This window comes from Magnolia sinica, chromosome 14, assembly GCF_029962835.1.
Source record: "Magnolia sinica isolate HGM2019 chromosome 14, MsV1, whole genome shotgun sequence".
Taxonomy (NCBI): Eukaryota; Viridiplantae; Streptophyta; class Magnoliopsida; order Magnoliales; family Magnoliaceae; genus Magnolia; species Magnolia sinica.
Window position 1 is genome coordinate 9312246 of NC_080586.1, and position 72089 is coordinate 9384334.

The window sequence follows — 72089 nt, forward strand, 5'->3', positions numbered from 1 at the left end:
CGTCTTGGGTGAGGCGGGGGTCTCACTTAATCTGCTTTAGGTCAGGTTAGGCTAGGCACAACATTATAAGGAAAATAGCAGTAAGAGCAAAGATTTAAAATTACTTGAAATTAAAAAATTCTTTTGTGGTATTCTCTCCATCCACTTGAGTCGCATTATATAAATAGTTTTAATAATAAAACATAATTCCAAATTCAAAAAAATGCCTTTGAACATAAATAAGATCTACCCAAAATCTTTAAATCATTCACCCTTTTATATAATAATGACCCACTTGATTATTGGACCTGACCATTCATCATTTACCGTTGCCCCTCCCAGCCCAGGCACCATGCCTAGATTTCAAGTCCAATCCCAGCCGTCAGGCCAAGTTTAGGGTCCCAAGCCTTGGATCTACAAGGGTGGGCCACTAGGGCCAGGTTGGGCAGCTTGGGCTATTGCCACCCCTACTTCAAACGGTGGGATGAGTCCACCCTTTGTGATGTTGATGAGGTGTCCATCTGATTTTGTAGGGGTCGTTGTTCATGGCAATTTGTTAGGCTTACACACGTGTGGAGATTCAACAGTAGTTCAAGTTATGGTCCCCATGGCAGTTTGTTAGGCCCACGCACGTGTGTACACTGGTAGAGTCTACTCTCACACGCTTGATTGTTTTGTTGACTTTTGACCTCTCTCCCTCTATCTATCAGTTTCTTAAGCTCATGATAAGACATTGGTGGAGCCCACTGTTATGTTTATATGATATTTGAACCGTTCATAAGGTTATCACCACAGGGATAAACTGTAGGCCCAAATATCATCATGATCCAAAACATCTATGGGCCCCACAAAGTCTCCAATGGTAGTTGTTGAATCCCAACTGTTTTTAGCTGTGTGGCCCACCTGAGTTTGGGTTCTGCCTATTTTTAAATTGCTATCTGATAGTGAGTTTGAGAAATTGATGGACGGAGTGGATTTCTCACAGGAATTTTTATTAGGCCCGCATAGCTTCCCACCACAAGAGCTTCATATGGGCTGGGGCAGAGGCAACTTGCATCCGCTCATGAAACCAGTCAGCCGACGATCACAGGTTGTGCATTGAATCCGTAATGGAAAGAGACTTTTATGAAAAGTCATCCACATTTTGGCCTATATGACTAAAACTTTAGAAGTAAGCTCACATGGCATCTGTAGAAAAATTGATGGAAGACTCATCCTCTGCATGGTGGAGATGAATAGCTATCCAAGCCATTGATATTTGCGGGTGCAGTGTTAATCAAGCATATATCTAAAATCATGCAGATCAAGAAATGCTAACCGTTCAAGTTATGGTAATCAAATGAATGTTTAAAATTAGAATAATAAGTGGTTGAAATTTGAAGGGTAAAATTAGATGGTTGATATATGCGGATTCAATTTGGCCAGAAATTCACATGATTGAGAAGCTACCACCATTTTTTAAAATTGAGAAATGAACGATACAATGTACATCATATCTCATGATAAAGCCATATATTTTCTTCCAAGGTGTTACATGTGTAGAAGGCTGTATTGGGAGAAGATCCCTTCTCAACCACAAGAAAATGAAAAAATAAGGGACCAATCATAATATAGATTTTTTATTTTTTTTTCATTTTAGGCTCACTTTCGATACGTTTATATATTCACACTAATCTACTATGCTCAAAGGAAAAAATAATAAAAAAGCAACTTTCAATACAATGACATCTTTTATCTCATGACAAAATATATATTACTCTAACAAGGTAGGATTTATATATATCCTTGCGAAATTATAAAATTGCCCTCTGTACTGGGGGGGCATGCCGTAAACCCCAAGTAAAGAGGCACTACCACCCTACGATCTTAAATGAGTTCAGCGTGGAGCTTAACTCGAGGAAATGCTGGCTGGATGAACAGTACACCTTTGATAATCAGGCTCCATATATAGATCTTAACAAGCTAACCAGGCAATGAAAACTCTTGCGGGTTAAAACATTAAGCTTGTAACTAATCCACCAATTAGTTGGTATGGAAGGATTGGAAACCAAATCATGTAGCCTATAAAAGGCCACCCATTTAGGGGCAACCTTTTTCAGAAAAGTAAAGCTAGAAGGAAAAAAAAAGGAAAAGGCGCCCTCTGTGGTGCCGCACGAGGTTGAGTCGACTCGGTTCGAGTCATCACAAGTCGAGCCAAACCGTGCTCAGTCGAGTTGCTGGAAATGAATTGCAAGCCTATGCACACAAGACAACACCAATATCAGTGGACAACTGAAAGTATAGATTAATGTTTCGGTGTGGTCCACCCAATGAGTGAATCTGCCAGATTTTTACATAAGGTGATCATCATGGAATGGCCCATTTCTTTTGTACGGATATTGTAATCTGCATATGTGACATGCCAGCAGACAACGGAACCAGTCCCTAAAGAAAAACCCCATCCAATTAACAATTTTCTGCTATAAAGCAAGAACGGGCAGCAATCTGAATCAACAACAGACTACGACAATGCATGAGACCCAGCTAGACTAATTATTTGAATTGCAATTACAAAAAATAAACAGCTCTAAGCTGCAATTACATTACTTCAAATCCGGACAGTAGGACCCTTTAGAAGATGTAACGCAACCACAATGTCCTCCATTATCAGGAAAGGAGGACATAACTATATATCTAATAACCCATGTGGCCAAATGTAAAAGATCTCCTTCTGGGCCTGATTTGGGATTAAGGAAATGAGAATGTGAATTTGGTAATCCTATAAACCTGTCAAATTTTACGAATTTGCATTGGAATTGTATTTGACAAATTCCAAAGTTTGATTGTTTGGGAATTGGACAACAAACGAATGGATTTGAGCATTTATCGTAGTGGTAGAACTTAATATTCCCCGATCAACTACAGTTCTTTTGATTTATTTATTTTTAATCACCAACGATAATCATCAAAAGCTTCATCATCTAAAATAAAGATTTATCGTAGCAGCAAAAGTCACAAAAATCCCCAACACTTGGAGCACCAACACTTGCAACTCCCAAGAGAGATTAGGTGTGAGGGAAACAAAAGGGCAAAACATACAAGTTTATTGTTCTTGTTTTGCCATAAAAATTAAGCAAGTTTGGCCCTACCACCTTATGCACCCTACTAAAATAAGAGACCCTACATCTCAGCTGAAACTAGAGTTGTACACGAGTCGAGCTGAGTCGAGCTTGGCCTAGCTCGGTTTGGCTCAGCCAGAAGCTAACCCCAGCTTGAACTTGGCTCGGCTCGGTCCTTGAGCCTAATTGGTCAGCTCGGCTCAGTTTGGTTAGCAGCTCGGGCCAATTCGAGCTGAGTTCGAGCATGTGCGACATTTTCTCAAACACATTCAATGCATCTTCAATTTCTCACAGAATGCATATTAGTAACAATACGTTACATATATTTCATCAAACACTTAGCAAGCATCATAAAAAAACAAGATATGAGGGCGGTCATATAGTGTAAAGTATTTTTATTTTTTTTTGTGATTTGTTTCGTATCCATTCCTTCTACGCCACTAGTCGACTCTGTGGAGAATGTACATACTTGAAACAACACTCCGTTGAGTCGTTTCATCAAATAGTTGGCGAGCAGCATTACAACACTCCATTGAGTCATTTCATCAGACACTTGGTGAGCAGTATTACAACACTTCATTGAGTCATTTGATCAAACAGTTGGCGAGCAGCATTACAACACTCCGTTGAATCATTTCATCAAACAGTTGGCGAACAACATTAAGATAAAAATAACCAAGTCACCGATCTGATTCAAACCGAGTCGATTCGAGATGAGGATCGAGTTGAGCTCGGCTCAAAAAATTTTCGAGCTCCAAAAATTAACTCAACTCGGTCCGAATCCAATTTCGAGTCGAGTGAGCTGATCGAGCTAACTCGACTTGTGTACGGCTCTAGCTGAAACTGTGAAATAATCACTTTCTCTAAAAGCTGGAGCCTTCAAAGGATGGCGTATCAATATATATCAAAGGACCTTAACACTCTAACACTTCCCCGCACATGCGGGGCAAAACTCCGCACGGGAACACACTGGACAAGGGTGGACAAACACTCAACTCACGCCAAGTGAAGGAACACTTTAACTCGCACCATAAATGACCCTTGTGGGAGAATATACTAATGGAGGCATATTTGATACTCTCAGGATTTGAATACTTGATCATCCATTCATCATAACTCTTTTTTTTTTTTTTGTTTGGTTGTTTGAATCTTGGTTGAAAATGGATCTAATCCAATCTTGACCTCCAATATGTATTGTGCGAAACAAAGAATTGATAATTAAAAAAAGAATCGATCATTTGGGTGATCAACTTGTAAGAGTCGGAGCCAATTGTCAGCAACTTAGGGTAGTGAAGTTGCTTGTTGGCATTCCAAAACATTGTTGGTAGTCTAGATCGCAACTTCCAAACTTGGATTTGGAATCCTTATATATTTTATCTGCGAATTGATAACTTTTTGCTGGTTAATCTCAACCATCCGACTTGTGGCTTAGGAACAATATGTATAAAACAAATAAAGTCATATTATGAATGGATGGGATTATTAATCAATGTGATTTTCACATGGTATCTCATGAAACGTGTTATGGACATAAGCGGTTACTTACATTGATTATATATCTTAACCAAATTAAAGAAATGCATAAAATATTTTTTTTAGCCACCTATTACTTTTGTACATTGTGGGCCACGATGAGTGAAGCAGCAATATTATGATGGCAAAACATAAAAAAAAATTGTGGCCCATTGGATAGAAAGTTCAGATCATGCATAACCTCATATACTTTAAAATGCTCATTGCTCTGATCGAATCACAACTCCTTGGTATTTATTTTCCTCTCTCTCATGTACAGTAATTTTTCTTATTTTGTGTATTTTACAAGGAAGTCTTAGATTTGTGATCCAAGTTGGGTCCCACTTTGCATGGACATGTCTCTTACGTGACCTACTCTATTACACATGGGCTTGGATTCGATCTGGGAATAAACATCCTGGGCAGGCCTAGGCTTATTGGTTTTAGTTTTTCAATGTCTAGACTGAGCTTGGGAATATGTTCTACTTTGCAGGTTGGGCTTGGAGAAACCTCGGCCTAGTCCTACCCTGATTCATTCACGACCCCACTTATAAGTGTTTATCATGCAAATAACATTGATTTAAGAGAACTTAAAAAGTATGACTCATTTTTATCATGTAAATAACATTGATTTAAAAGAACTTAAAAAGCATGACTCACTTTTTGGTGACTTCTGAATTGCATAATTGTAACAAACTTTTAAAATTTTATGAATTATCAAAGCTTAAAAAATACCTACAAAATCTATAACCTTGAAATGGTGATTGCAAATTAGAAATTGAATAGGGTATCATGAATTGGTAATGATTATTTTTAATATTTTTATTTAGCTTAAATATATGCATATGCATTTGCTTTAAAATAAATTATTAAATTTTTAGCAAAAATAAAATTTGTTTAATTATTATTTTGTTCATTTTTTCTTTGTTATTTTTGGTAAAATTTAATTATTTACCTAACTTCTAACTTCTAGTATTCACTTGCCTATCAAGATTCAAAACAACTAAGACATTGGAAGAAAACAAATAATCATAGGTACAGTATGCCAAAATCGTCATTTAGGAACGGTTTTAAACCGTTCCTAAATGATTCAGGAACGGTTTAACACCGTTCCTAAACGAGGCATCGCAGAAAATCAGGAACGGTTTAGAACCGTTTTGGGTACCGTTTCAATTTTTAGAAATGAAATTTTAGGAACGGTTTTAAACCGTTCTGGTGCCAACGGTCATATTTGAGAACGGTATTTTTTCTTATTGCGGAACGATTTTACCTACTGCATAAAATAAAATAAAATATATTTAAGCCATATTCATTTAAGAATCAAAAGATAGTAAAAACAACCATGATGTAATTTGAAACATTATTTATCTGACTTGCAAACCTAGAGTAAAAACTAAAATCTACAATGGAAGACTTCAAAATAAAAGGACAATTCAATGAAAGTCCGCCAAGCAGGTGAAGAGCTCCACAATGTGATGGCCTCTTATGTACCTAACTAACAAGCAACAAGTAAAAAATAACAAAAACATGTGAATAGATTGAAAGAAAAATCAACTACCAAAACAGTGTGAAAAAAATTGTGACAATTGAACATACATATGGGGGGGACTTGTTAGTTGACTCACCTAGTTTTTGGATATGCTCGATGCACTCTTGACCCGAGGGGAGCTCGTTTTAGACCAAGCGAGGCAAACTTGTTCACTTTCTAGGTGCGAAAATGCATCTCCCTTGAAATTTATAACAACATAAGAACACCTATGGTAGTTCAACAAGGAAAAACTCCGGCAATCATCTTAACTGAAACTTGTAATGCATATAGAACTAGCAAAAGGTAGAGATGCTGAAAATTTTTGCTGAGGAATGTTCAAAATCCAGAATGCAATACTCTAGATTCTTATGAGAGATGCATCATGTACACTGTAAAAAGATATTTGGAATGGCATTGCACGTATAATTGGACTTTTCAGGCTGATTTGGAATGGCATTGCAGGTATAATCAATAATAGAAATCAGACCAAAGTTCTGAAGTTTTCTAGAATGTATTTCTGAAGAGGAATGGGTTAGAAGCATTGCCTTCAGCTTCATCTTCCCATCATTAGCCATAAACCTGTAGATTACATTAAAATATTAGTTGTCAATGCACACATCTCCCATAATCCAAAAAGAACCAGGCTAACAAACTGAGAGCCCCTTGGGTGGAACTTTCATAAGATCCACCCCATTAAAATATTAGTTGTCAATGCACACATATCTCCCACAAACCTGCAGATTACATTAAAACCATTCTTCTAATGTTCCTTGTCAAGATGAAAGAACTACCTAAAAAGTGCAATATTCCAAAAACTAGGTAGGCCACACCATTGGAAACAAAAGAATATTGATGACTTGGAAAGAAAAGAAACACTGTGGGGCTCCTCAATGAGTTCCCCAGTTATTAAACTTTCAAATCCCAAAAGCGGCATATGCATGAAGTTGGAAATCATCATTAGTATGGTTTCTATAATTTAAAGGACAAAAAAAGAAACAAAAATGATCATTAGTATGGTTTCTATAATTTGAGCAAAAGTTATGTTGATGAACCTGCAAAGAAGTGTCACGAGAAAACAAAATTTGAACATAAGGAGCAATAATAGTTCTTAAAGAAAAATAAATTTGATTTAAATAGCCATTCATTTCTTCAACAAGCTGGCTGGTGGATGTAAAGGAACTAGCTTCAACAAGCTGGCTGGTGGATGTAATGGAACTACCCTTCACCATTTCCTAAAAATAGGAGTAAAGCAAGCAAAGAATTCTAGTTAATATAATGGAACTAGCTTCACAACTATTGATTGCTCCAACCATTAACAAAAGGCATATACTGCACCTATGCATCATGTTTATCAAAATATCCCAAATATCACAAATCATATAAGATTCCAAACAATTTAGAATTGATCAATCACTGTGAATTGCCAAGTTATTTACCCAAGGCATGTTTTGTTCCACAACACTATAATGCAGATGCATAAGAGATTAGGTTATCTGGCAAGTAATGCAAATGCATAAGAGATTAGGTTATCTAACAAGGCATGTTTTGTTCCACAACACTCTAATGCAAATGCTACCTTGATGCCTGGTGGAGATGCTGAAAGTAATGAAAACTAATAGAAAAAGGTTAGCATTTTCAAGAAATGAGCTTTTCTTGAGATATAACCATGAGAACATTGTATTAAGTTGCTATTGTAAAACACAGTTTGTGAAGCAGAGCCAACTTATACGAATCAGTTGGATCATGCCACAGTCAGAAGAAAACAGATTTGATAAACACGTGACTCTTAATGAAGGGAAAGTACCATAACTCAAGTCAACAAGTCCTACTAGTTATATAATTGGATCAGAGAAGGCCAATGCATCTCCCATGAATTGAGATGCCATACAATAATAAAGGCTTGGACATGACAATATGCAGTTCTAAGACATAGGAAGAATATTCCTGCAAATAAAAAGGGTCTAAGTTTGATTGACTTGTAATGAACAAATTCACTTGATCAAGTCAATTCAAATTGAGTCAGTCAATACTTACAGCAAGCTAGCTTGGGTTTCTCTAAACCTAAAGAACCTAGTCAAAAGTACTTTGACATTTTGATCAATAGCTCAAAAATTCAAAAGAGTACTCAAAGACTAGATTAGATAGCAGGGTAAAACAACAATCTATAGCCATTTGAAAACCAGCCAATCTTAAAAGTAAAAAGGGAATAGTACAAACATTATTTAAAAAAGAAAAAGAAAAAAGAAAGGGAACTTGTTCGCCTGCACCATGGGTTGTTGGTCCAATTCTATTGACCATTCATTTGTTTTACATACACACAGTCCACCTATTATAAAATTAAAATAGGAGAGATTTTGCAAAAAAAACAAAAAAAAAAAAAAAAACAAAATTCAAATTCCAGCCTCCATGTTGTATTGGATGTATTTGACTGATACCGGCGATGTACCCAATGCATGCCCCTGTTTTTTTTTTTTTTTTTGGATGGATTCATATGGACCTGACTGAAAGGGCACTCCTCCAAATGCCTCGAACAATGGGGCAGTTGTACAGTTTGTCCTGCAACCATTGATACCACCATATGCCAACTACAAATAGCAGAGTTTGTATGAGAGATGAGTGCGAAGGGATTAGCCCCCATATATATGTCAGCCAAAAAAAAAAAAAAACAAGAATGTGACCAAGATGGAAAGGGGTCAAAGTAGCCCGGAGACTTCAAAATAGATGCTAATGCTAACACAAACTCAATGCGAATGGGGATCCAAGATATAGAGAATTCATTACAACCATCCAACAACTCTGAGTTTGAACATTCAGTTGCAGAGTGTTTAAGCTTTGGTTTGCATAATGAATTTGGTAAACTTATCTTAATATGCAAGGAACTTGGCAGCATCAATACCCGTCTTCAGAACATTTGTAATCCCAAAAGTCCACTTGGCAGCTACGATGCACTGACTAGCATATTTGGGCCATGTGCCATCCGTGACAATGCCTAGCAGATGAACAATATATGCATGCCAAGTGTATGGAAATGCAATGCACGATAACTTAGATAAACAGGTCCAAAATTGGATCATTTTCCATGCAAAGTAGCTAATTGGTCCAGTACCTTATCACGTCATCTTCCACTAATTATTGCCGTTGGGAAATAGTTTGCAACATCTCGCACGACTTCACACATCTGTCAACAAGTTGCAACAAATTATGATGTGAAGAAAGCCTTTTAGCCCAACTTCAGCATAGAAAACTACCAAATGCAGGCTTTCTGAAAATGGCAGTCACAAATGTGTTAAAAGAAGAACAATAGAAAATTGTAGTTTGAGCATCCAACTGTGGAATTCTCTACACAAAAAGGTGGAAATGGTCTAAAAACTCATATGAATGGAATACCTTCTCATTTCTAGAACTACAGTGCATTTATGTTAGGTGACTGAACATTTGTAGAAGGAAGCCTTCTGCATGACACAAATAAAATAAACACAATTAAATCCTTGTAGCATGTTTGTATACATATAACATAAACAAATCATTAAAAAAACAAAACAAAACAAAACAAAACAAAAAAAATAAAAATAAAATGAGATGATGATGCATGTCAGAGGAGACATATTTCAACAAAAAAAAAAATGGAAAACAAATTTACTAGGTTGAAACTTCAATAAAAATCTCATATGAAATTGTAAACCTAAATATGCATGTTTTAAGTAGACCTTAGAATCAGGCACCTTCACATATTCTACAGAAACAAGAAAAATATTTTCTGGCTTCAGATCTGTGTGAATAAGTCGCAAGTCATGCATAACTATGAGAAGTAAAGAATACAAATAACATAAGAAATTATCTGACCATGGCCTGGAGCATTTTAACATAGTACTCCCTACTGCTATGCTTGTCCACAAAAAGTAAATTGTTGCGAAACTCCAAGTAACTAACTACTAAGAGAGAAGCATGTGGAAACAATAGAATACGGAAAGCAATGAACCATTCATAGAGTCGACAAAGTAATCATAGAAGACTGAAACTAACCCAAAAAAGAAGAAGAAGAAGAAGAGGATAGAATGATTCCTCTACAATTGACACTAGATAAACCCGTTTCACATTCCAATGATGACTGCCAATTTCTCAAAAAAAAAAAAAAAAAAAAAAAAAAAACCCACAACTCGATGCAACTCATATCAAGCAAAACATCAAATCCCAAAAACATAATCAAATAGAGGAGGAAAAAATACCACAACACATACTAGAAACTCATTAAAGAAAAACAAAAAAAAAAAAAAGAAAAAAAAAAGAAAAAGAAAAAGAAAAAAGCCATCACCATCATAGGCTAGGCCAATTGAACCAAACAACTCTTTTGCTACATTCTATTTCTTTACAGGCATTGACTCTATATTAAGCACATCCATCTGTTTTAAGAGGTAATTAGAGAGTTGCTCAGCCCGTGCTAATTGTGAATTCATTGTGTTATATAGATTATGCAAGGACTGAATTTGTCAATATATAAAGTTTGAAAATGTCAATATCATAGCCCCTTGTCCAACAATGCAACCTGCAGCATACAAAAGAAAAAGGAAAAAAGAAAAAGAAAAGAAAAAAAAAAAGACCACCTGATTGCTTAAAAATATGAAAATTGCAGGCAATGCTGACAGATGGTGATTGAGAAGCTTTTGACCAATCAGGTATTTGATTACTTTAAACATGAGGAATTTGTATTCACAAAAATATTGTTGCTTTGAGATTTTCTAAGTTGTAAATCAAATCTTTCTTAGTACAAGACTTCTTTAATACAATGGAATATCAGAGAAGTGAAAAGAAGAATGAAGAAAATGTAAACTTCTCTGTCCTTCTGCATATGCCACTTCAGTGTCCTTCCTGCTTCTGTTTTTCCTTCTCGAATAACACAAAACAGATAGAAACATAGAGCATAAATCAGAGAAATGAAGGGAAGAAAATATAAGGAAAAAAAAAACTTTCAGAATGAATTTTAAGTTTTACTTGTACTCAAATGCCCTGTCATCTAATTAGTAGCACACATGAATCTATTAGTGATGGAGAGTAATGTCTAGTAGGCAGAGCCGTTTGTAGAACTCTTGCCAATCTAATTAGTGGCACACACGAAATTGCAGCTTTACATTTATTTTGACTGCACACAATGGGAGAGCTAATCACTCAAAGTAGATCCATGTGGTAGTAGGAATCTGCTTGTCATGGATAAAACACATACATCATGATGGGCCCCACAGCTTTTCCAATAGTGCACAGTACTGACATTGGTGCTGTGTGCCACACTACGCAATTTGAGTCCAAGGAGCACATGCAAAAGAAACATTCAATTCATACGCAGAACAAGTCCACAATTAAATCATATATCATGAGCTTACATTTATTTTGACCACGTAAAATGGGGGAGCTGATAGCTCAAAGTAGATCCATGTAGTATTAGGAATCTACTTGTCATGGTAAGCTGATTAATGAGAGAAATAGATGGCGGAAAACAGACCTTTTTTCGAATGGAAAAACTCTTTGTTTTTAACTCCCTTTTGTAAATAATGATGAATTCTGTGCATAGAATCAATCAGATCCTCTAGAAAAACCCAAAAGACCGCCTAACATACTCAATAGATGGCATACAGATAATGACAGATGGTCTGATTTTTGCAACATATCACAGGATTCCTTCACAACACATCACAATCTACTTCAAACAGATGGTGTCCAGCTGATTCTTTAAACACAAGATAAAACTAGTTTCTATAAATCAAAAGCTGATTTTCCAAACCAAATATCGCAAGATGACAGCAGATGGTGTACATAGAAACACAGAGTAATTAAAAAAAATAAAAACAATGACTAACAGCAATGCTCAACATGAGAGGGACCTAATTTCAGAAAATATCACTTACTAATTTTCCGTAACTTTCAAAAAAATTTGCAGTCATCCAACCATACAACCATATGGGCCGACTCATGGGTAGAGAAAAAAAAAATGGAACTCAAATGCGATCCGCACAAAACATTCCTTGTTGAGACATTTCATCAAACAGTTAGCATACATGACATACAGGAGATTATATACAACGGATTTTTCAGTTTTTACAAGTGAGGACATTGTTCAGTGACCTAAATTCTGATATTATATATGATCCATACACCAAAAATTTGAAAAAAGGGGCCCAACTTGTATAAAATGAAAAGAAAATAATAATAATAATAATTGGTAATTTACTAACAAATTGGAAATTGGTAAGGAACATAATCATTTATGTTTTTCATGTGAAAGTATACTCAGATGACTGAATGACTGAATATCTCACTTTGTTGGAGTGCGACACAAAGCACCCTATAGACGAGTGAGACAGAACCTTCAACTGAGAACACCACAACACCACCATAGCTTCTTTCCTCTCCTCCGCCACACTCACTTTCTCCCAGAACTCATTCTCGTCATCTGTTCTGGACCCGTTTTCGGTGGGCCTATTACACAGAGAGAGGGAGGGAGATCAAGAAAGAGGGTTGAGATCGGGAGAGGGAGATCGAGAGAAAGGGTTGAGATTGGGAGAGGGAGATCGAACGAGAAGGAGGGAGAGTGAGAGGGAGATTGAGAGAGGGAGAGGGAGAGAGGGAGATGGAGACGGAGACGGCGATGGAGATGCGAAACGAGGAAAAGGGTTAAAACTCATTGGTAGTCTGCGGCAGATATAGAGCAACGTGCCTCTTGGGCCTTGTGGGGTCCACTCAGAGGTTTTTAATCGAATCCGTTCCGTCCATTTGTTTCAAAATAAAACAATAAAACAAAATAACAAGAAATAATAAGATCCAACACTCAATTGGGACACACCAACAAAATAGTGGAAAGAACCATGTATAACATAATGAATCCAATACGGTTTGGTACCGTTTCAAATCAGAAACGGCTTTCTCAACCAAAATCTGAACCGTACTAGTTCAACAATTTTGGTGTAGTGGTAATTTTAATTTGTATTTATTTATTTGTTGTTTAAGATTGCACACACATCTTCCTAGTTGTATTCAATAGTTTTCATATGTAAACACACCTCCCCTCCTTATCTAATGTGTTACTTTGTCCAATGATGAAACGATCTATACATGACACTCATTCAACAAAATTAGCCCGTAATACCATATGTCAACTTAGTATACTTTTGTTTTATCTGCGGCTAAATTCATAAGTTTGACACTATTCATGATTCTACAATTGTAGACAGGACATATTTGTTTGGTAATCCACACTTTTCAAATTACTGATGGAGCATAAATAATAATAATAATAATAATATGAAAAAGTAATATAACTCATCAAAATTTTCATTTCAATTCTGACCAGTCAATATTTTACTTTTTAAATATATATTTGATAACCATTAATTTAATTATTATGATTTTTCAGTTAATGATCCATTAACAAAGGGATCGACAATTTGGATGATCAAGATAGTTGTACGTCACTGGCATTTTATAAGTAGTATAACATAATTCATGAGTTTATACCTTATTTTTTATTGTGAGCTTTCATGTGTCCACGTGCATTCTTATAACCCTGACCTTCACAAGCAACACTTCATGATAATAAAGAGAACATTAAACTTCACCAGCAATACCTCCACCGGAATAAAGAAATTATTGTAACAAATCTATTCAAATCATGTGGGGACAGAGACTAAAAATCAACTATTTAGGTTGTATGCTGCAAAACTCGGTAAATGTTAAATAATAATCACCGTTTTATAAGCAGTGTTGAATTACCATAGAGTTGGACAATAAAAGAGGAACTCTAAAGTCCAAGCAGAGTTATTTTACATCAATTTTGAGAGAGGGTCCTGGCTCGAGTAGGCACACGGTGGTTTTAATGTAACCATGTTAGGTTAAGAGCCTAAAAAAAGCCCCATTTATGTTTCTGTGGATCACACAATTAAAAATATGGTACAATATAAAACTCACCAGCCAATTTATTTTCCTTGGTGTGGCCCAACTGAAGCACGAATGAGCTTAAATGTTGGGACCTGAATCTAATTTTTTTGTTTAGAATGCAATGGTTGGAGTGGATTTTATATAAGCATTATGGATCCTTTACAAATCAAGGGTGGATGTCTCTCCTAACTCTCTTCATACGGACTATATGAATTATAACTTTACCTATATATATATATATATATATATATATATATATATATATATATATATATATATGCCTAACATGGAATTACACATCTAATGTTCTGAGCGAATATCATGTAAACATCACGATTGGCCCCATAATAAAACAATGGTAGGTGTCTGTCTCCCACCTGTCCTATAAAACAGTGATATATTCTTTTAAGTTCAACTTGTTGGAATATAAACTATAGTACACCTATCTAGTGACTTTCAAATTATTAAGTTAGACTATAAACTATAATACACCTATATAATGACTTTCAAAGTAGAGTGCATGTGACATCCAGCCCTTCCAACAGGTTGTCTCACTATGAAGATCATAATGCAATGGTCAGTCCTATCTACCCATCAAGTATGCCACACCATATAAAATACCTTCCAGACATTGGGGTATATCTACTCAATGAGTGTCTGTTGCAGAATTTTCCAAAAGTGATGCTTATGATGGGTGAAACTACTATACGGGTGGGATTTTATATACACATAAAAGGTTGAAAGTTATATTATTGTCGGCTATTATAGGTTGAACTTGAGACCTAAAAAATAAATAATTTTAACTGCACCCACCTTTTTTTTTTATAGGGCCTACCATGATGTGTATGCGAGATCCAATCTAACCATTAGATGTGTAATCCCATATGTTAGATCCCAAGTCAAAAGAAAAAAAAAAAATCATGTTGACCCGACTCATATGGGTTAAAACGAGGGTCCACTTTTGATTTTTTGCAAGTCCCACCATGATGATTATATGAAATTCATTCCAACCATTACATGGCATTCTAAAACTTAGACTTGGGGTAAAAATGCATATTCGTGATTTAGGTGAGTCACACTAAGTGAAAAAGTTTGAAGGGTGAGTTTTGCCTTGTACATTGTTTCCAACCATGTAGTCCACCTCGATCATCGATATAAATAATTGTAAGGCCCTCAGTGGTGAAGCAGTTGAGTGGACTACACAGAAACACCATGATGGGCCCACCTGAGCCATCCCTTTTCCAAAGTGAGGTGAAATAACTTGTTTCATATATATTTTGTTGTCGTAATTAATCCATAATTTATAAGCTGCTTGGAGAGTTTGCTTTATTGTCTTATTCCCCACGTCTTATCCAGCCAAAGGGCAACGATTACGTTTGCTTCCTCTTTCCACTGCTCACTCTATATCTCTATCTAACCGCATAAGTATGTCATTCTTATAAAAGAGAGGCAACGTTCGAAAAGTAGGGTCAAATCCATCTATAGCCTAAATATTTTGAAAATGTTGGACTCAAATCAATCATGCTATCATTTTGTACAAGCGGATCTATGTTATGTGATTCAGAACATTGAAACAATTGGCCTACAATGGATGAATTAGCTGCAAAGATTTTTGTATTGAATGAAAACCCAAGCACACCACACATCATCAGGACAAGAATTAGAATGCCGATGATAGGATTTGCTAAATCATCCTGTTCGGGAAAAATAGAAAAGAAAAGAGAGAGAACCACAAATCCTGCAAAATGCCGATGGCAAGATTTATTGGCGGTTATAATGAATTGTATCTAATAGTCCAATTTTAACAAATAAGTGTCCAATTATCAAAGATTATGATTTCTCAGAAAATTTGATTAGGGTACTGAGACTAATCAAAAGTGGCTTCAAGAGTGGCTTCAAGGGTCATTTCTATCTAATTTGAGTTGCCATATGCTTAGTGTATAGTTTTTACCACAATTGCCTGCACTTATTTTAGGCCAGTGCATAAAACACCCAACCTCTGTGGGTCCACCATGTTTTATATCTAAAATTTACTTCATTCATCAGACTTGCAAAAGAAAAGTACAATTGAAAAACTCAAGGGAAAAATATCAAATTGCTACTAGAATGGCTAAGTTCACATGGTGTGGCCCACCTGAGCTTTGTTTCTGGCTGATTTTTATATCTTTTCTTCATCCTATTGAGTTACTTTTGATTAATGGGTTTGATGAAAGATAAACACCATGGTGTCCCCACATACAAACCTATGATTGGCATGTCATCCCCATTGTTCCATCCGGTGTAGGCCATTTGGGTTTTAGGCCAAATTGACTCTTGGTTTTAAAGCCTAATATCAAGGATAGAACCTGATAGGTGGAGTGGATTTTACAAAATACACTAGACCCCTCAGACCTGAATGTTTTAGGTATGGCAGAGGATTCCAGTCTGGGTTGTTTCAAAGTGTTTTCATGTGTTAAGCGTGATTCTATGTTACTTTGGGTGTTTTACTGGGCAAGAAACTAAAATTTTTCAGTTTCTTTAGTTATACTAAATCTCTCCTTGCAAAATACAATATCATGTAGGCCGAACTCAAAATTTTCAGTTTAGTTAGTTCTTCTAAATTTCTCTCTATAAATACAATATCCTGTTAGTCCAACCCACACAAAATTCATCACTTGCAACTCTTGTATCATGTAAGCCCAACCCACACAAATTTCATCACTTGCCACTCTTGTATTCTTTGAACAGGACACATGCAACTCTTATATTCTTTAAACAAGATGGTCTTATTGGACCAACTAATCACTTTTTTATTGTTATTTTCAATAACTTTAATCTAATGATGTAGATACATGGAAAATGACCTTATTTTCCCATTCAAGGTGTCCATAAAACCCGCTATTCAACTTTAGACCACTTTGGAATGTAGCTTTATGATTGCCCTTGTTATATTTGTGATGGTAAGTAGTCTGCTCATAATCAAGAAACTTACATAACTTCAACAAATATGAGTTTCAGCTATGAGAATAATTGTTTAGATCGATATCAAGAAGACTTAAGTGCATCTAATCATCAAGACATTACATGATGTATGTGATGAAAGTTTCATTATCTTAATGAGATGAGTTTCGCTTAGATTCAAGATCATAACACTAGTTTTAACCAAATCCATTGGATCGTACCCTAGTGAGAGTCCTTAATTTATTTGTGAAGGTAAACATTTAGTGTCTATTTTTTTTTCCTCTGACATAGTATTTCAATGAATTGTAATTGACACAATGGATGATGGTTTTGATGGTAGTGGTTGAGAAGATACGGTATGATCTAGCATTTGTGAGGCAAAGTTAAGCATGAGAGGTGTTCCGCTTGGACGAATGATCATAATCCTAGTTTGATTACTTACTTGATAATTTAGATCAAGTATCTCGTATCTAGTTGAAGGAGGGCGTGGCCAAGAAGCAGCCAGCTGACTGCCCCCTTCAACCCGGCCTTAATTACAAATTTTTTCCTCGCCATGAAATTTCAATATATTGTAATGAAGACCATTGATAATGATCGGATAGACATGATATGATATATACTTAAAAAAAAAAAAAAAAAAAAAATCAAAGCTACCAACTTTCAAACTCCTAAAAGAAATAGCTACAAAACATTGATTGTTTGGGAACTGGACAACAAACTAATGGATTTGAGCATTTATCGTAGTGGTAGAACTTAATATTCCCCAATCAACTATAGTTCTTTTGATTTTTTTAAATCACTAACCATAATCATCAAAAGCTTCATAGTCTAAAAATAAAGATTTATCGTAGCAGCAATGTCACAAAAATCCCCAATTCTCGAAGCACCAACACTTGCAACTCCCAATAGAGTTCAGGTGTGAGGGAAACAAGAAGGCAAAACATACAAGTTAAATGTTCTTGCATTGCCATAAAAATTAATTAAGCGTGGCCCTACCACCTTATGCACCCCACTAAAATAAGAGACCCTGCATTGCATCATCTTTTGCCTTGGCTGAAACTATTAAACAACTACTTTCTCTAAAAGCTCGAGCCTTTAAAGGATGGAGTATCAATGTATATCAAGGGACCTTAACACTCTAACTCTCTCCCGTGCAGTATGGAACTCCACACGGAAATATACTAGACAAGTGTGGAGGAACACTTTAGCTTACACCATAAATGGCCCACTGTGATCAAATAAATAACAAAGGCATATTTGCTACTCTCGAGATTCAAACTCCACGCATCAGAGCTCTTTTTTTTTTTAATTGGTTGGTTGAATCTTGGCTGAAAACAAAACTAATCCACTCTTCTTTTACGCAATTTATCTCATGGACAACTTCCTTCCCTTACCTCCAATATGTATTGTGTGGAACAAAGAACTGAAAATTTGGGTGATCAACTTGTAAGAGCTAGAGTATTGAAGTTGCTTGTTGGCATTCCAAGACATCGTTGGTAGTCTAGATCAAACTTCTAAACTTGGATTTGGAATCCTTATATATTTTATTTGTGAATGATTACTTTTGTTGGTTAATCTCAACCATCCTAATTGTGCCTTGGGAAAAATATGTATAAAACAAAGAAGGTGATATTTTGAATGGATGGGATTATTAATCAATATGATTTTCACATGGTATCTCATGAAATGTGTTATGGACATAAGCAGCAATTTACATCAATTATATATCTTAACCAAATTAAAGAAATGCATAAAATATTTTGTTTTTAGCCATCTATTAGTTTTGTATATCGTGGGCCACATGAGAAGTAAAGCAACATTATTATGATGCCAAAACATCAAAAAAGTGTCCCATTGGCTAGAAAGTTAACTACCAGAAAACTGGAAAAATACTATGGATAAAAGCCGTAGCTAAATACTAATGGCTACGGTTTTCAACCGTAGCGTGACTGCATCTAGATCTGGACGTAGGTCTAAAACATATAGCTACGGATTAAATCCGCAGCTATAATTAATATGGCTACAGATACAATCCGTAGCAATTATTCTGTATTTCAAATACAGACAGCTACAGATATTATTTGTAGCTAGAAGTAGTGCTGGATCCATGCAATAATGGCTACGGTTGTCAGATTACTAGCTACGGTCAATATCCGTAGCTATTTCCTACATTTAAAAAAATTACCTTTTGTTCATTCAATTACCACCTGCATAATCATTCATTCATTCAATTACAATTACAATTACAATAACGCTGAAAATACAAATCTTAATAAAGTCTATGTGCACTCGCATATGGTCAGGTGCATACTTCATCCTGGCCTTTGGCTTCATTAGAAGAATTTGCTTGACTTCACCTTGAAATTTCAATGATAAAGAATTAAAAGAGAAGATAAATTTTGACGGTATAATATTTTTTTCACTAGTAAATAAGCCTTTTTCAGCCATCAACCCATCACCTACCTGAAGAATAAAAAACCGATTGCTGTCCAAGTCCACTCCTTTTCCTTTCAATTTCTTAGTGACCTCTATAAAATTACTTCGACGGTCATTTATGTAGTACTTTGAAGAGTTGTCTCGAAATGCAGTTCTAATAATGACAAAGTCACTTCCTGCAACAGCTACATATGTTCCATCATCCTACAAATAGTCATGGCATTCATAAATCGAAATGACCACTGGGGAAAGAAAAAAACGGTGAAAGAAGTGCATCATGTATGACCATTTTCTTTTCTTTTTTTTTCTTAATGAATTAATAAAAACTCAAAGAGGAATGAAATTTGACACAAAAGGAATAGTCTTACCATATCAATTATCTCCTAAAAGGGAACAGAAACGCCTGCACTGTCCAAGTTTTGGTGATTGGTGATTGGTAGAACACAAAAGTTGTGACCAGAAGGAAAAAATAAAAAAGAAATACACATTTCAGCTTGAACCCTATAAGGAAACAAATGTTACTATTTTCATTCATGATTTTCATACCTCGCTCTACTGAAAAACTTCACCATCATCAAACTCAAGAGTTAGAAGACCAACAAGATCAAGCTGGATTGAACGACCCCAAAATTTCCATCCTCTACCTTTATAGTGGCATGCAACAATCATTAGATAATGACTGACCTATCTCAAAGTAAAATATCAAGTTACCTCCTTGACTCAAACCAAGTCAACAATGTGAAGTCTTATCAGATTCTAAAACTTGTCAAACCAGTCCATTCGACAGTTTTTTGAGCACTAGATAAACCAACAATGTCAACCCTGATACAAAGAGCATTGCATCTATGATGTTGCTTTTACCACTTCCATTCGGACCCACTACTGCTGAAAAACTCGGTAGATAACAGAAAATTAAAATGAGACAATAAACACATGAGTCAAGATGTAGTGCACAAAGCAAAATTGTGTGAAATTCACACTCAAGTAACCAGAAAGGGACCAGATCCAGTTACAAATTAGAATTTTCATTTTAGAATTGAAGAGAATTGACCTATGTAGAAGAGAGAAGCTTAGAAAGTTTTGGTGGAGACCTGATTTTTGGAAAGAAATAATACAATCAATAATTCATAAAAATAGATAACTGGACTAACTGGTTATTTTTTTTCATGTCTTTCTCCATTAATATCAGATCTCTCATTCTCCAAAAGCACATCTTCAGATTTCAACAATACAATGTACGGATCTATGGCATGCATACAAGTGGCAATAGAATCAAGCTAGGAAAACTAAATGTACAAATAGATGAACGGTTCCAGAAACATACATGCTTCAACAACAAAATAAACCACATCATCTTCTGAGTATTAAAATTAACCACAATCCCATAATCATGCTGCCAGGATGAGCTCAACTGCTGGTTTATGAAGCTGAATGTGAGCCATTGAAGTTCTTCATTAGGCTCTGTTTGGTTGCCACTTCAAAGTGATTTCATCTCATTTAGTTAACCGTATTATGTATTAGAGATCATAGTTTAGTTTATGTAAATTATGGGTTATCAAGAGTTTTTTATCCTTATGGAAATTTCCAATACACAATTAACGTTAGGATGCCTTTGGTTGCACCAATTGAAATTTCATGATATTTCACCATGAATCAGACCAGTTTGGTGAAATTTTTCATGAAATTTGGTGCAACCAAATACACCCTTATATAAAATGAGATGGACTCATTTTCAAGTAGCAGCCAAACAGGGCCTTAGTGTCTGAATTCATCTACAGAGTTATGGTAAGTTACTTACCATGACCCTAATAGAATAGAATCCACTTTTGCTGTTGAAAATATGGTATATTTTCTTCCATATCAATGTATCTATTTTTAAATTAATCTATGCTTCTCATCGGATTTACTTTACATTATTCCAATTATGTTAAACAATAGAGACACTTCTGGTTTTTCATTGATAACAAGGAGATTTGTTAAAAGTGCCCACCGCACAAAAAGCTACAAAGATCCATTAAGGCAATGGATGAGAATTCCCAATGAAAAAGAAGAACAAAAGACCCCTTCCTCAGCCAGGGAGTCTTCTACTGCGGGTTCTATAAAACTGAAACTGTTCAGTAAAATCCCTCAAACAACATTTCACAGCTGTTTGATAAAATCCCACAAAGAGAATTCCATGGCACTGCTTTCAGTTCTCTAAAACTGCTAACTGTTCGATAAAATCCCTCAAACAACATTTCACAGCTATTCAATAAAATTCCACAGACAGAATTCACTGGCACTGTTTTCACTCAGTCGTCAAAGAGAAAAATAAGAAAATAGGGAGAGCTGTCATTACCCGGCTTGAAGAAAACCGACAGCCTGAAATCCATTGCCTTGAGTGGTGAATCCTCATCCGTGCTCAAGAACAGGAAATTTTCCAGCTTCAGGTCACGGTGCATCACCCCCAAGGAGTGGCAGTAGTGGACGACAGTGACGATCTCCCTGCAAAGCGTGGCCATAGCCCGCTCCAAGTAATGCCCCTTGGCAATGATCCGATCGAAGAGCTCCCCGCCGGCACAAAGCTCCATCACGAGGTTAACTGATTGGCGGTCCTCGTAGGCCCCCTTCAGCTCGATGATGTTGCGTTGGCCCTGAAAATTTTAGTGATAAGTGCTGAAAATGAGTTTTATCAAACAGCCCCTAAATCTAGAGAAAGCATGTGAAGGAGGCCAACGGCCCCTTCAAGTTACAAACTTCGACAAGTGTTGGAATGATAAAACAGGAGCAAAACTGCTTAAAATCTCCAATACGCGCTACCTTCAATGCAGCATCCAATGGAGCAAGTATTTAATTCTATCTTCTATGACTAGGAGGTTGCAACCAACATACTAATCATAAGAAGAGGCTTGTCTACAACATAAGCAGTAAGAGCTAGTATATTGCTTCTTTGACTGGATTAGGATTTTGTGACCCTCAAACACCTTACTCCCTCTAATGAGAAGTTCCATCCACAAATATGATTAGAACTGTAAGATTGATAGGTCCAAGCACACATTGAGAAGTGTAAAGGACAGCATTAATAATAAAAGTAAAATTATGGTGTTAAAGGACCATCAACCTACTAATTTATTTTGCATCCATTTATAGGATTCTAGACTTTGTTGCTAAGAAGATATCATGCAGTTTTCTCTGAAGCTAATTAGAAAGAACCTTCTGCCGGAGGCACGACTAATGCAATGGCTTGAAAATCCCACTTCCTAGGCATTTTAGACTTACCAGAAATTTTGAGAACCTCTTCTTCCCCACCCCCTGCTCACTACATGCTTTGCAACTAGCATAGTGTAGGAAATCTCAAAAAGGTTCTTAATGTGGAAAACAAATAAGATGCAGGACCCATAGAACTGAATAGCACGAACATATTGTTGCAACAAATAAATGTAATTATAATCACATAATGTATTGTTTGATGAACTACACATGTGCGTTATTGACAAGAGACGTACCAGATGCTTGAATCTGAAATATGCACCTCCAATCCTCCCACATGCAACATCCACCTAAAAGAATGCGTATAACTGTCATGCTTGAGCAATTAATACAGGAATGTACAAGTAAAACCATAAAACCAGAGATACTGCACTTTCAGGATCTCCTCCATAGTTAACAATTTCATTCTAAAGCCCTTCTCCCTCCTCCTTTACCTGGGCTTGGGACCGGCAATGCAAGGAGTTGCATTGGTGGAGTTAAAAAGGGCTTAGGCTCCATTTGGTTTGAAAAAGAAATGTTTTTATAAATACTAATGTGATGACCAAATGAAGCCTAAGATTATAAATAAGTTCAAATATAAAGTACAAAATTCATTCGATATATATAAAAATTTTTTTAAAAAAAAAAAACAAATCAATTAACATCTAGTGTAACTAAAAAGAACATGCAAACTATAACTATGTTGAATTATAGAGTGCCAAATTAGTTCAAAATTAAGAAACAAATAAGCCAAACATCATATAACGTAACTAAAAAAAACATGCACACTACACATGTTCAAATTATTGAATTCTCAAAGACTCATTCCCCCATTGCACAAATGATCCCAGACCGGCCTCTCCAAGTGTAGATGTGAGCCCATCTTCTTTCCACAAAGGAGCGCCGGGTTGTATAACCTCAGTCAGGACAACAACAAAAGCTCTATCCTCCAACGGTTCGCAATGGACAATTGCATTTGGATTAACTTCGTGTACTTGACCATGAGCAACTACACCACGTTTTTCAAAACCAAGCAAGTCGCATCTCTTACCGATATATATAATATCCGGCTACATTTACACATAAAATGACATTGGTATTGTTAGCGTTTATAATATAATTGTAAGCTCAATATAGTAAAAAATTTATACTTGCATACCGACGATGCCTGAGTAGATTTAGTAGCTGGTGGTGATGGGAGATTTTGATTATACAGTCCCTCTTTTTGCATATCCACCCAGGCCTTTATATCAACCAATGTTTTCTTCACCTTAAATAACTCTTGAGTTACGCTCTCTTTTTCTTTTATCACATTCTCTACCTTTGAACGAGCAGGGGCTGACTTCTTCAGTCCTATCTTGCTTATCGAGCAACCTAGACCCCGCATTCGCCCTCTATTGTCAGAACCAATCAACTGTAAAACATTGTAAATCAAGTTATTAGGATATTCATAATTACCATAAAACTGAAGTAATTTTTAAATTTTATTAGTACCTCTGTCAGGGCATCATCCACGCCGGTCATCGCGTTGTGAACCTCATTTAAGTTCGGGACACTATGGTATTGTTGGGAACTTGATTCACGTACAGGACACTTAGGTGATACATGCTCCCCATGCATGTTCCAAACCCTATAGCTTGGGTCGAATCCATTTTTCATTAGATGTATTTCCATATCATCATAAGAAACCGGAAAACGTGCACATCTGCAAGTGGTGCATGGACAAGGAACGGATTCTCTACCAGGAAGGTTTTCTTGTGCAAACTTTGAAAAACTTCTTATTCCAGAAATAAAACGTGGGTCTGGGAAACTTAGTGTCATCCACTCCCTATTCATTACAGCCGGATCTCGATTAACCAAGGGGTCCATTTTCAACCTGCACCTTACCAAAAATTAAAGTTGGAAATTAGCCTCATGCATCATCCTCCTCAAAGTTGGAAATGAAGGAAGTGCTATCAGATGATTGAACCCCAGACATATATTATCTACCAAATACAATGCATTAAGGAGTTTGCAATCATTGTATTTTTACAACAAATTAATAATGTTGCTAACATTTTGCTCTACCCAATGTGGTTTCTGTGAAACCACTACAATGAGATATTTCATAAAAATTCTCAGAAGAAACATACTTTCACTTTTAACATGTTTTTGCAAACATGGTATAAATGGCTCTTAACAGAGAAAATATATATTGCAAGACGGGTCAATGTACTAACTTTATTATCATTTTTCATTTTGATATTGCAAAGGTAGTTATATACATGGGCACAACTAGATGCACTCAACACTAAGAAAGTTGCGCTTTCACGTCCTCACCATTAAAAGACAGAGGAGGGAATCCAGTGAGCATTTAAAATTTCAAGCTTGCAAAAGCCTTTAAAAAATCTGCAAGGTGTACATGCATGCACAAAGAGTCCCCCTTGTATGTTACATACTTCATGATTAGTCAAGAAGAAATAACGGTTGGCTCACTGAGTAACTCAGTACACAATCTGCATCCCTGTTGATAGCCTAGCTGCAAGTCTATATACCTGAACTAGTCATCATCGAAAACATCTGCTGCTAAGAAGCCTACACTGTGCAGGATCTGCTTTGGACCACATAAAAATCATGCCACCTTTTGGAAAGAGATTCGTTTATAAGAAGGATTTCATGTCAAATTCAAGCAAATCAAATCTCATATGAATCACAGCACAAGAAACAATCGCCCACCATTAAAAACTTCCCAGCTCCACCTTAATATTTATTTGCCTCTTGTTAGTAAGGTCAAACACAAATATCAGCCCGATTTAAATCTTTTGTGGCATGCAAGAAAGTTTTTAATGATTAATCACAATATTCTCTATGAGGTTGTCCACCTGAAATTTGGATATATTTCATTTTTGGGAACATCCCATACAATGATCTGGAAAAACCGATGAACTGGTTGGATATAAAACACACATCAAGGTGGGCCCACGGTCATGAAAAACACATGCTGCGGTGTTACCCGGGCAATCCCTAATCCGCCCACAGGAATTTCTTGTAGTCGGAAGCTATGTGTGCCTACAGAGATGGCCAAGATAAATCCACTCTGTCCATCAGTTTTTCAAAAATACAAGTGGACGGGATTCTAAAATAAGGCAGATCCAAGACTCATGTGGGCCCATCAAATCGTGCCACCTTTTGGAGACCATCTTTGGTAGAAAGGGGCTTCTATGCCATATATCTACAACCCAATCCAAGGTCCTCAATACTCAACCCAAATGCATGAATTTGCTCAACGAAAACCCAACACCATTTTAAATAAGGTTGGTGTTTTTCAACAACCTGACCCAACACAACCAGAACTTGGATTTAAGTTGCAGCCCTATTATCTACGCTTGAGTCATTAGATAAAGAAACAGAGATTTCAATGGCGCATCCAAATGCAACTGATTTCAGAAACACACACACACACACACACACACACACACACACAGAAACTAACCGTTCTTCTCCTTCTCCTTCTCCTTCTCCTTCTTGCCGCAAAAGGGTTTTTGAAAACGCTAGCGAGAGAGAGAGAGAGAGCCGGGGGGGGCGGGGGGGGGGGGGGGGTGAGGGTGACCGGGAGATCGAGAGAGGGCGAGGGTGAGGCTGAGTGCGAGAGAGGGAGGGTGAGGGAGCCTGGGAGATGGAGAGAGGGAGAAAAGGGCGGACGCAATAGGTGCGGGCGGGAGAAAAAAGGCGGACTGGATTTTCATTTTGGGGAGGGGCGCGTGACGCGTGACGGACGGCCCGTTAGGACCATGAGGCCCACCATAATGTATGTTAGTTATCCACTCCGTCCATTAATTTTAAAATATTATTTTAAATGTTTTAAAAATAATTGAGTCAGATCGAAGCTATAAGAAGACCGTACAATATATCAACAATAAAAATTTAATTTTCATTATTTCTTATGGTGTGGTCCACTTATAAATTTAATCTACATAATATTTGGACTTATCCACTGAAATTATATATCAGAATTGATGGACGGCTTAGATCAAACACATATATTCCAAGGGGCTCCATAGAACCCCTTAAGCACCATCAATATCTAATAAGGTTCTGGTGAAGACGATGGCTTAAGCTACAGATACATTAGGTTTTAGCTACGGATTAAGTCTGTAGTTTATACTACAGATTTAATCTCTAACAAAAACTTTAAAAGTCCATAGTGTTTGATCCTATTTTGGTAGTGGTTTGGATCATACATAACCTCATATGCTTTGTAATGCTCGTTGCTCTGATCCAATCATACCCCTCATTGGTATTCGTTTTCCTCTTTCTCTCTGCAACAATAATTTTGTTTTTAAAAAAATAAAATAAAATCTTGCAAGCAGGTCCTAGATTTGTGATCCAAGTTGTTATTCTAATGGGTCCCACTTCGCATGGACATGTCTCTTACGTGACCTAATCTATTACACATGGGGTGGGCTTGGATTCAATCTTGGAATGAACATCTTGGGCTGGGCTTGGACTTACTGGTTTTAGTTTGTCAGTGTCTATATCAAGCTTGGGCCTAGGTTCTACATTGTAGGTCGAGCTTGAAGAAACCTCAATCTAATCCTACCTTGACTTATTTACAACCTTATTTACAAGTGTTCATCATGCAATAACATTGATTTAAGAGAACTTAAAAAGCACGACTCACTTTCATTGTGTGAATATCATTGATTTAAAAGAACTTTAAAAACATGACTCACTTTTCATGACTTTTGAATTACATAATTGTAACAAATTAATTTAACTAAAATTCTATGAATTATCAAAGCTTAAGAAGTACCTATAAAATCTCTAAACTTGCTATGGTGATTGCAAATTAGAAATTGAATAGGTTATCATGAAATTGGTAATGATTATTTTTAATATTTTTATTTAGCTTAAATATATGCATATGCATTTGTTTTAAAATATGTTATTTAATTTTTAGCAAAAATAAATTTTGTTTAATTATTATTTTGTTCATTGTTTCTTTTTTTCTTTTTTTATAAGTTTTAATTATCTATCTTTTAACTTCTAGTCTTCACTTGGCTATCAAGATTCAAAGCAAATAAGACATTGGAAGAAACAAAAGAAATAATCATAGGTAATTTTAATTTGTATTTCTTTTTTTTATCTGTTGCTTAAAATTGCACACGTGTCTTCCCAGTGATAATCAATAGTTTTCAAATGCGGCCGCACATCGCCTCCTTATATAATGCGTTACTTTGTTTCATGACCAAACGACCTAAACATGACACTCGTTCAACAAAATTAGCTAGTAATACTGCAAGTCACCTTAGTATGCTTCTGTTTTATCCGGGCTAAATTCATAAGTTAATTTGTCACTATTCACGATTCTACAATTGTAGACATGGCATACTTGTTTGGTAATCCATGCTGTTCAAATTGCTGATGGAACATAAATAAAAATAATAATATGAAAAAGTAATATAACTCATCTTATTTTTCATTTCAATTCCGAACACTCAATATTTTATTTTTCAAACATATAATTGATTTCCATTAATTTAATTGTTACGATTTTTCAGTTAATGATCCATAAACAATGGAATCGACAATTTCGATGATCAAGATGGTTGTACATCAATGCCATGGCGATAAGTCACCAATATTTTAAAAGTGGTAAAACCTAATACAAGATTTTATACCTTAATTTTTATTGCTAGCTTTCCTATACCTACACGCATCCGTTTAACCCTGATCTTCGCAAGCGACACCTCATAAGAATAAAGAGAATATTGAACTCCACAACCAACACCTCGTGAGAATAAAGAGAATATTGTAATAAGTCGTTCTATTCAAATCATGTCGGCCACCAATTAAAAATCAACTATTTAGGTTGTATGCTGCAAAACTCAGTAAATGTCGAAGAGTAATCCCTATTTTATAAACAGTGTTCAATTACCATGGAGTTGAAAAGAAAAGAGGAAACTTTGAGTTATTTTACATCACTTTTGAGAAGTGGTCGGGCAGGCCCCATGGTGGTTTTAACCTAACAATGTTAGTTACAGGGCCTTAAAAAAAAGTCTCATCTACGTTTCATATGGATCACACAATTGAAAACAATGTATAGGACAAAGCTCACCCTACAATTTGTTTTCCTTGGTATGGCCCACCTGAATCACAAATGGGCTTGAATATTGGGACCCGGATCTAATTTTTGGTTTAGAATGCAATGATTGGAGTGGATTTTATATAAGCATTATGGTGGACCCTTTAGAAATTAAGGGTGGATGTATCTCTTAAATCTCTCTTCACCTTGCCTATATGAATTATTAATTAACCTGATTTTTTTACCTGGGCCTAACATGGAATTACACATCTAATGGTCATAGTTAATCTCACATAAATATCAAGTTGGGCCCTATGATAAAACAAGGGTGGGTGTCCGTCTCCCACCTGTACCGTAAAATAGTGATATATTTTTAAGTTCAACTTGTTGGACTATAAACTATAATATACCTATATAATGACTTCCAAAGTATTAAGTTGGAATATAAGCTATAGTACACCTATATAATGACTTTCAAAGTATTAAGTGCATGTGACATCCAGCCCTTCCAATAGGTTGGACTCACAGTGAGAATCACCTGACGCAACAGTCAGTCCTACCTAACGCAGCGGACAGTCCTATCTACCCATCAAGTATGACACACCATATAAAATAACTTCAAGATATTGGTGTATATCTACTCAGGTGAGTGTCTGTTACAGAATTTTCCAAAAGTGATGCTTATGATGGGTGGTAGATGGGTTGGAATTGGTATACACATAAAAGGTTGAAAGTTATATTCTTGTCCAAAAATAAAGAATTTTAACTACACCCACCCTTATTTTTTACAAGGCCTACCATGATGTGTATGTGAGATTCAATCCAATCATTAGACATGTAATCCCATGTTAAGCCCTAAGTTATTAAAAAAATCATGTTGACCCAACTCATATGTGTAAAAACCAAGGGTGCACCTTTGATTTTTTTTACAAGTCGCACCATGATAATTATATGAAATTCATTCCAACCATAGGGTGCACCTTTGATTTATTTTTATTTTATTATTATTTATTATTATTTATTTATTTATTTTTTTTTTATAGCTCCCACCATGATGATTAAATGAAATTCATTCCAACCATTACATGGCATACTAAAACTTAGGCTTGGGGTAAAAAAATGCACATTCGTGATTTAGTTCAATCACACCAAGGGAAAAAAGTTTGGAGGGTGAGCTTTGCCTTATACACTGTTTCCAATAACGTGATCCACCTTAATCAAGGATATAAATAATTGTAGGGCCCTCAGTGGTGAAGCACTAAGGTCGACTACACAAACACCACGGTGGGTCCACCTGAGCCCTTGCCCCTTTCTCCAAAATGGGGTGAAATAACTTGTTTCCTATATATTTATTTACCTTAATTAATCCATAATTTATAAGCTGCTAGGAGAGTTTGCTTTATTGTCTTATTCCCCACATCCTATCTAGCAAAGGACCCAGATTACATTTGATTCCTCTATCCATTGGTCGTTCTATATCTCTATCCAACCACATTAATAAATCCTTCTTATAAAAGAGAGTCAAAGTTAGAAGAGGAGGGTCAAATACAAATATAGCCTAAATGTTTTGGAAATGTTGGATTCAAATCAACCATGCTGTCATTTTGTACAAGCAGGTCCATGCTATGTGATCCAGACCATTGAAACAATTGGCCTGCAATGGATGAACTAGCTGCAAATATTTTTGTATTATGAAAACTCAAGCACACCACGCATCATCATGACAAGACTCAGAATGCCATGGCAGGATTTGCTAAATCATCTTACTGGGGAAAAGAAAAGAGAGAGACACAAATCTTGCATAATGAAAATGGTAAGATTTATTGGCAATTATAATTAATTGTATCTAATGGTCCTATTCTAACAAATAAGTGTCCACAAATCAGAGATTATGATTTCTCAGAAAATCTGATTTGGGGACTGAGACTTATCAAAAGTAGCTTCAACGGTCATTTATATCTAATCTGAGTTGCCATGTGCTTAGTGTACAGTTTTTACCAGGATTGCTTACACAACACCCAACCTCTATGGGTCCACCATGTTTTATATCTAAAATTCACTCAATTCATCGTACTTACAAAAGATAAGTCCAATTGAAAACTCATATGTGAAGAACTGAGGGGAAAAATGTCAAATTGCTACTTAGAATGGCTACGTTCACATGGTGTGGCCCACCCGAGCTTTGTTTCAAGCTGATTTTTGTATCTTCTCTTCATCCTATTAAGTTACATTTGATTAATGGGTTTGATGAAAGATAAACACTATGATGTCCCCAGATACAAACCTGTGATTGACATGTCATCCCCATTGTTTCATCCGGTGTGGGCCATTTGGGTTTTAGGCCAAACTGAATCTTGATTTCAGAGGCTAATATCAAGTATAGAACCTGATAGATGGAGTGGATTTTACAAATACACCATGGTGGACCCCTCAGACCTGAGTGTTTTAGGTATGGCAGAGGATTCCAGTCCGTGATGTTTCAAGTGTTTTCACGTGTTAAGCGTGATTCTCTGTTACTTTCGATGTTTTACTTGAAGAAGAAATTAAAAAAATTCAGTTTATTTAGTTATACGAAATCTCTCTTTACAAAATGCAATATCATGTAAGCCGAATCCAAAATTTTCAGTTTAGATAGTTATACTAAATATCTCTCTATAAGTAAAATATCATGTAAGCACAACCCATACAAATTTCATCACTTTTCTTCTTTTTTTTGTTAGTTTGTTCGTACACACTGCACTGTTAGCCACCCCCACTAGGGATCGATACCAAGACCTCAAGTGTTGAAATGAGGTATCTCCACTCAGTCTACCAGTTGAGCTATGGATAAGGGTGTCGGCAGAAAATATTACCCATACAAATTTCATCACTTGCCACTCGTCTTCTTTCAACAAGACACATGCAACTCTTATATTCTTTTAAGAAGATGGTATTATTGGACCAACTAATCACCTTTTTACTGTTATTTTCAATAACTTTAATCTAATGATGTAGATATATGGAAGATGGACTTATTTTCCCATTCAAGGTGTTCATACAAACCGCTATTCGATTTTAAACCACTTTGGAATGTAGCTTTGTGATTGCCCTTATTATATTTTTGATGGTAATTACTCTACTCATAATCATGAAACTTACATAAATTTAACAAATAAGAGTTTCAGCTATGAGAATAATTGTTTAAATCGATATCAATAAGACCCATGTGTGTCCCCCACGTTCAGTCATCAAGACATAACATGATGGATGTGATGAAATTTGCATTATCTTGATTATAGGAGTTTCGCTTAGATCCATGATCATTACACTAGTTTTAGCAAGATCAATTAGATCGTACCCTTGTGAGAGAATTTTTAATTTATTTGTGAAGTTAAACATTCAATGTCTTCTTCTTCTTTTTTTCTTCTAACATGGTATTTCAATGGATTGTAGTGAACACAATGGATGATGGCTTTGATGTGGTGGTTTAAAAGACGGCTGATGGTTTTGATGGTGGTGGTTGAAAAGATACCTAATGATCTAGCATGTGTGAGGCAAAGTTAAGCATGAGAGACAGCAAGAGGTTTTCTTGAATGAATGATCATAATACTAATTTTATTATTTCTTAATGTCAATTTTTTTTTCTTCATGAAATTTCAATAGATTGTAATGAACACCATTGATAATGAACGAATAGACACAGTATGATATAGTTTTTTTTTTATTAGAGCTACCGCCTTCAATTTGTCGAAAGAAATATCTACATATATCCTCTCATTAAAATCAAAACTTGCATGCTTGAATTATTTCCAAAACTTTTCAGTGTTACAATTTCCACCACCCAAATAAATTCAAGAAACCGCCTCCAGCAATCTTCTCCACAGTGAGTACCATCGATATCATTATAGTAATACAACATCCTGAGAATATCTTTCTCCACTTTCATATCCTGAAATTTCAGTTTTCAGCATTGGTATGATCAATCATCTTTATCTTTTTTTTTTTCTGTCATGACATAGCATACTCAGGAGTTCAACACAAGTTATCTACATGCTTTCATATGTAAAGTAGAAAAAGTCTTTTTTTCTCTCCAATGTATTACTATTACTGCAAGCAAAAAATAAAAAAGAAGTTCAAACCACTTTATATATATATTTATATATATATAGATCCCACCGTGGTGTCCTTGCAAAATCCACTCCATCCATCAGTTCTGTGATATAATCTTAGCTCGTGAATTTTATTTTTTTTTAAAATGACATAGATCCAAAAGTCGAATGGGCCACACCATAGGAAACAGTGGAGATCCCACTATTAGAACCTTCCTATGGTCTACCATTACATTTATATGCCATCCAACCTGTTCACAAAGTGAGTCCCGTCGGGATGCAAAGGAAACAACAACATCTACCAGATCCAAAACCCGGTTGGCCCAAGAAGGTTTCAATGGTGGGCCTTCTATTCACATGAAATATATCCCAATTGAGCTTTTATATGGCATTGAATATGTTTGAATTTTGGTATGGCATGAGTTAACATCAGTTCAGATTCTTTGGGAAGAGGTGTAATTTTAATGGATTGCAAGGCAGGACAGGCAGGACAAGCATGATTGTTTTCACGGTGGTGATTGAAAAGATACTGTATGATTGAGCTCATTTTCACAGTGGTGATTGAAAAGACACTGTATGATTTAGCTCATTTTCACCGCGCTGGTTGAAAAGACGCTTAAATGAAACAAGTTAGGCTAGAATTTTCTTAATTAGTTGTGATTGTAATTGTTATGTTTTCGTTCTTTTTATTTTTCCTTTATGGGTTTTTTATTAGAAGAGTGTAATAACGAAATACTAGTGTCATGGTTTGGGTTTACTTGACTTGCAAAAAAATTTTAATTATAATTTTATTTAATAAAAATAATAACTCCTCAATTTTAAATAGCTGGTTTTTGCCCAATGCCCCAAGTAAGGATTCAGATATCATGATCATTTATCAGATGGACCTATTGTTGATCGGGATGACCTAAAAATGTCAAAGACTAGAAGATAGTATGCCTTCAAGCAGCTACTTATAAATGTACCGTTTGCAATAGTTTAGAGAAAGGTCAGATTTTATGATTAGGATATCTTCCAATCTGAATAATTTTTGGGAAATTACCCATCCATCATGCAGCCCTCTGATGCTTGGACCATCATGATTTTCAATATAGGTCAGGCTCCCAGTGGATGACACCTGATAAGTGGTCCAGATCACACACAGATTTCTTATTAGCACGTGTGCTGATCCAATGAAAAGAGGGATTGCAAGGCCTAGGGAGGATAAAAGTATCAAGCATCAATAATGCCAACATCACTTGTGAAGCCGATGGGCCATCCAAACTATGCATTCCAGGAGTGACCGTTAAAACCATGAAGTGTTGCCAGTTAAACAAAACCCAGAGTAACTATGATAACTAGACCCTTTTTTTCGGGTGGGCCTTATCATGGATTGGCCACAACTGCAATAAAGCGAATCCCAACCATTCTACGACTAGCTTGAAAATGGACAGTCAGATGATAAACACAGAGCAACAGTCCACATCCAACGCTCAGCAGTAATCTGAGTGGACGGTTGGGATTAGAGTTGTACACGAACCTAGTTAGCTCGGTTAACTCGCTCGACATGACTAGGAGAAGCTCAACTCGACTCGGCTGAAAATGAGCTTGAGCTTATTTTTTAAGCTTGAAAAAATTTCAAGACGCGTCCGTGCTAGACCGAGCTTGACTCGACTTGGCTCGGAACTTGACTCGAACTAGACTCAGTTCAAAACGATTTCATTCGGATCACGTTCACTTGATATAAACAATTTATAAATATTTATATATTTAAATCAATTATATCTTATATATTATATATATTAAAAACCCTAAAACTTAAAATCAAACTCAACTCGTAAGCTCAAACTCGAACTCGCTGGAAAGATCAAATTCAACCTCGATTCGAGCTGGCCCGAGCTGCTAACCAAACCGAGCCAAACTAGCCAGTCAGGATTGAGGATTGAGTTGAGCCGAGTTCGAGCTGGGGTAGCCTGCCAACTGAGCTGAGGTGAGTTGGGCCAAGCCCAACTCGGTTTAGCCCGTGTACACATGTGGTTGGGATAGTCTGATCGAAACGACTCTTGAGCTACAGTTAATTACACCAAAAATGGATGGTGGTTCAATAGATTCAATTGTTAGGATGGCCCATGGACCATGGCCCACTCATCGGTGTGTTATGGCCCTACCATGGGCATAGATGATGCTACTGACTCCTTCCCTCATCAGTGCATCACTCTTAAAATTTTATAACAACCTTGATTTCCATATTTTAGTGGATGTGTTTGGATGCACTAACGATTTCAATTGCAATTACCATAAATAAACAGCTCCAAGCTGCAATTCAATTGCATCCAAGCTGGATTGTAGGACCCTTAAAAAAATGTACTTCCTTATTAATCATTATGATTTCATCGCATCCAAACACAACCTCAGTATTCTAATAACCCATTTGGCCAAATGTAAAAGATTTCCTTCTAGAGGCTTGTTTGGGATTAAGGAAATAAGAATGTGAATTTGCTAACATCATTAACTTGTCAAATTTATGCATTTGCATTGGATTTGTATTTGACAAATTAATTTTAAATTCGATTGCCTCGGTTGAACAATAAATGAATCGATTTGAGCATTTATCATAGTGGTAGAAGATTTTATTTCTAATGAATTACCTGTTTTTTTCTTTTATTACAATATCGTGTTTTGAGGATATGTAAGTGTTTGGGTCCTACTGAGCATTGAAATGTCCGGGCCTAAGTTCTACCTAGCCTAGTGCACATTGTGACATAGGTCCCCCTAGCCCGGGCGTAAGTTCTACTTTGCAAGTAGGGCTTGGATTGACCTCAGCATAATCATACCCCAAGGCATTAACAACATGCAAATGTTCATCATGCAAGTAACATTGATTCAAGGGAATTGAAAAAAGCATGACTCACTTTTCATGACTTTTGAATTGTATGATTGTAATAAATATAACTAAAACTTTATTAGTTATTAAAACTTAAAAGTTGACTATAAAATCTCTAAACTTGCAATGGTGATCATAAATTAGAAATTGAACAAATTGACATGAAATATATGCATTTGATAATAATCATTTTTCAATATTTTTATTTAGTTTAAATTTATGCATATGGATTTGTTTTAAAATATGTCATTAAATTTTATCCAAATAAAATTTGTTTAATTATTGTTTTATTCATTCTTCTTTAAAAAAATAAAAAATAATAAATAAAATTTAATTGTCCTTCTATAATTTTCACGTCTATTCTTTTCGTCCATAAAGAGTTGAAATAATTAAGATATTGGAAGAAACAAAAGAAATTATCAAAGGTAATTTTAATTATATATTATTCTTTCATTGTTTAAGATAGCATATATATTATTCTTTCATTGTTTAAGATAGCATACAAGTGTTATCATAGTCAACAATTTTCTTATTAAAATGCTCTTTTACCTATCCTTGGTATCTAATATGTTACTTTCTCTAACATGACTTAATGAAATCCTAACCATTCATCGGGTAGGTTATACATTGTTTGACCATGATACCAAAAATTAGAATGTTTCAACACTTAGATATATCACACCATAAAATTGTAATTAAAGCCTAATATTATAATGCACTTGAGTTTTGTAATACCGTGATTTTTAGGTTTTTCGTTCTTCATGATAACTTGAATGAGATGAATGAATTAGACGAACGGGCACTTGCTTAATGAAATTAACCCAATTGCAAGTCACCTTATTATTGACAATTAATGGGTCACAAATTATGTGTGATGTATCTTGGCATTTGTTGAAAATCTTAGTTTTATGTTTACTGTAGTTATAAAAAGGATATATGATGGGATATATTTCAAGTTCCCTACGAGTAACGATTTCTTTAACTTAGAAGCTCTGCTCCATAGCACAAGTAATTATATGATAGTATACTTTATTTTTCAGCTTATATTAGCGGGACCCACAGTTAGCGATCAAAAGTCTTTATCATCCAATGGTCCAACTGTGGATGGGATAGACAGCGCCCCCAAGAGTCTGACAATCCAAATTCTAAACTTTTATGGTATAATGTGGACACCATTACTATAATTGTTTAAACATCCAATTGTGTGTTGCATCAGCAACAGAGTCCATTAAACGAATGATCTGTGTCGCAAAACAATGGGTCACACTATTAGAAGTTGAAAATCTTAGGAAACTATACTTATTTTGATCCCACCAAATTGCATGAATTGCTCCAACATAATAAACTACTAATGATATCACAAATCTAGTTCAAAAAATTACATGAACTGCTCCAATATAATAAAATAATAATGTCACCCCAAATCCGTCATTTAGGTTGTTAAAATTCTCTTTTTGCTTGCTTATTTATGCAGGAATTATATTATCAATGACATTTTTAGTTTTCAAAGCTCAACAATTACCAACGATGTATGCCGCAATGGTCCGCTATCGATATAGAAATTGAACAAAAATGTTGTCAAAATATGAATCATGTCATGTGGGATTAATAATGTTATACATGAATTCCTGACCTGTGACAGACCGAAACAGCTTGCTCATGATCAATACTGTAAATTTGTAATCAAAGCATTATTTTGTAATGCGAAAATAATTCTTTCTTATAAAAATGCTAAGGAAATCATTCGTGTGTTTAGATTTAGGTGAGACCTGTGCATGAATTAGTGTGTTTAGAAAAATATAATATAACTCGTATGAGATTAGATGTCCAATGGTGCATAATCAACTCAATCTTGTGATCCACTTGATAAGTGGACTGGCCCAATTTTCAGGCCAAAGTGTGTTAACTATAGGCTCAATTGATGGATTGTACATATCTAGCACATGTATGCCACTCTTGCATTTCAACCACAAAGATAACTATCAATCAATTTTTGCAGCCACCTCATTTGCATATAACAAATAATGTAATATCGTGAATTGGATTTTACTTTAAACTAGTAAAACTAATTTTGTGTTTATCTTAATATCCACTGTTGTTTGGTAAACGTATTCCGAATGTATTTCAAAAGCCTCCAATTTCATCCATTTGAAAGGAATGTCTTATCACTCATCTATACTTGAGTTCATCATATCATTTTTAATTTGATTATATGAAACTAATTCAATTTGATTAGCAGTAATTGTCATTTGTTATGTTGATGTAGCCCTCTCATAGGGAGTGTTTACTGCATTGCTATTATTCAGTATATAGCTCATATGAAGCACAAAGTTCTATATCAGTGGCTGCCATTGAATCTTTGCATGTCAAAACCATCAAAAATTTGCAACTATTGTGAAAGAATTTGATTTACCTTTATAGGGTATTAATGCATCAGGAACAATGGTTCATAGGTTTACAAGCTGCACCCTTAGTTTAAAAACTCGGTAAACTCAACCAAATCAAGTCAATTCAACTTAACTAAATTTCACCATGAATCCAAATGTTGAGAAAATTTAGTCTCGACTTGAAAAATAAATGGACAAAAAAAATAAATAAATGAAAAATAAATGGACAAAAAAATAAATAAATAAATAAAAATCAATAAGCTTAACTTGACTCGGCATAGCTTGACACTATTTGTATATTATTTATATTTTTAAATGTTATATCTTACTAAAAACTCCAAAACTCATCTCTCCCGACCGAGTTTTCAAGCCTGGTGTGGCATTGTTGGAATATCCACCGAAATCCATTGAAATTCCATGCCTTCTTTCAACGATACTTCCCAAGATTTCACCATTCAATCTAAGCCTAAACTCCTTAATAGTATTTTCAATTCCTATGCTCCTTTTAACGTGAAAGAGGTAGGGCCCACTTCTATTCAACTTTAGTGGGCCACCTTGGAATGTATCTTTACAATCACCCTTGTTATATTTGTGATGGTAAGTACTCCGTTTATATCTTACAAATGAATTTTGTGTGTTATTTTCTTTTGAGTGAAGCAAAAAGATTCGTGTTATTTTCTCATTATTGAATCACGTAAATCCTCTATGCATCCCGTCTTTTGTTTCTCTTTGCTTGATAGTGGCCACATTCATCTAGTTTGGAACTTTTCCGAGAATTTTGGATTGTTATTTTTATTTGTAGAAATCTTCTGTTGCACCAAAACCATGTATGGTGACTTTTCCCAACAACTATGTGGCCATCCTACTCTAAATTATAATTTTATAGATTTTAAATATTTTATTTAATGCTTGAAATACTTAATAAAAAAATTAAAATTTGACAATAGTTTAAATTAAAAGGTCCATGTGGGACAAAGTTGATGTGAAAATGCCCCTGTATTAATTACCCATGGTGAAGAGTCTTCAACACGAGACCTCCCACTCTGATACCACTTTGATGCAGGACAATTAACCACTTGCTCTAAAAGCTTGAACTGTTAGATCATGGTGAGTCAATCCCTTTGTCTCATAGCCTAGGCCCCACTTCACATGGGTTAGGACCTCGGCTGAACCCCCCTCATGGGCCCCACAGTACACGAGTCACCCGCCTCGAGTGTGTTCCCGCATCCCACAGGCTACCCCACTCGAGCCCGATGTGAAAATGCCCCTGCATTACCATGTCCGCTACTACATATGATACGTATAGAGAACGGAGAATGTCTTTTCAAAGATCAAACAATTCCATTAAACAAGCATGATTATATCTGTCATAGCATATACCGTACCAAGAACAATAGAATTGCAATTGCTCAATTCCGGGCCTCTAAGTCATTCTAAACACGTCACAAACATGGATGGGATCAAAACTGTCCATTTAGTATTTCCAACAGTGAGTGGGCCATGGTCCAACAATCACCTTGTTTGGACAATCTGCTAATAAATTGGCAGCATACAAATCAGCAGTAAGACGAATCAGTAACCAGTAACAGCTCCTATTAAGGAAAGTCCCATTTATTAGATGGTTAAGATCATCTAATCACAGAAAATCTTGGTTACATGCCATCAGCAACTGAGCCCACGGTATGCTTGGTCCGGATCATCAAACACATGTTCCACGAACACAATGCCATTCCTCCAGTGGCAGGTAATCTGCACCGTTGTTCAAGATACCATATTTTGTCATCTAGGGTCTACTTCCCATCAAAATTGCTTTGTGACTGGGGTAAAAGTAGCTGTAGATCTGCTCCACCCAAAATGGGAATAGGATGGGAGTATGAACTTGTAACCATGAAACAAGTAAATACGAAGGAACATGAGATTGGTTTCGCAAGGACTCAAGTGGGGCTCTCTTGCAATGCACATGTTGCCTCAAATACAGTGGCCCATCCATCTGAATAGCGTAGGCAATTCCCTCCAAAATCAGTAAGTTCGCCGGCTTTTGAATTTTCTTATCTTTCTATTACAAGAAATGTGAGTTGAAGAGAGGAGGATTTGCTCCGAACCTGTTGCATCTCATGATGCACCTACTCCTGAGTTCTGCATTCTATACTCATCTGGACGTCTTCAGGCAGTTATCACAGGGACTGGGGCCATTTTTACAACGCTGCCTGTCAAAGTTCTCTCCAAAATGCTCGAGAAGTGTTTGCCTCCTGCATTCATCCTGGGGGAAAAAAGAACAGAGAGTTAAGAGGCAACAAGCTTTTACGATGGATCCGCAAAGGCAGTCGCACTAGCCATCCCGTCACCTGTATTGGTCACCCAAGCCAACCCAATGTATATATGATTTGACCAGAAGTCAACAATTAGTCATGCCAGACATTTATGAATAATGATGGACGGACGGTTTTAAAAATAAAAATAAATTTTTTTTAAAGTAGTGACTCAACTCGTTGCTTTCCTACATGTGGCCTGCCTAACAGTTTAGAGCCTGATATTTTGGCCAGATCATCCACTTGGTGGATCCCACTTGATACACAGATTGGATGTCTTACCTGTGCTAGGTTGGAATGTATGGCTGCATGTAGTCATGCATGTGGGGCTAGGAAGCCTCAGCTTTTACTAGAAAATAGTTGAATTTCCGTGACGTGATGGGGATTTGAGTTTCATCACCGTTAAAAGTTCTTAAACTTTAGTATTGAGGTAGAAATGGACAGTTAAAGGAGGGGGAGGCGGAGGGAGCCCACATTCGATGTACCCATGTTGCCTACATTTCTTTTCTTTTTTTCCATAGGGCCAATTCAGTGCCATCTGACCAGAACACTGAATTTGAAACATAGTCAAGTCCCTGAATTAGGTGCCAGGATGTATGCACTGGGAAATGGCACGGATCTGTCTAGATATAGATCGCAGTGCAAAATTTGGAAATATCTGAAAGACTAGTTCGCATGAAAATAAAAGCTTCTTTAGAAAAATAAACCAAAAAAGAATCAGCATGACATCAGATTCTAATTGAAGTGAATGACTTCATAAAAATTGCCAATCCAATCAGATAATACCTTTAGTTCACAATACTGTTGCATTTTCCTTGCTTGAACCATGGCCATCTTAAAGCTCTCGGTGTTACATCCTTGTCCATTTCGCAGCATGCATACAACCCGACTGAAATCTTTCTTCTGGTACAAAGCAATGCATACTGCAGGAAGATTGTCTCTTCCAGCCCTCCCTGATTCTTGGTAGTAACTTTCAATCGATTTAGACAATGTATTGTGGACTACAAAACGCTGAAAAGAAGACATCGAAATATCCACAACATCAACTTGAATGACCACCATAAGAACTCCCATCGAATGGAAGAGTTTTACCAAGCCCTCATGTGCCTTACGGCTCTGCACATAACTCAACACGTGGTCACACATGCCAACTCAGCATGTGGTGGGCATCCAAACTCCAAACTGTGCAAGATGGGACCTACCATGTAAATGACTGAACCCAGAAACAGGCTGATCTACTCATCAGATGGGCCACACGAGTATGATGAATGGGGACAGTTGGGACCTATTTGACCATCCACTGTTTTCATACATGAGTGGCTCATCCAATGACTTCGCCAAACAGAGTTTTGGCCCACCTCATGTATAGCTCAGATGTCCCACCCATGAGGTCCCGCGTAGAAGATGTGCATGGGCTTGAGCAAAGCTCCTGAATGGAAACATTGAACCAGAAATTGCATGATGATTTGAACTCACAACATCAGGCTTGTCTATGCCCATTCCGAAAGCAATGGTAGCACATACAACATGCACCTCTCCCGTATGCCATTTCTTTTGAACGGCAACCCTCTGTCGAGCCGCTAAACCAGCATGGTAATAGACTGTTTTTACCTTACACTTATTATTCAAATACGCAGAGACCTCCACACACTCACTTTTTGAAAGACAGTAAACGATTCCGCACATGTTATGAAATCGATCTTTCAGCAGTTGCCCGAGCTGCTTTAATGAGTCCTTGATTTTACCAACTACTTCGTACTTGAGGTTTGGTCTATCAAAGCTGGTTTCAAGAACTAGAGCATGGGGAATCCTCAAGGCATTTAGAATGTCCTGTATAAAATTCACTTGATTTAGGAATGCCAGCTTGCCACAGAAATCCATAGAGAATAAAACATCATCATGGAATACCTACCTTCCGAACGGGCTGAGTTGCAGTGGCGGTTAATGCCATCACAGGGACTTCTGCAAAGCTCTGCTTAAGGCATCCTAGTCCTCTATAGTCCGGACGAAAATCGTGGCCCCATTGGCTGGGAACAGTGAGAAGATCAAGCAAAAATAAATAAAAAGAAAATACTCTGATAGACAATAAGTTACATGTGTGTGGGCCGTGCGTGTGCTAGCATTACAGTCACAAAATTTTCAGTCACGCGTGAAACGTGGCACATTTATAGAAAGTCTGGACCACTCATCACTTAGGGACCCATCATGGGTGAACCATAGCCAAAATTTTACATGGTTTGACAATCCTAACAGCTGGAATGGATGACTTTTGTCCATCAAATGTGAACCTTCAGTTGGCCTTTTCATTTTAAAAAAGAAGAAGAAAAAGAAATTATCTCTTGTTCCTTTCAAGCCCTCTACTCCAATGTCAAGATCAAATCAAGCAACCACAGCAAATTCTGGTATATGGACAAGTCATGAAGAGCTCACCTGATTATAGGTGTGGATTTTGGGGGGGGGGGGGAGTTGGTTGACATCAGTATTGCTTATTATCCAGATCCTAGATATGAAAACTGCCAATAACAGTGCCTACAATGAACACCAATGGAAAGCATACCTTACACAATGTGCTTCATCAATGACAAATCCTGCTAGTTGTCCCTGTACGCAATGATGATTAGCTTAGTCCACTGGAAATTGCCAGGTCCAACAGCTTGAAACAGTATACAAGGGTCTACCGCATTCTCAAGTACAAACTTCGACGACTTGCCTTTTGGTGCAGGCATCTTAATATCTCCATGAATGATTGATTTCCAGCAACCCTTTCTGGGGTGACATACAGGAGCTTGCACGAGGGTTTATTTTTCCTAGAATCAGAAACAAGAGGAAAACAATAAGTAAAAATCGTAAGGATCATATCAATGATTCAATATGACCCAAGATGAGGAAATATACAATTTTGATTGAGCATTTGCTCAACCCAATAAACTGTAGATGTTGGTCCCATCTTTTGATGATCCAATTCATTTGTATGGTAGGCATCATGGTCAATGGGAGATACCTCAAAATCTGCCCATTGGGTGATCCTAACCTTCCAATTGGCTCCTTTTAGATGTGAACCAGAGGTCGTATTTAGCTATTTCCACCAGATGGTCAGGAGCGTCTGATGGGGGAGATACAAAAGCATGGCCCATCCCATCACAAGGCCCACTGGATCAATGGCATAGGTTACCAAAAGGTGGGCTGCACCTATAAGAATGCTCGGCTGAACCTAAGAACAATGTTTCTTTTGGTTGAGCATTCATTTCATAAATAACTCAAACTAAAACAACTCATCTTGATCGCAGCTGACATTCTAAAAATTATTCATGGCATGCTGCTGTAAACTAAATCTTCAGTTGCTTCTAGAGACAAGGTCCAAAAGCTGATGCCTAGAAACAGTCAATATGTACTAGCAACATGCCGTATCCATCTATTACATACTAACACAACACATTGAAACTCGCACTCCCAGAACAATATATACAAGGGTTCCTATAATTACTTCAGGTAAAAGAAAATTTTTCATAAATGGTTAACAGTGGAAACATGAACATCCAAAAGAGTGACTCATATAGATAGGTGTTCTTTCTGGTTATGATACATTCACAGAGAACAGAAAATATTTATCCATTTTCAAAAAGTGGCTCCCCCATTTGAGATTGTTGTAAAAAAAATAAAAATAAAAATAAAATAATAATAATAATAATAATAATAACAGTTACGAGTATTAGGAAAAGAAATTCCACTTGATAAATGGAACGCCTCTTCCAACTTCCACAATTTGGAGAAATCAAGTCATGCAAGAATTTTTTTTGTCGAATTGAATGGTAACAATCATGCTATTAAACTGAAAGGAAAACACTTCAATCAAGAGGCAATGACGAGCCGATTTTGAGTAAGCCTCTCATCACTCCCTTTTTTTTTAGCTTGGCTAGTTTAACCTCTCTTTTTTCCCCCACTCCCTGCACTTCATGCTACATTTTCCACCATTACATGACAACCATAGAACACTTTCTATCTATTGAGCAGAATGAAACCCACAATTTCTTCTGGTTACAAGACAAAACCCACAAATTCTTCTGGCTACATAAAAATAAAAATAAAAATAAATAAATAATAATAATAATAAATAAAACCCAGAAATTATTCTGGTTCATAAGTAACAAGATTACTGCTCATGTGGTGCTTGCTGGATTTCCTTCAGAGAAATTCAGCCCCACAAATAATCCAGATACAGAAAATGGATCCTTGCCTCAGCTCTCGGATGACTGCTGATGCTTGGGAGGGAGTTTGTTGAGAATTCAAAAACGTTGCTGGTATTCCAAACTTGAGGTTCAATGTGACAATCTGATCTTGAATGAGTGACAGCAGAGGGGACACAACAACAGTCACGCCTGGATGGAGAGTTGCAGGGAGCTGTAGATGATAGAAAGAAATAAGAGAAGGTCATAAGCTAAAATGGAAAATGTCAGAATCAATTATTAATTACAGATAACTGTGTAAACTTATATTTACTTCAAGCTACCAGGAACAATTTGTTCAAGCCAAAATGTTATTAGAGCTGGCTGAGAAGGAACAATGAACAGCTTCTCATTGCTCATTGTTCAAAATCCAATTGGTGGTTTGCCTCTGATTTTTATTTTTTTTATTTTTTTATTTTTTTTAAAAAGGGTTTTGCATCATGTGTTGTTGGATTTTGAACAATGAACAATGAGAAGTTGTTCATTGTTCATTATTTTTTTGTTCCTAACCTTCCATTTGGCTCTTCATTGTTCATTGTTCAAAATCCAACAACACATGATGCAAAACCCTATTAAAAAAATAAATATAAATATAAAAAAAATTCAGCTGCAAACCACCACCTTCTCACGAATCACAATGAACAATGAGGAGAAAGCCTCATGACTCTCAAAACAAGAAAGAAACAGATGGTGAAGGGAAAAGGGGTTAATAAGAAGTTGCTGTTGTGTATGGAAGGAAGAGAACCAACACTTGTTAAAGAATGAAGGGTGAAGGGAAAATGGTCAATAAGAAGTTGTTGCTTAAGAAAGGAAAGCGCAAGGTATTCAAAATCGGTTACGTAACAGTAACAGTCATAACCGTTACGCGTTACGGGGTCGAAACGGCCGTTACAGAAAAAACAGGCCATAACGGCCCTATATCGGCCCCATAATGATCCTATATAGTTTTTTCAAAAAATAAAAAAAGGGTCGTAATGGCCGATATGGGGGCCCATATCATAATGGTAACGGTAGTGGCCGTTATAACCACCGTTACCATTTTGAAACACCTTGGGAATGAGGGAAAGAATATTGGGAATGGAAAGAAGGGAAACATCACTTGTTGAGAAAGATTAGAAGAATAAAGCTAATTGAGTTATGAGGAAGAACAAGAAAAGAAAGAAGCAAAAGCAAAAAAGAAAAATGAAGGAAAATAAGGGAGCCACTGAAGATTAGGAGCAAAAATAAGAAAAAACCTAAAAATCTCTCCTAATAGAAGAAAAAAAAAATCAGCAAACCCTATCTAAGGCAACATAAAAATCTGCTTCAACAAAAAAAATAATCCAGCAAACCCTAGCCAAGGCAACATAAAAATATGCTTCAATGGGAAAAATGTAGCAAACCTTAGCTAAGGCAACACAAAAATCAGCAAGTCCTTCAGAAAAAATCTTTAAGAAAAGAATTGAAAAGGAATAAGGGAAAAGAAGAAACCCTACAAAAAGAAGAAAAAGAATATGAAACCCTAGGAGCACTTAGGCTCTAATACCATGTTAAATGACTACATGGTGTTAATCTTGAGGGCCCTATGAGAAGCCACAATGAGAAGAAGGAGAAGAAAGATGGAAGAGAGAAACAATGTGAGAGAGAGGGAGAGAGCAAAAACATGAGATACTTGGGTGTATTGAAACCCTAGCCCTATACTCTTATTTATAATGGTAAAAACATGAATGGGCCCAATTGGCCTTATTCAACTATCAACCTTTCAACACTCCCCCTCAAGCTGGAGCATCCTAATAGAGCCCAACTTGGAACAAGGGCTAACATAGTCAAACCTAAGAAAGAAAGAAAAAAAAAAAATCTTCTCTAACAGGTTGCACCAAAATTCATGAAATTTATGTTAGATTTCATTATTAATCAGTTTTATTTTGCATAGAATATAATTAAATTGGTGCAACCAAGCGCAACCTTGATTGAAAAACTATTAGTGTGTAGCTTATGCCTCACACTTCAAAGTGGTGAACGCTACACTATACGCTATTCGCTATTTAAAACACAGATCTCAACGTCCTCATTTCAACTACACATCCTATGAACACTACAAAAAATTATTTATTTATTTATTTTCATAACAATAGTTCTGAAAAATTATTTGAATGTACATGTAGAGAACACGCACGGGTTAAGTTTCATCTTACGACGAAGGTGCTGCATTTAGTATGATAAATTGACGAGTTTTTGAGTCAATGGTCGAAGCATCAAGCAGTTAGGCCCAAATTATCTACTTCCCACTTATTTTTGAAAACCTACCAAACATGAAAGATGCATGGATGTTTGGGTGATTCAAAAAATTCCGATAATTCTTTCAGTGAATTGTCCATGGTGAACCATACTTTCAGATGTATTTCTGATGTTATCTACTGATGATTACCAAAAGGTCCACAATGCACAAATGCCTTTCGATTTGCATGATGAGGTGATAAAGAGGTTATGGAGGAGAAAATGGTGTATTGTAGAAGAGCATTCTTGCTCGCATGGATATAATGCACAAAAGTGATGGATGGAAATTGCATGATGCATATACATGGAGACTCCGGGACTCAAGGTGCCAATATCAATTAAGCTGGTCCCTGAGAACTTTTTCAGCTATATACTAGATTGTTTAGGAGACTTGCTTCACCTAAATTCGTTTATTTTGGCATTCTTGAAACAATTCCATAACCAAAGTGTCACGCTAGTTAAATTGCACTATTTTTTTTAACACATCACATCCACGCACCACAATGGGTACTCGAACCCATGACCTCTGTGTTGAAACTCTTGTGAGTCTACCACTGAGCCATGAATAGGGACCCAAACACACTTGGTCGAACATAACTAAAGGATAATAGATGAGCAAATAGCCAAGAGTGGTAAACCAAAACAAAAAAAAAAACAAAAATCCGAAATCTTCCAATGGCAAGTCATAGTTAGTATAAAAGGGAGCAATACCTGGTAACACAGACTTTTACCGCCACCAGTAGGCATAAGAATAAAGCAATCTCTCTTTGACATGGCTGCTTTACAAGCCTGATGTTGCAGAGGCCGAAATGTTTTGTTACCAAATATTACAACATTTGCCAATTCAATATCATCCAAAGCCTGCAACTGCTCATATCCTAGAATTCCAGAGTCATCATTTAATGAGCTGGTGCATGTCTGTCTGCTGGAAAATGATGGTACAGATTCATGTGTAATGTTGCTCTCACGCTCCATCAAGATTCAAAGACAACAGTTTCAGAAATAATGTGTAAGGATTCAGGCATCAAAAGTTCAGCAACAGTAATGCATGTGTGAGTTTTAAGTAAAACTAATCATTTAGTTGCAATGCTAAGAAACATCTTAAGATTACGAATAGGTGAGAAATAATTGTCAGCACCACAAACTGTTACAAATGTGAAAGAATCTCTTCGGAAAGTGATAAATATTATATTCAGAAGCAAGAAAACTGAAAACATCACAACAGATACAAAGAGGGCCAAATAACGAGTGCCCTTTTATCACTCCCTCTTTAACGAATCTATCACAGCCACATGGTTGGCATCTCTTGGGACAATGGAACACTCAGCTCCCAACTTAGCAACTAACATATCAATCCCTATAATACAATAAAGGAACATTTAGTTATCATTAGGGTTCTCTAGATAGAACTTTTTAAACGCATCTGTCCAACCAAGGGTGTATGAACAACCTTGTACAAATGGACTATGTTGTTGTATTATCTGTTATCTGTCAAACATCATGTCTGGACAAGCATATGAGGCTTTTGTATGCAATAGGCACCAACACCACATGTGGACACGCAGTGCACTTACAGATTAATAGTGGCATTTGCAGCACAATGGGTTACATGAAGATGCATGGTAACACATGTTAATCTCCTGAACATGTACACTTGCAGAATTGACACATGCAGTGTACGTACACAGATATTAGCACATGTAGCATGCATGGGGCACCTGAACTCAAATGTGGCACATGCGGAGGTGTTGAGGATGAATAGTCTCATTTATGGCACATTCACAGGCGTGACTTATGTGGCAAATGTATCACGTGTGCCATGCATGTGGCAATAAATCACTGCTCTGTGTATTTTATGGAAAATTGGTTAAAACCAATTTTGTGCCTAGATTGCTCAATCCACAATAATGGCTAGTTTTTTTAGACAGACCTGTCTTTGATTTCACTGAAATCAGTGCCATGTCTAAATAATTGTTGTTGACAAATCGTGGACACATGCCCTGTCTGGACAAGGTTGTTCGAATTGAACTTTTTCAGTAACCAAACTGTCCCTAAGCAAGTAAGCCTCCATGGCCCTGGCTTATTAGTCTCAACCCACTGGTTAGCAGTATGAATAACCATTTCTAATGTAAGGTAGTTTTTTTTTATTGTTTCTCAAACAATCGAGTATGAGAACTACCCACGTCATACCAAGATGGCTTAGATGAAAACATCAAAGCATCCAGCAACTTGGTGCTATCCATTCATGGTGTGCCGTAAAGGCCGTTACGTAAAGGTAACAGTGGCAACCACTACACATTACGGGGCCGTAACGGCCGTTATGGAAAAAAATGACCCATAATTGCCATCAACGGCACGTTACATCCCCTATAAAGGCCATAATAGCCCCGTAATGGTCTATGACGGGCATGATATTCAAAATCGGTTATGTAACGGCAGTTACGTAACGGTAACGGTCATAACCGTTACGCGTTATGGGGTCGAAACGGCCATAACGGCCGTTACAGAAAAACAGGCCGTAACAGTCCTATAACGGCCCCGTAACAGTCTAGGAAGAACATTTTTCAAAAAATAAAAAACAGCCATAACGGCCGATACGGAGGCTGTAACGGCTGTTACGGCCCGTATCATAACGGTAACGGTGGTGGCCGTTATGGCCACCGTTACCGTTACGGAACACCTTGTATCCATTTCACCACTTAAAACTTGGAATTTTCACTATTCAAATGATTTAGGTAATTGATATCTATAAGGATTTTTTTTAAGGTATTGATATCTATAACTACCCTGGTTAGCATAAGCTCATTGTCCATTTTGGACTTAACAAAAGGGGCAGTATAAGCATCTGCTTAAGATACCAAACGGTCTAAACCAGATGCTCATCACAACCGACTGTGGTCAAACAAATGGGGCAGTCTGGAGCAGAAGAAGGAGGAGGAGGAGAGGAGGAGAAGTAGTGCCAGTTGCTAAGAAAATGTAATATAGTAGTACAAACATTTTCCCATAAGAATCACTCACACAGGAGTTTGAAGGATGTTTATCTGACTTCTGAGTGGGGGCACGGTTTCTATCACATTGGTTCAAGATCTCAAAATCTGGGTCCTCATCATCACTAGAAGAATCCAGCGTCTCGAGACTCTCCTCAATGTGAGTTTCGACTGAAGCTTTCTTACCATTGAAATTCTTTACCAATGTATCCTCATTTTCTGCTTCAGAATCGTCCGGAACTTCGTTAACCAATATTTTATTTAATGCTCCACAAGCTTCGGTTTCCATCGCTTGCAAATCATCCCAGTCCTCATCAGCAGGCATAGAGTCTGCCAGTGCTGCAAGATAATCATCACCGCAATACTCCACGGTAATAAAGTCTCTGCCATCATCTCCTACATAAGCATGAGAATTAGGTAAGAAAATGGACCAAGTGGTGAAGCAAAGCATCAAGAGGAGTAATCCCAAACAGTTATGTAACAGTAATGGTGGGAACCATTATGCATTACAAGGTCGTAATAAAAGCTGTTAGGGAGAAAATGGCCTGTAATGGCCCCACAACAGACCGTAACACCAACACAGTTTTTTTTTTAGTTTTTTTTTATTTTTTAAAAATGGCTGATAATGGCCGTTATAGCCCGTATCATAACAGTAATTACGGTGGCTGTTACAGCCACCATTACCGTTATTGAATTCCTTGATCCCAAATGAAAAATGAATATGAAATAGAAATTTTAATTGTCTATGTAAAACAAGTTTGCTAATCCCACTATCGTGTATACCACAGCCCATCTACACATGACACAGGTGCCACATTGGCATGTGGGGTAAGCATCTGAATCCTCCATCACGTAGCCCCCCCTATGAAGATGCCATATCACAGAAACGAGGTTACCTTGATCCAAGTTCTCCCCAGTTCCTCCACTATATGGTATGCAACAGGTAGGATCATGTTGGTCACTCCAGTACATACACCAAGTGTATTCAATATAGGTTTATATAAAAGTTGACATTTTAATTTATTTATGACATGATGTTATTATTGTAGATCACACATGCTTAGTGTTATATCATATGCATGCTATTGCATAAATCACAGTACCAATTTCTGCATTCTAAACAAAAAATTACATATCATGTTAATCAGCACTGAGAATATAGAACCATAATGTCGGGTTGGTAAAAAGAAAAAAGAAAAAAAAAAACCTTGATACTTTGGCAGACTGTGATGGATGAAAGAAAGGCAATTACCCCCCCCCAAGTATATTTGTTTGGTTGGCTTGCGGCTAAAAATCTGATCTTAACAGTAGACAATTTGCGAAAGAGAGCCATGCAGCTCGTCAACATATGCCTCTGTTGCATGAAAAGTGAGGAATCAGTCGATCACTTGTTGGTTCACTGCCCTTTCATCTCCCAGATCTGGCTGGACTTCTTTAACAGATTCAATGTCAGCAGGTGTATCCCGGTTTCTGCATCCTCTATGCTAGCGTATTGGCACGGTTTTAAGTTGGGCAAAATCAAATCCCGTATATGAAGAATGGCTATCCTCACTATTTGGTGGGCTGTTTGGAAGGAAAGAACGACAAATGTTTCAATGACATCCAATCTTCGGCTCAAGCAGTGGGATCCTTGGCTTAAAAATTGTTAATTGAATGGGTGGTGAATGTTATTAGCCTTAGGGACTATAATCTTTTGTTTTTAGACTTGTAGGCTTTTGGTTCTGCTATCTCAGCAGTTCTTTTCGTATTCTCTTTTTCTTTTTAATATAGTTTCGTTGCTTCTGAAAAAAAAAAAAAAAAAATTTAAGTCAGATTCAACTGTCCAAATTATGGTTCCCAGTTTGCTTACATGCATCGTGAACCAAAAATTACACATTTTTATTAACCAACTATCGGATTGGTAGACATTTAATAGGCAGTTAAAAATGAAGAATATCTACCCGTCATGTTTCCACAAACAAAGGTTAGAATTGTTCAACTAATATGATCTTGGGATTGTGACTTAGCAACATTGAGTTCCAGAATTTAGTTGGTTTAAGTTGAGTTAATGCATGCCACATGTACAATCAGTCGATCACTTGTTGGTTCACTGCCCTTTCATCTCCCAGATCTGGCTGGACTTCTTTAACAGATTCAATGTCAGCAGGTGTATCCCGGTTTCTGCATCCTCTATGCTAGCGTATTGGCATGGTTTTAAGTTGGGCAAAATCAAATCCCGTATATGAAGAATGGCTATCCTCACTATTTGGTGGGCCGTTTGGAAGGAAAGAAACGACAAATGTTTCAATGACATCCAATCTTCGGCTCAAGCAGTGGGATCCTTGGCTTAAAAATTGTTAATTGAATGGGTGGTGAATGTTATTAGCCTTAGGGACTATAATCTTTTGTTTTTAGACTTGTAGGCTTTTGGTTCTGCTATCTCAGCAGTTCTTTTTGTATTCTCTTTTTCTTTTTAATATAGTTTCGTTGCTTCTGAAAAAAAAAAAAAAAATTAAGTCAGATTCAACTGTCCAAATTATGGTTCCCAGTTTGCTTACATGCATCGTGAACCAAAAATTACACATTTTTATTAACCAACTATCGGATTGGTAGACATTTAATAGACAGTTAAAAATGAAGAATATCTACCCGTCATGTTTCCACAAACAAAGGTTAGAATTGTTCAACTAATATGATCTTGGGATTGTGACTTAGCAACATTGAGTTCCAGAATTTAGTTGGTTTAAGTTGAGTTAATGCATGCCACATGTACAATTTCTAAGTGCCTGCATATCAAGTGTCAAATGCAGCCTGAGTATCATATAACTCCTCCAGTAAAAATAGCCACAGTATGATGAATAACCCAGAATCTGGATCGTGTGATTTGTAAAGGAAAATATAGGAAGTTTGGATACTTGTGAGTTTGCATAAAAACCAGGCCATTCCACCCACAACGTGTGCCAGAGTGAGAAAAACAGGCTTTTTCAGCCATCCATTTGTTTTGTAAACTGTGGCCCAGCCAATTAGTGGACCAGCCTGATTTATGGGCCAGGAATCCACATGATGGAGCCAACCTAATGGATGCTCGGATCTCGCATGCATCTGTCAGCTTGGCTAATATGTCAGCATGTAGATTGGATGGACCACAATGCATGTGGGATTATCAAACCTAATGGAATGCAAGGATTCACCCACAAAACAAAGGCTTCATTTGGATGCACAAGTGAATTGATTGCAAACATTCAGCTTAATTAGGAGGGAATGAATTTAAAAAAATTAATGGTGTTTCCTAGCAATCATAATGATGAAATAGGCTCCAAAAATGCAGTTACATTCCATCCAGACCCAACATGAAACTCAACCAACAGCAATTTGGAGCGGAGACCCTCAATTTGAATTCTAGGATAGGAAATTACAATTGAAGAATTATAGTATCCTTTTTTCTATTATTATAGTATCCTACTCATCAGAAAACATACAATTTTCATGTGGATCACTGGCATGTGATGCCATGGTCAATGGCCCGCCAAGGATGGATTATCCCGGGAACTTCCCAGTTACATACAACCAGACCCAACATGAAACTCAAACAATTGCAATTTGGAGCGCAAACCCTCAATCTGAATGCTAGGAAATTATAATTACAATTGAGGAATTATAGTATCCTACTAATCAGCAAACCTAACGAAGGATTGCGTGAATGTCGGGCCATGGTTGATGGCCCACCATGGTGGATTATCCCCGAACTTCCGAATTACATTCCATCCAGATCCAACACAAAACTTGAACAATTGCAATTTGAAGCAAAGAACCTCAATTTGAATGCTAGGAAGGGAAATGACAATTGAGGAATTATAGCATCATGCTCACCAGAAAACATACATTTTTATTGACATAAAGGATCATGTTCATGTGGAGCCATTGTCAATGGCCACCACGGATGGATTATCCTAGGAACTTCTATATTAGAAGATTCAGACCCTCACATCAATGACCTGGAGACAGACAGTTGAGAGGACGATATATCAACAGCCGGAGTTCAAAGGGAAACACTACAACAGTCAAAAGTACATAACCTTCCATACTCCAAGAATTTCGTTGCACATCACATCCGCCCTGTGCCCCATCAAACCAACGGTTTGGATCAAACGTCCAAGGCCTCAATCAAGTACGATTGAAGCAGGTGATCCTCATGACTCCTCACTGATATTTTATTTGTTCATTTCCACTTCATCAGACAGACGATTGGAATTCAATCTGATAACGCATCCAAATGCACCCTAAAATCATATAAAAAAAGGAAACCACGAGCATTCCTAATGAAGATTGAGAATGAAATGCTGAGACAATTAGGTGGAAAATCGAGTGCATTGGATTGAAGGATTAGGGTTTTTCCTGAAAATTATAATACCGTAGAGACGAATCAAACGATCCAAGCATTGCTTTGAAGAATCTTCATCGAATCCGAAATCGGAAGCTAAGCTGAGAAGGCGAGCCTTCTCAAGCTCCAGGTCGTGTTCCTTCATCTCCACAGATATTCCCTTTCGCGCCAAAAATCTCCTCTTTCGAACCGGCGGTGGAGGAAATGGTGGTGAATATATAGATTAGATGGAGTGCTTGTATTGAGGGGTCAATACTCTAGCGGATTGTGATGGTTGATACTCATGCACTGAGAAATTATACATGTGTCATAAAAATAAATTAAATCCAGCTGCCCAAAATTTGAATCCGAGTTGAGATGTTTTATAATTTTTTTTATTTCTGCTTTTTTTAAGATAGTTATTAGTTCAGCAACTTGCTGATTTTTGGACATTTACTGGACGGTCAAGATGAAAGCTAAGCCAATTTGATAAACAACTGTCCAACCATCAGATTGCGATAGTTGAACCCATCTTATTTTTTGGTTAAACCCTTATATAAGCTGGCCCCACAATTGGGGAGATTTACTTGCGAACTACTGTGGCCAAGAAGTTTTTAAAGGTGGGCATTCAATCACCATTGTTTGTTCGTGGTGTGATCCACTTAAGATTTATATCTCCCTCATTTTTTATATAATTGCCTAATATGACCTTTCAAAATGGATTGACGGAATGGATAAAATACAGGCCTCATGGTCGGGCCCACATAGATTTCCCATCTCCGACCAGTGCAGACGTGGTACTGGCGGTTTCACAGCCGAATCCGATCTAGGGACTGTAGCACACGTGCCAACTTATCATGCATGTGCAAGATCTAGGCCATGTACGGGGTAGCCCACAACCTGAACCCGAAATGTCCCGAAATCCAGGCTGGTCCATCCATCGCTTGGACTGGGTGAACAGTGGCCTTTGTTCTAATCATTCATTTTCCTTTTACCAGTGTGGCCCACCTGATAAGTGGATTAGCATGATGTTTGGCTTAGGGCGTGCAGGGGGAAGCGGATTGGCTGGTGTACATAGGGGTATATATCGAGTCGAGCTGGCCTCAGCTCGACTCAGCTTGAACAGTAGCTGACCTTAGCTGGAACTCAGCTGGGCTAGGTCCTCGAGCTGGCTCGGTTTAGGCAGCAGATTGGGCCAGGTTCGAGCCAAAATCAAACCGAGTTTGCCTTTGAGACATTTCCACGAACACCTTAACTACATTTACAAAATTCCATTGTTTTACAAACAGCGGCAATGATTTTATAAGTATTTTTTCAAACACCTTCTAAGTAACATAAAATCACAAAAAAAAAAAAAAAAGGCTATTTGTTTCATGTACATACCTTCCTTGCCACTAATCAAACCTTCCTTGCTACCAACCACATTTCATTGAATCATTTTATCAAATAGTTGGTGAGCAACATCAATGGCAAAGTAACCGAGTCACTGAACTAGTTCAATCTGAGTTTAATTTGAGTTGGATTCGATCTAAGTCGAGTCGATCTGGGGTCTGCTCGAACTCATTTTCGAGCTCCAAAAATCAGCTCGACTCGGCTTGAACTCAACTTCGAACCGAGTCGAAACAAGCTTTTTCGAGTCGAGTTGAGTGAGCTCTCGATTCATGTACACCCCTAGGTGTTCCACACAGCAGTTATATAGTTGGTGTATTGATGTCTGCAAGTTATGTGGGTCCCATCACAAGGTATGTGTTATATCTAAACGGTCCATCCATTTGGCAAGCTCGTCTTAAGGCTTGAGCCGAAAAATAAGATAGATCTAAAAAGCAATTGGACCACACTGCAAAAGGCAGTAGGGGATTGAACATCTACGGTTGAAACCCTTTCAGGGGTTGTAGAAGTTTCAGGTCAGTGTGAAATTTGTTTTTCCTCTTCATCTATGTATTTGTGACTTTATTAACAGATTGGATGGAAAATAAATGCTATGGTGGGCCCAAAAAATTTTTTAATGGTGAAAATCCTTGCTGCTATTTTTGGTGTGACCCATTTGAGCTTTGGATATGATTCATTTTTTGTCTAATGCTCAAAAATGATCTCAAAAAATGGATGAACCATTTGGATATAATAAATATATCATTGTGGGTCCCATGTAACTTTGATCTCCTTTGAATCGTTTCGTACAACCTAAGCTTGAGTAGCATCGGCACTCGTCTTCGTATGTCATGTATCTACACTGCTTCCTTTGTAGTTACCCTTCAGTTCCAACATGGACCCACAATGATGTATGTATTTTATCCATGTCATCCATCCATTTTTTCCCATAATTTTAGGACATGGATTAAAAAAATGAGGTAAATCTAAAGCTTAAGTAAACCACACAGATGAAGATTGGACGGCCGATGTTGAATAATTCTTAAGAGCACAAGAATTTTGGATTAGATTAATAATTATGCTCTCCCTTCTTAAAGATAACGCATAAGTTTTGGATTGTGCTGATATTTGTACTTTCACTTCATACAGTTTTATGTGACTTCGTGAACCAGTTGGATGATGTCAAATAAAAATCATGGTAGGTGTTAGGAAGGAATCAACATAGATGCTGGCATCCTGTTATTCTTGTGCGGTCCACTTGAGCTTTAGATCACGACCTTTGGGCACATGCCCTAAAATGAGGGTACAATTTGGCTGGTGACCCCAACACCAACTAGAAAATTGGTGTCAAAGCTCAGTGTCAACCGTGCAAAACTCAGAAAAAGAATGTCTGAAACTCAAGTGTGCTATACTACATGGTGAAAAAAAAAAAAAAAAAAACTAAGGGAAAACAAAAATATCATTTTTTTGTTTTTTTACACCCCCACATACGCTAGTGGAACTTCAACACCTATGGATACTTGAACCCTTGACCAGGTTTTAAAACTCCTGAGAGTCTACCACTTGTGCAAAAGTAAATATCTAAATATCACCTTAATCCAAAACTTAGAGACTCATAAAAAAGTTTTCAAAAATAAGCATATCCTCACTATTTCTTGTGGCAAAATACACCATAGCTTAATATCTACTTTAATTGTAGGCTTATGCATTTAAATGAGTTGAAAAAAATGAATGAAGAGTAAGATCACATGAGTCAGCGCGGAGCTTCCACAGCTTTGACATCAGCTGGCTGGGTGGTGTTGGTCACTAGCCAAACCAATTCCAGCTGCCGAACCCGAGTCCGTCAGGCGTTGTAGATGAACCTTCACATGTAAGTTAGAGCCCCAATCTAACCACCAACATGCTATGCTCAAAGGAGATCAGAGCCGTCCAAAAGATGGGATGCCCCATGAAGACTAACTTCCCTAAAAATTAGGCCCATCAACTCACTTTCTGAGCCACGACATTACGTGGAATCTGACCATCTGATGTCTATGATTGAAAACATGGCCCACCAGTTAATGGACTGGCCTGATTTTCACTACACGTCATTTTTATGGTATTTCCCCCCTTTTTCATGGATAAGATGTTCTGAACAAGTGATGCATTGGCAGGAAAGACCGGCCTATTTGCAAAAGTCACCATGTCTGTACGGAAAATTTCCAACGGAGAAGAAAATCATTGATGGAAATTGTAACGTACAAACGGCTGAAGGTAATTATTCCTGAGAAATCTCCCACATGAGAAGATCCCAGCCACCGGTCTTGGGGCATTTTAAAGCTGGGCATGGACCGTTCCTGTATTTCTCATCTTGATTCTTGATTTTCAGGTCGCAATCGAAAAGTTTTACAGGGTTTTGTTTCATGGTCCATCACATGTCGTAGAAAAGACCTGGAACAATGAGCCATGGGCCTCGCTTCTAAAAATAGAAGATCTGGGTCGGTGAGGTGTACTGATCAATGGAACTTATGTTCCATTCAATCCCCTAGCCTCAACCGTACAAGTGAAACGGTCCATCATGCATGGCACCTACAATGGACGGCCGACAGTTCGAGAAACCAACTGATCGGATAAAGGCACCCATCGATGGTGGTTAATGGCATCAGAAAGAATAATATATTAACTGTCTACACTCAGCAAACAACAGGTCCGTAAACGTGATGGCTATGATCACATGACACTCTTTTAATTGCGGGCCATCGATATTAGGGCCCACTAGATAGACAGGTAGAAATGGGCCGAGCTGGCTGGGCCTGGCATGGCCTATCATGGCAGGGACAAGCCCGGCCCAGAAAAATTAGCAGGCCTGGGCCCAGGCTGATCCAGCCCGACCAAAGATTGACAAAATCCCTAATCCCTACTTGAATGTTTCTAATCTATCCATCAATCGAGTGGGCCACACAATCATAAAGGAATAGACATTTTATAGGAATGAAACCAATGGTCTACATGGAAGATGTATGGTTACCCAATCAAGGATTGAAATGGCATATAGAAAAAATTAGCAAGGTAGATGCTTACCTTTCATGCGTTTTATTTTTCTGAACTACTAAAAACTTATGTTACGAAAGTAGATTTTTCAGGTATGGAAAAAATGTTTTGGATAAAAATACTCTTAGTTTCCAAGTAAAAGCAACTGAAAAAGTAGGAGTATTTTCGTCTTTATTGATTTGCCTATACAATTAGACATTTAGATTGGTAAGGTAGGTTTGTTCAGGTTAAAAAAAGGAAGGTGGATGGAAGGTCGCGTCTATAATAAAAAATTACCCTCGCATGTATGTAGGATGAGATCCATTAAGGAGGCTCACCTGCGTACCTTCTTACATGAGCACCTTTGGCACATATGTCATGGGTATAGAATTGGAACGGTTCACATAATGCGGCATTCTTTGAAACTCTATAGGCCCAATTTCTAACCTGATACAAAACTCTGGTGGGCCATAACAAAGAGAAACAGTTTTCCCCCTTTGATTTGCATTTCTCTTTTCTATGCTGCATTAAAGTTTTGGATCGGCTGAAAATTGAACTTATAGAGTTTCAAGGGTGCCACATCACTTGAACTGTTCAAACCCTATGCCCATGATATGTGTGCAAAGGTGCTCACGTAAGAAGGTGCGCACGTGAGCATTTCTAATGATATATTTACACGTAAAGTTTGGTTGCTCGGGTGTTGAGTTGGATTAAAATTACATGAGTCCAAGTTCAACTTGAAAATTGGTCAAAGCCCAGCCCAAGCTGGTACATCTAAGCCCAGCGCAGAGTAGGGTCAGGTTCAGATAGGTAGGCTACCGGGGCCATTGCCACCTTAAGGACAGTCTTTAACTGACCATCCCCCAGGTAGCTTGCAAGGAAGTTCAGTGGAAATAGCTCCATTTAATCATTTCCCCTTCTAAATGCAAGCGATGCCCTTGCTTAGTGGACCATCAAAGGTAAAAGTGCGTCGGAGTTGAATTTGATAAGCCTTTGATGCAGTAAGAATTGGTTAGTCTAGGCTAGATATGATGTAGGAAAGAGCTTAAAATAATAACGAAGAAGATTTCTCTTGTTCTCGTTTTATAAGAAGAAAGAGAGAGTATTTTTATTACATAAAAATTTAGATGGCTTGGTTACATCACTTATAAGGAATACTTAAAACCTTAATTTGATATAATATTTCTTTTAAATATTAAATTTATTAAAAATATAAACATCTAATAAAACATTATTATAGCATTCCCAACATTATTATAAACAATTCTTAAAAAAGACCAGAAAAAAATTACAAGAATCAAGTTACACAATTAAAACAAAATTTACCAAAAAGTAATTAAAAATAAATAAAATTTTTGATTTTAACACTGAAGACATCCATTTTTTCATTAAATAAACGTTTTTTTTTTTGGGGTTAGCTTGTTAGTACACAACCATGTCAGTGCACACACTCCAAGTTAGCCACCCCCATTTTTTCATAAAACAAATGTCCGTAGTCAACATAGTGATCAATTAAACCTTGAATATACCATTACATAAATATCGATAGGTTGTGTTTTTTATGACAATACTCAAATAAGAAGTTATGACCGTTTCATGATCAACACTTTGAAAGATAATTTCTCTATAATCAAATTGAATTTCTTTGAGCTAAACATAAATTGGACCCAATTATATCATATCATGTGTAAGGCCAGACCTGGCTCTAACAAACTACTTCCACTTACTTTCAGATTTCTTTGTCTTATCATGCTCTAAATTTTGAGTACGGAGTGTGCACCATCATACTTGAGTTTCAGTTTGTAACTCATACACAAAATGTACTGATTTCATTTAATGATCGCTTTAATCAGAGGTAAAAATTATATTCATTTTAAGTTATACCTAATTTCATCGAATTCTAATCACACATACAGAACACTTGGCACTAATTAACCAATTATATATAAATCTTCACGACCATTCAAACAACATAAATCTCAACTTTCATTGATTTGTTATAGCATCTTGCTTTAAATATCTTTATTCAAGACTTACAATAATTTAATCAAATAAATCTAAACAATTACTTAAAACTTTACAATTATTACTAAGATAGATGAGATACCAAATCTCACTTTCAAATTTAATTTTTTGTAATGAATGTTATAGGTTCACCTATACTAAGAATAGAGTTGGGCATTGGACTGAGTTGGATCGGATTGGGTCTAACTCGATTCGGTCCAAAATCTACATGGGCTGACCCAACTCCGATCTGATCCGGGACCGAGTCCGGGACATCTGACTCGAACCGATCCGATGCACGGTTGGCCTGACCTGAATCGAGTCTGACTCGGTCAGGGAAACCGAGTTTGATCGGGTTGGGTACGATTCGAATCGAATTTCTCAATGGTGAAAATCATGATCCTCGCTGTTATTTTCGATGTAGTCTATTTGAGCTTTAGATATGATTCAAATTTTTATTTTTTTTTCAAATGCTCTAAAATTATTACGAAAAATGGATAAACGGTATGAATATAATAAATACATCATTGTGAGGCCCATGTAATTTTGATCTCATTTGAGCCGTTCGTACAACTCGGAGCTCAAGGCGCGTATAACTATGTTAACGTGCACGACATGAAAGTGCGGTTGTGCTGTGCATTGCCGTATTGACATCAGCAAGTTTTGTGGGTCTGATCATGGGGTATATGTTATATCCAAACTGTCCATCCATTTGGCGAGCTCGTCTTAAGGCTTGAGACGAAAAATAAGACAGATCTAACTATCAAGTGGACCACACTGAAAAAAACGGTGGGAGATTGAACATCTACCACTGAAACCTTTTTTAGGGTCACAGAAGTTTTGGATTAATTTGAAATTTGTTTTTCCTCTTAATTCAGGTCTTTGTGACCTTATGAACAGATTGGATGGAAAATAAACGTTACGGTGGGCCCTACAAATTGTTTAATGCCTAACGGTGAAAATTATTATCTTTGCTACTATTTGTGGTGTGGTCCAGATGATCTTTGGATATGATTCATTTTTTGGATAATGCTCTATAATGATCTTTAAAAATATATGAACGGTGTAGATATAATAAATACATCACTGTGGGGCCTATATAACTTTAATCTCCTTTGAACCGTTCGTACAACTCGAAGCTTGAGGAGCGTTAGTGCTCGTCTTCGCACGACATGTACCTACAGCCTACAGGCTACAGCAGCTATATAGCTAGTATGTGGTACACTAGCAAATCCGCTTCTTATCGTACTGAGTAAACTCTGTTGGGGCCCACCGTGAATGCATGTGGTTTATCCGCGCCGTACATTCGTTTTTCCATATCATTTTAGTGGTTGAATTCAAAATTGATGCATATCCAAAGCTCAAGTGAACCCTACCACAGTAAAAAGTAGAAGTATTGTTTTGGTTCAGATCACTCCGGATCGGATCCATTCGGTTCGGATTGGTCTGAATTTACCACGATCCGAACTCGATCCGAACATTTATCGGATCTGAATGGTCCTACTCGATCTGCACCGATTCAAGCCATCAGTTCGATTCTGATCGGATTGGATCCACTCGATCGAATGCTTACCGGGCATGATTCAAATTGATGTTGTAGCTAATTTCAAACATACTTTACACTGAGTGAAGATACTCGTTTGAATACTGTACCAATTCCCTAGTGAGTGTGTACTAACAAGCTAAGTGATGAAAAAAAGAAGAAGAAGAAGTAGAAGAAGAAGATAGCGACGTGTGGTGTCAGGTGTGATCAAATCTCACCATAACATGGCTTCACCAAACTCGTGATTTCCCTGCCTAACCATATCGGGCATGAAGTGCCCAGGCACATGGACCGCTTCCAGCTCACATACGCATGGATTTGGAGGAAGGATACGAGGCTGTTGGGCCGAACCTGGTCTTCCGTGCAACAAACGCCCAAATGACTAAGCTGCCTGTCCATTTGCTAAATACATGGTTAAAATTTCTAAGCCATGAATAACTCATCTTATCCTCGAGAGAACGTTAACCGTAAGTTTCTATCCTATAGACCGTTGAGAAGAAAAACACTACGGAGGACCACATTCAACTGGACACTAGACTTTAAAGATTTATGGTTATACTAAATCCATGGTGGGAGGAGAATATCAATGGTCTGGATTACAGAAAAATGGGGCCCACTTACCATAATTGAAAGCTCACATGTATTTTGCAAATATGTTGGGCATATCGCATATGTAATCACCAAGGATGCTTCAGTAATCCCAGAGCGGAAATTCCGGGCAGTTCTTCAGGCAACAATTTCCCGCAAAACACGGAGACTTTCTTAAGAGTTCTGATGCTACGTAGAGTATGCTTTTTCATACGCATGTACCACAAATTCGCACGTGTCAAGCACTTAGAATGAGACTTCCATTATCACTTAAGATGGACAATGGAATAAATTTAAAGACCAATGTGATCTCGTAAGTGTCCCATTGTGAATATCAAATATACGGTTAAAATGATAGATAATGGACGATCTGAATTCAGGAAATAAGTATCCATTAATCAATAGTTCAGATCTCTCAATCCATCTAAATTCTGACCCACTCTCTATATAAAGTGGGTCCCATTTTTTGGACGGTTTAATTTGTTAATTGTATATCATATGTAAGATTTTAGACTGCATGTGTGTAAACCATCACACTCTGCCCTAGTATCAAACAAGAAAAAATTAGCACCGTAGATACTTCCCTTTTATGTTTTTTTATTTTTTTTATCGCCGAAAAATTATACGGTAAAAGTAAATTTTTAAGGCACAGAAAGAAAGTTTTATACGAAACCATCCTTAGTTTACAGGATAAAGTAGCTTTTTTATATTTATTGGTTTGCTCATATGGATAGAAGTTTAGTTTGATAAAATAAGTTTTGTTCGGATGAAATAAAAAAAGTGGGCGGTAAGTCACGTCAATAATGAAAAATTGCCATCAAACGACTCCTCGAGATTAAAATGCTACGGATGCTTGTCTTGGAGTTTCTCGTGTCCATAACCCGTAAATGACAAAAATACCCTCAACAAACGCCACGTTATTCTAAAAAACAAAAACTAACACGGCGCTTCGCGCATGCCTGCTAACATAAAAACGTGTGAGAGAGCTGGACCGTTCATCATGCATAGGCCGATTACTGATCGGGCATCACATCCACGCCCTTGAATATGGACTTTCGGTCGTTTTTTTTCTAACCATCCAGTTTTTTTGCAAAAGGGTGGCCGTGCCTGATTGGCGGACCTGTCTGATTTTGGGCCAGGGCATGGATTTCGCACGTTACCTTGTCGGGGAGTGTGCAAAGCATGTCTACTGTTCGATCAAATGCCATGCTGCCCACCAATTCCAAGGGTCTTAGTCAATGGCCCACCTTCTTTGAAAAGCAATACTCAAAAGCGTGGGTGGGGTGGGCCACTCTCGTTGAAAGTCCACATATGCATTGATTGGACTTTAGAGAGTGCTTATACACCCTTCGGTGTACCACTGATCTCTACCAAACTTGTGGCTGGTGAACATTGTTTGCATGCCTACTGTGGTGGGGCACGGAACAAAAGTGATGAACTGGAAAGATATGGATATTGATCATTGGCTACTACATCGACTGGGAAAATGGAAACAACCAACGCTTCATATTTAACGAGAAAAAGTCATCGAGTGAACGGTTAAGATCATCCTATCACTGTGGCCCACTCGATGAACAGGGTTAGGACTGCCATGAGATAACATGGGGCACTGAGAGCACATCTTTTGACAGAAAGACCAAAACTGCCATGTAACCGCTGTCATCCACAAAGCGTGTCTCCTTCAAAACAAACGTAGCAAAATTCCAGTGGGAGTTATTTGATGCTCTGGCATAGTTTGATGGTTGATACGCAGGCACTAAAAACTTTTCTCACATGCCTTACCTAACTTAAAATGGGACGCGGATTGATTGCCAAAGCCTTCCGCAGGAACTTCCTACTATATGAAGTTACAAGGGCCCACAGTGGTGTTTGTGAGAAATTCACCCTGTCCATCCTCTTGCTGGCCCCAAAAATGACACAGATCCAAAAGATAGGTTGGCTGCACTATAGGAAACAATGAAGAGTGATCATTCATCGTTGAAATATTCATTGGGACAGAAGTTTATCAAGCTAATATCTTTGTGTTTCCGGTTCAGCCCACTAGGAATGACCTTATTAACGATATGATTGGCAAATAAAAACTATGGTGAACCATGTTTATATTTGTTTTTTTTGCACACCTTTATGGTCTAATAAAATGCTGCCACATGTTGGTACTACGCATTTGATGATGATAAAATTGTACTCAGGCTCGAAAATATCTTTCACCCATTATCATTCGACGACGTGTCATTGGCTAAAAGTAAAGTAGTGCAGAATTGTATCCACGTCTCTAGAGAAGATGAAGCGATAAATGACATGTAATCCTAATTCATGTGGCACATGTGACCAAGGTGGCATATTTAACATGTGTATATAAGACTCACAAGACAATGATCTTATCACAAATCCGGATATCCTCATAAAGGTCGTATCTCACAATCCTTACAAGATGGGAGATCTTTCCGGGAATGTTCAATTCTCTCACAGTGATAACAAATATTCAAGAATATAATTAACATCAAAGCATATGCGAACCAATAGATTGATTCTTGATCCGAATCCAACGAGACTGATTCTATAAGATTTACAAATCTATATTGCTATGCTGGTGAGAGATTTAGAAACAATTTCTAATATCCAAAAATTTCTAAGCCAAGCAAAAATGATCAAAGAGCCATTGAACACCGTGGCTATGAAGAATCCTGAATCAACAAGGAAGCCCAACCAATGTTTCACCACCTCCCAAAGCTTTAAAAAGAGAACAAGATGAGAGCTAGTGGCCATGCCAAATACAATCAGTCTACACGGTGCAATATTATCTTTATTTTATCTTAGCTTAGTTTTAATCCCTCTATTTTTGTCCAAACCTTTGAAGTTTAAAATAACTTAAATCGCTACTGTTCAATTATATCGTTGCAATATGCTTAGGAGTACTATAAATATCCGTAACATTCCGTTATCGGATCCTAATCAACCAAAGTCTTACTTGGAAGATCAAATCTCGGTCACATCTTACTGACAATTTTGTTAAATTGTATGTCCAAATGATTGGTTTAGGCATTTATCTCTTATTTTTATTTCTCTTTTCAGTTTATTTGTTTTTTCGTCAATCATACCGAGTACCAATTACACATCAATAAAATCAACATTGTTTTTAACATGTTCTATTTTGAATTTGTTCATTTTCATTTCATTGAGAAATGTGTAGGTTGTCATTATTAGTGAAAGAAAATTAAAATCCTTAAAACATAAGGTAAAAAAAAAAACCCATCCGAAAAGACTAACATATACTCTTTTATAAATTGCACTAATCACTATTACAACCGGTGGTTAAGAGGATGGCAGTCCTTGAATTTGGTTTTAAATGGTCTATCTTAGCCCGCGGTGCACTATCGTTCAATCAAACTTTAGTCAAGTACAACTCTAGTATGCCACACTATCTAGTATGCCACACTATCCCAATCACACACTAACCAAATACAAGCCCTCGCTAACTCATGCGGTCTTGTGTTTGATTGAATTGTGCAAGCAAATCCCACCATTGAAACATTCATAGAGCCACCATTGAAACATTCATGAGGCTATGAAAGTTGTAAAGGAGGTTGATATTTTTATGTTTTCAATTCTTCCCACTAGGAATGAACTCATGATCATATGAATGGCATATAAACATCACGTCAACCCTGAGGATCGGAGGGTTCAACCGTAGGCATTTCCTTGCCCACATTTTCCTGTGGTGCGGCCCACTTGACTTTTCCAGAGCTTGCATTTCCATGCCTTTTTCTTATCATGCGTCCACTTGAGTCTTGATCTGCTTCATTCTTGGATCCATGTCCTCACATGATTGGGCAAAATGGATGAATGAGGTAGATATCTCACAAACCTCATGGCGGGCCTCACCTTCGGCAAAAAGCGTTCGCGGGCAATTCGTGTCCTTCAAAATGAACCCTGGATATTGCTGGAACGACTGTACATGCATGATTAGAATTTCCAAAATCAGGGTTGGTAAAATATGATAGCCTCTAACTCATTGGTTCTTGATTGACGAATCAGGGCTGTAGGAAATTCTTTTCTCCAACCGTCTGATAAACCTCTAATAGTGGTTTTTTCACAAATTTCACTATTCAATTCTAGGTAAAGTGTCAGCTCGAACTGCGCATCAACCATAACATTCTACCATACTATCATAGTTTCTCACGATAAAAGAAGAATTCAGATCCTCTATTAACCAGGAAACGGATTGGCTACTCCCCCTGCCACCAGCCCAGTGGCTGGTGGTCAGTGCTCTGTGGCCCCACCATGAGGTATGTGTTTCATCCATACCATTCATCTAATTCTTACGGATCATTTTATGGCTTTATCTCAAAAATGAGAGGAATATAAATCTCAGGTGGGCCGCATCACATGAAAACAATAGTGATTGAACAAAGATCAACTTAATCCAAAACTTTGATGGCCCAAAAAGTTTTTAATGGTTGATGTCCAATCAACACTCTTTCCTTTAATGTGGTCCACTTGAGATTGGGATACACCTTATTTTTGGTCTCATACCCTAAAATGATTTAGAAAAATAGATGGACAACATGGATGAAACACATACATCATGGTGGGGCTCACAGAGCACCGACCATCAGCCAACGGCTGGTGGCGGGGTAGTAGCCAATCCGTTTCCTGTTTGCCATAAAAAGGATTTTTACTTGTTGCAATGTGATTGGGCCACATTACCACTTACTACATGCAGACAATGTGACAATCCTAAATTTTGGTACATTATAAAAAAACTAAATTAAAAATTTAAAGATTTTTTTAAAATAAAAAATAAAAATAAGTCAATAGTTGAGTTGGTAGCGAAATTCTTAATTGAGAGAGAGGTTTAGGGATCGATTCTTGAAGTAGTAATAATAAATTTTTTATTAAATATCATAAAAAAATTTAAATTCAAAATAAGGGAGGATGTGTTCATCAGGTAGGAAGCCCTAAAGTAAAAGGAAGAGGAAATTCTAAAAAGGCTCGATCAGGTAAGTTTTAATCGTTAGATCTTTTTAAAATAGATGGACAACATGATTTAGAAAAATAGATGGACAACATGGATGAAACACATACATCATGGTGGGGCTCACATAGCACCGACCATCAGCCATCGGCTGGTGACAGGGGAGTAGCCAATCCGTTTCCTGTTTGACATAAAGACGATTTTTGCTTGTTGCAATGTGATTGGGCCGCATTATCACTTACTACGTGCAGACAATGTCATTAATGAAGTAATATTCACACTGCGTGTACAAACAGGGAATACGGATTCATAAAATAAAAAAATTAAACATAATGTAACGAGTTTGTTAGACACGTGGCACACATGCACACGTATATGGAATATCAAAATCGGAGCATGGCCCAAAAATAACACCAATCACCATTCTATTTCTCCATCTGAACTTGGACTACTGCAAGTCTTATTGTTAGCTGTCCAGATGTCCATTTAGTAGCCCACCCATAGAATAGATGGGATCTCCAAGTCAGTGCAACTTCGGAACCAAACTCCTATGCTAGATCTAGCAACTGGACGTTTCTGATCAACTTGCATGGGAAATCTGACGCAGGGAAGGATTTGAGGTCCAGCAACATTTTCCTCGCTGGGATAACTATCCGGAATCTATGGAACATCTCTGAACTTGTCGGAGAGACTTCTTGAATCTAAGAGGAAAGAACATTAAGATAGAAAATAAATTTTATAAAATTTGAAATTGGTTGATGAACTTTTAAAAATTGCGACTTAATATGTCTACTAGTGCACAAGGTTTTCGGTTAAAAAAAATAATAAGTATTCTATTTGGCTTCACCACACTGCTCCAGTTATAATCAAACTAAAAATCACTATTAAAATAGGAAATTGACCATCGATCTAATAGTATTTCACAAATCCGACTTGTGTAACCTGATCGGGTGGCTAAAGTAGCTCGTCCTACCCAAAATCATATATTTTATATCTAATAACTCTTTCCAATTTGCGAAATACATTCATTTTAAGTTCCGACGGTTTAGATCATTTGTCTCTAGGCATTTTCTGATCCATCTTGACCATGAAATTATCCACCATCCGCTCTACATAAAATAAAATAATAATAATAATAATAATAATAATAAATAAAAACACAAAGAAGAAAAAGAAAGAAAAAAGAAGAAGAAAAAAAGAATAATAGATTGTCAATGTACTCATGCAATTGGATTTTCAGCCTGCACAAGTGTGGTCCATGGTTCAGTGATCCGGATCGATGGTTTCTCTAGGCCCACCCTGAAGACCTAGAAATCCCATAAGGGCCTGTTTGGATTCATGTATTGCATTGTATTATATTGTATTCAGGTATTGTTCATGTATACATTGGATGGTTTTCAGAATACATCCAAATCAATCAGATACTAATCAATGTTCGGATAGGAGGTATTGTTTGGCATAGTATACAGTACGTAATACAGATCACTGTTTGGATAGGACGTATTATGTATGTGTATTGTACAATCATACAAATTTCATGTTGGATTGTCACCACCGAACCAATAATACACAGGTCAATGAGGCCCACCTTCGTTACTAGTGGGGCCACACCTTGTGACCAGTCTCCATACAGATAAGTACAATAAAACCATGGCAATCCGAGATTGCCATATCTGTGATATGTGGACCCCATGTATAGGTAGGATGTCACCCACGCCCCCCTTGCTCATTGAAGAATTGACTAAGCGATATCTGGGGCACCATCGTGCCATACAATATTATCGAGAGAAGGAAGAGATTATACGAAAGTGGAAAATAACCTGAAACTTATCATAACTTCCGAAGGAGATGATATTGAAATTTCCAGAAAACAAAACACCAAAAACATATATAAAAAATTCCAAAAGAGACATCCTTAACTACATACTTTCAAATGCATCTGATTATCAGATTTCTGCGGACATTCACGTAAACAAAGAGAGAAAAAACTCGCCAGCAGCTGCAAACAATATGAAGAGACCAAGCAGCATACCAACAAGGTGACAATCGATTACGGGTTCATTTTGTGGACCATTAGGTCCTACTCTTTCTTCATTGTCATCTTCATAACCATTGTCACCAATTACATTTGGCGCTATGGCTGCAGCTACACATGTCCCACTATCCATCGTCACGGTAGTAGTTGATGCACGAACTTTCCAAGTTGCATATGTTTCGTCCGCTACTCTACCGATGGCGGTGGTCTGAATAATATAGTAAACAATTCATAATCTCTGTTAAAAATTTGATTGTAAGATATGTAAATCAAACATGAAATTTTAATTTATTATATCCTATGAATGGTTAGTAAAGCTTCATCCAACCTTGTGTTGATTCCATGCAAGCATGACATCTTCGTAAACCGTGAATAACTTATGTTTGCACCCACTGAATCCATGAACTTGAGCTTTGCACTCTTTCCACGTCTCGTATATGCCGGGCATTCTTCCCTCAAACACTACATAAAACCTCCTTTTCATATTCGTTGCAATTGAAAACATACAGTTTCTCAGCCCAAAAATAAGAGCTTTGACATACCAAGAAATATTGACGAAACTGTATATGTTGCCTGTGTGAAAGTGTCGGCCTGTTACATCACCTAGGTTAGAAGTTTTTCAATATAGAAATAGATTCAAGTAGCGCTGATTCAGCTATTTGAAGTCCATATAACCTATCCAAAGAAAAACTCGTACAAGAGTGTATCAAATAATGTTGAGAACCAGAAAGAGTAATAACAATATTTACTTGTAGGATAGTGTTCCAAATCTGGGAAGGTTATCTGTATATAGGAAATGAAATCGAGGAACAAAAAGTTCCTGAATAGCAGAACTGTAACAGTAAAAGTTTCTGATACCTATCAGAAATCCTGGGAATCAAAAACAGTATTCTAACATGAAACTGTCAGATATTATCTAGATCAACTATTAATAATAGTAAACAACTGAACCAATTATACAAATCTGAAGATTATCAGTCTAAATTTCTCTCATAATCAGATTATCAGTCCCATCATGTGAAGATTATCTGTCAGCTAATCCCAGTAGCAAAACAATACATTTAAAATACAGAAGCATATATAAATGATGAATACCATCCTGTTAGGATGATCCAGGCCATAAGTGTAGAAACCAAAATGTGAAACCTACATCATTATAAGCTATCTTTGGAATGGTTCAATGACCGTAAGAAAACTACAACATTCTGACATATACATACAGCACATTTGAAATCTGTAGGTCACAAAAATTGTTGGAAAAAATACTAATACAACAGAAAATTAAACATCCATTGTATGTATGTTAAATCCTCCAACTAAGCCAAGTAGGGCCCGGATAAAACAGTAATCATAACCAGCTACTAAAAAAAAAAGTCCAGAAAACACCATTATCCAAAAATATATTTAGTCCTCATCCCAAATTCACTCTTGGCCACTCCGCGGAAGGATAACTTTTTATATTCATTCCTTTCTTCTCTCGTGACCCATTTTCATAAAATATCATGCACTAACCAAATCAGATTGTAGCACCCTCGCAGCCCGAATCTAATCCTCAGCACTCAGACCTTCCACGTCATCGAGTATCCCCAGTAACCATTGCACACGTGTCATGCTTTTGCCCTGCGCCATAGTTATGGTTAGGGTCTTTACAGCCTCTGCCATCTCCCCCATCCTGTCCCCTATTTGCTCGCTCGGCTTACCCTTCCTACGACGGCTGATGTCACTCTCATCCAAACGACTATGACAAAATCCTGACGTTTCCTCCATTGAGTTTTTGTTATATTTCTTGACCCTATTTATGGATCCCTCGCCTGCGCGTGTGTAGGGAGTACGCCTTTGATCATCCTCATCATCGGATGAGAGTCGTACAGTATCAGAGGCATCCTCATCAGAGTCATCATCAGAATACATTTTGTGAGAAATTCACCCTGTCCATCCATCTTGCTGGCCCCAAAAATGACACAGATCCAAAAGATAGGTTGGCGGCACTATAGGAAACAATGAAGATTAATCATTTATCGTTGAAATATTAATTGGGCCATAGAAGTTTTGGATCTAGCTAATAGCTCAGTGTCTTCGGTTCATCCCACTAGGCATGATCTTATTAATGATATGATAGGCGAATAAAAACGAGGATGCACCATGTTTATATTTGTTCTTTGGCACATCTTTGTGCTCTAATAAAATGCTGCCACATGTTGGCACTACGCATTTGATGATGATAAAATTATACTTAGGCTCGAAGATATCTTTTATCCTTTATCCTTCGAGGACGTGTCATTAGCTAAAAGTAAAGTAGTGCATAATTGTATCGACATCTCTAGAGAAGATGAAGTGACAAATGACATGTAGTCCTAATTCATGTGGCACATGTGACCAAGGTAGCATATTTAACACGTCTATGGAA

General features: G+C 37.1%; 3 protein-coding genes and 1 long non-coding RNA gene across 11 annotated transcripts; all 4 read right to left on the minus strand.

Moving 5' to 3' along the window:
• Window positions 1-8487: 8487 nt before the first annotated feature.
• Window positions 8488-9960, minus strand: LOC131225781 (uncharacterized). Of its 3 annotated transcripts, none has more exons than XR_009161524.1 (4): window positions 9825-9960; window positions 9505-9569; window positions 9224-9295; window positions 8488-9106 (listed from the first exon to the last, which is right to left on the minus strand). It is a non-coding gene; the product is annotated as an uncharacterized LOC131225781 (long non-coding RNA). The 3 variants fall into 3 exon arrangements; XR_009161525.1 differs by having other exon boundaries at window positions 9224-9379; XR_009161523.1 differs by lacking the exons at window positions 9505-9569; window positions 9825-9960 and having other exon boundaries at window positions 9224-9498.
• Window positions 9961-19428: 9468 nt separating this feature from the next.
• LOC131225275 (calcium-dependent protein kinase 1-like) lies at window positions 19429-23127 on the minus strand. Of its 5 annotated transcripts, none has more exons than XR_009161284.1 (3): window positions 21755-21845; window positions 19785-20309; window positions 19429-19620 (listed from the first exon to the last, which is right to left on the minus strand). XR_009161284.1 is itself a non-coding variant. In XM_058220780.1 (3 exons), exons 2-3 carry the CDS (start codon window positions 21984-21986, stop codon window positions 20183-20185), a joined length of 351 nt encoding a protein of 116 aa, XP_058076763.1. In that variant the 5' UTR covers window positions 21987-22049; window positions 22902-23127; the 3' UTR covers window positions 19778-20182. The 5 variants fall into 5 exon arrangements, 3 of the variants coding, with proteins under 3 accessions (XP_058076763.1, XP_058076765.1, XP_058076764.1); XM_058220780.1 differs by lacking the exon at window positions 19429-19620 and adding an exon at window positions 22902-23127 and having other exon boundaries at window positions 19778-20301; window positions 21755-22049; XR_009161283.1 differs by lacking the exon at window positions 19429-19620 and having other exon boundaries at window positions 19778-20309.
• Window positions 23128-23445: 318 nt separating this feature from the next.
• On the minus strand, window positions 23446-25479 carry LOC131225200 (uncharacterized). Of its 2 annotated transcripts, none has more exons than XM_058220678.1 (4): window positions 25179-25479; window positions 24139-24520; window positions 23804-24058; window positions 23446-23714 (listed from the first exon to the last, which is right to left on the minus strand). In XM_058220678.1, the coding sequence occupies exons 2-4, from the start codon at window positions 24511-24513 to the stop codon at window positions 23448-23450; spliced, it is 897 nt and encodes a 298-aa protein (XP_058076661.1). In that variant the 5' UTR covers window positions 24514-24520; window positions 25179-25479; the 3' UTR covers window positions 23446-23447. The 2 variants fall into 2 exon arrangements, with proteins under 2 accessions (XP_058076661.1, XP_058076662.1); XM_058220679.1 differs by having other exon boundaries at window positions 24139-24526.
• A 14162-nt stretch (window positions 25480-39641) lies between these two features.
• LOC131225292 (ATP-dependent DNA helicase Q-like 1) lies at window positions 39642-54379 on the minus strand. The gene is made up of 10 exons (XM_058220801.1): window positions 54212-54379; window positions 49826-50217; window positions 47546-47797; window positions 44590-44753; window positions 43066-43162; window positions 42913-42956; window positions 42268-42382; window positions 41832-42185; window positions 41142-41366; window positions 39642-40306 (listed from the first exon to the last, which is right to left on the minus strand). The coding sequence occupies exons 1-10, from the start codon at window positions 54324-54326 to the stop codon at window positions 40196-40198; spliced, it is 1869 nt and encodes a 622-aa protein (XP_058076784.1). The 5' UTR covers window positions 54327-54379; the 3' UTR covers window positions 39642-40195.
• Window positions 54380-72089: the final 17710 nt, after the last annotated feature.

Coding starts and splice junctions, on each gene's coding strand:
- LOC131225275 (XM_058220780.1), bottom strand. CDS start 21,986: ATGGAGCTTTGTGCCGGCGGGGAGCTCTTCGATCGGATCATTGCCAAG. Junction 20,302..21,754: donor GTCGGTTTTCTTCAAGCCGG/GTAATGACAGCT, acceptor CGAGTTTTTCAG/CAGTAGTGGGTCCGAATGGA.
- LOC131225200 (XM_058220678.1), bottom strand. CDS start 24,513: ATGGACCCCTTGGTTAATCGAGATCCGGCTGTAATGAATAGGGAGTGG. Junction 24,059..24,138: donor TGGATGATGCCCTGACAGAG/GTACTAATAAAA, acceptor AATGTTTTACAG/TTGATTGGTTCTGACAATAG. Junction 23,715..23,803: donor AATCTACTCAGGCATCGTCG/GTATGCAAGTAT, acceptor GTGTAAATGTAG/CCGGATATTATATATATCGG.
- LOC131225292 (XM_058220801.1), bottom strand. CDS start 54,326: ATGAAGGAACACGACCTGGAGCTTGAGAAGGCTCGCCTTCTCAGCTTA. Junction 43,163..44,589: donor GCAGTCATCCGAGAGCTGAG/GCAAGGATCCAT, acceptor TTCTGATTCTAG/GAAAAATAAACCCTCGTGCA. Junction 41,367..41,831: donor GCATAGACAAGCCTGATGTT/GTGAGTTCAAAT, acceptor TCTTCTTTTCAG/CGTTTTGTAGTCCACAATAC.